The following is a 71,635-nucleotide window of genomic DNA, read 5'->3' on the forward strand; positions in this document are numbered from 1 at the left end:
GCAAAAAAATTAGCCAGGCATGGTGGCAGACGCCTGTAATCCCAGCTACTCAGAAGGCTGAGGCAGAATCACTTGAACCCGGGAGGCAGAGGTGGCGGTGAGCCAAGATCACACCACTGCACTCTAGCCTGGGCAACAGAGCAAGACTCCCATCTCAAAAAAAAAAAATTAATCACACCTCTACTAGCAAGCTGGAGGATCTCTAATAGTTAACCAAGAAACCATTCTTATAATGACTTACCTTGCATAAAGCCATTTTTCAGGAGGGTAGAGACAAATAGAAATAAACATTTCATTTTATTCATTTATTTATGTATTTATTTATTTATTTTTGATATAGTCTTGCTCTGTTGCCCAGGCTGAAGTGCCATGGTGTGATCTCGGCTCACTGCAACCTCCGCCTCCTGAGTAACTGAGATTACAGGTGCCCATCACCATGCCTGGCTAAGTTTTATATTTTTAGTAGAGACAGGGTTTCACCATGTTGTTCAGTCTGGTCTTGAACTCCTGACCTCAGGTGATCCGCCCACCTCAGCCTCCTAAAGTGCTGGTATTATAAGCGTGAGCCACTGTGCCTGGCCAGAGATGAACATTTTAAACCAGAGAAGCAGATATTTTAAACCAAAAGGTCTTAAGGTCTTTACCAGCTGCACCTGTTGACTTCCTGTAGCTTCAGGGCTATCCCTCTACCCCTACCCAGCTCCCAGCCTAGGGCACTGTATTAGTCCGTTTTCACACTGCTGATAAGGAAATACCCGGGACTGGGCAATTTACAAATAAAAGAGGTTTAATTGGACTTACGGTTCCACGTGATTGGGGAAGTCTTACAATCAGGCAAAAGGCACTTCCTACACGGCAGCAGCAAGAGAGAATGAGGAAGGGCTGGGCATGGTGGTGCACACCTATAATCCCAGGTGTGAGCCTGGGATTTGGGAGGCCAAGGCGGGTGGATCACCTGTGGTCAGGAGTTCAAGACCAGCCTGACCAACATAGTGAAGCCTCTACAAAAAATACAAAAAAATTAGCCATGCATGGTGGTGCATGCCTGTAATTCCAGCTACTCAGGAGGCTGAGGCAGGAGAATCGCTTGAACTTGGGAGGTGGAGGTTGTGGTGAGCCAAGATCGGGCCATTACACTGCAGCCTGGGTGAGGAGCAAAAATCTGTCTCAAAAAAAAAAACAAAAACAAAAAAAAAATGAAGAAGCAAAAGCAGAAACCCCTGATAAACCCATCAGATCTCATGAGACTTACTATCATGAGAATGGCACAGGAAATAACAGCCTCCATGGTTCAGTTACCTCCCCCTGGGTCCCTCCCACAACACGTGGTAATAATGGGAAATACAGTTCAAGTTGAGATTTGGGTGAGGACACAGCCAAACCATATCATTCCACTCCCCTGGCCCCTCCAAATCTCATGTCCTCACATTTCAAAACCAATCATGTCTTCCCAACAGTTCCCCAAAGTATTAACTCATTTCAGCATTAACCTAAAAGTCCACACTCCAAAGTCTCATCTGAGACAAGGCAAGTCCCTTCCCTCTATGAGCCTGTAAAATCAAAAGCAAGTTAGTGACTTTTTAGATACAATGGGGGTACAGGCATTGGGTAAATACAGCCATTCCAAATGGGATAAATTGTCCAAAACAAAGGGGCTGTGGGCCCCATGCAAGTCCAAAATCCAGTGGGTCAGTCAAATCTTAAAATGATCCCCTTTCACTTCATGTCTCAAATCCAGATCACAGTGATGCCAAGAGCTGGGTTCCCATGGTCTTGGGCAGCTCCACCCCTGTGGCTTTGCAGGGTACAGCCTCCCTCCTGGCTGCTTTCACAGGCTGGGTTGAGTGTCTGTGGCTTTTCCAGGTACATGGTGCAATGGTAGGTGAATCTACCATTCTGGGGTCTGGAGGATGGTCACCCTCTTCTCACAGCTCCACCAGATGATACCCCAGTAGGGACGCTATGTGGGGGCTCCAACCCCACATTTCCCTTCCATACTACCCCAGCAGAGGTACTCCATGAGGGCCCCACGCCTACAGCAAACTTGTCTGGGTATCCAGACATTTCCATACATCTTCTGAAATCTTGGTGGAGGTTCCCAAACCTCAGTTCTTGACTTCTGTGCACCCGCAGGCTCAACACCACATGGAAAGTGCCAAGGTTTGGGGCTTCCACCTCTGAAGCCACAGCCTGAGCTATACATTGGCCCCTTTCAGCCACGGCTGGAGCGGCTTGCACAAAAGGACCAAGCCCCTAGGCTGCACATAGCTCGGGGACCCTGGGCCTGGCCCACAAAACCACTTTTTCCTCCTGGACCTGATGGGAGCCCCTGTGATGGGAGGGGCTGCTATGAAGGTCTCTGACATGGCCTGGAGACATTTTCCCCACGGTCTTGAGGATTATCATTAGGCTCCTTGCTACTTATGCAAATTTCTGCAGCTGGCTTGAACTTCTCCCCAGAAAATGGGTTTTTCTTTTCTATCATAGTCAGGCTGCAAATTTTCTGAACTTGAATGCTCTGTTGCCCTTTTAAAACTGAGTGACTTTAGCAGTACCCAAGTCACCTCTTGAATGTTTTGCTGCTCAGAAATTTCTTTAGCCGGCTGGGCACAGTGGCTCACGCCTGTAATCTCAGCACTTTAGGAGGCCAAGGCAGGTGGATCACAAGGTCAGGAAATCGAGACCTTCCTGGCTAATACAGTGAAACCCTGTCTCTACTAAAAAAATACAAAAAAAATTAGCCAGGCATGGTGGGTGCCCATAGTCCCAGCTACTCAGGAGGCTGAGGCAGAAGAATGGCATGAACCCGGGAGGCAGAGCTTGCAGTGAGCCGAGATAGCACCACCACACTCCAGCCTGGGTGACAGAGTGAGACTCTGTCTCAAAAGAAAAAAAAGAAAAAGAAAAAGAAATTTCTTCAGCCAACCAGGTACGGGTGCAGTGGCTCACGCCTGTAATCCCAGCACTTTGGGAGGCCAAGGCGAGTGGATCACTTGAGGTTAGGAGTTTGAGACCAGCCTGGCCCACATGGTGAAACCCCGTCTCTACAAAAAAATATAAAAATTAGCCGGGCATGGTGGTGTGTGCTTGTAATCCCAGCTACTTGGGAGGCTGAGTCAGGAGAATCGCTTGAACCTGGGAGGCAGAGGTTGCAGTGAGCCGAAATCGTGCCACTGCACTCCAGCCTGGGTGATAGAGCAAGACTGTGCTTAAAAAAAAAAAAAAAAAAAAAAAGATTCTTCAGCCAGATACCCTAAATCCTGTCTCACAAGTTCAAAGTTCCACAAATCTCTAACGCAGGAGCAAAATGCCACCAGTTTCTTTGCTAAAACACAACAGCCACCTTTGCTCCAGTTCCCCAGGAGTTCCTCATCTCCATCTGAGACCACCTCAGCCTGGATTTTATTGTCCATATTGCTATCAGCATTTTGGGCAAAGCCATTCAACAAGTCTCTAGGAAGTTCCAAACTTTCCCACATTTTCCTGTCTTCTTCTGAGCCCTTCAATCTGTTCCAATCTCTGCTTGTTACCCAGTTCCAAAGTCGCTTCCACATTTTCAGGTATCTTTTCAGCAACGCCCCACTCTACTGGTACCAATTTACTGCATTAGTCCGTTTTCACACTGCTAGTAAAGACATACCCAAGACTGGGCAATTTACAAAAGAAAGAGGTTTAATTTGACTTACAGTTCCACGTGGCTGGGGAAGGTCTCACAATCATGGCAGAGGGCAAAAGGCACTTCTTACATGGCAGCAGGAAGACAGAATGAGGAAGAAGCAAAAGTGGAAACCCCTTATAAACCCATCAGATCTCATGAGACTTACTCACTATCACGAGAATAGCTGGGAAAGACTGGCCTCCATGATTCAATTACCTCCCCCTGGGTCCCTCACACAACATGTGGGAATTCTGGGAGACATAATTCAAGTTGAGATTTGGGTGGGGATACAGCCAAACCGTATCAGGCACCCTGTGGAATCCCAGGACTCCAAAAAAGTTTAAAAATCACTAGTTTTATCATGTTTTCCCACTCCAGATAAAAAATCTGTATTGGGGAAATGATTATTTTAAAATCCCAAATAGGCCAGGCACAGTGGCTCATGCCTGTAATCCCAGCACTTTGGAGGGCAAGGCAGGTGGATCACCTGAGGTCATGAGTTCGAGACCAGCCTGGCCAACATGGTGAAACCCCATCTCCACTAAAAGTACAAAAAATTAGCCAGGCATGGTGGTAGGAGCCTGTAATCCCAGCTACTCGGGAGGCTGAGGCCAGAGAATCACTTGAACCAGGGAGGCAGAGGTTGCAGTGAGCCAAGGTCGTGCCACTGCACTCCACCCTGGGCAATAAGAGTGAAACTTCCTCTCAAAAGAATAAAAATAAAATGAAAATCCAAAATAATACAGAAACTTAATGTCAAAAATTCCAGAGAATTGGCCGGGCATGGTGGCTCATGGCCTGTAATCCCTGCACTTTGGGAGGCCGAGGCAGGTGGATCACCTGAGGTTGGGAGTTCAAGACCGGCCTGACCAAAATGAAGAAACCCCTTCTCTACCAAAAATACAAAATTAGCAGGGTGTGATGGCGCATGCCTGTAATCCCAGCTACTCAGGAGGCTGAGACAGGAGAATCGCTTGAACCCAGGAGGTGGAGTTTGTGGTGAGCCGAGATCGTGCCATTGCACTCCAGCCTGGGCAACAAGAGCGAAACTCCATCTTAAAAAGAAAAAAAGAAAAATTCAAGAGAACTACTGTATAATTTACTTCTAATTTTCAATCTTTTTGATACTATGTATATATTCATTATATACACTTAAATATTACATGTGCAGTATCCTGTAGCAAATTTTTTTCTCTTAATATACCAGTTAACATCTTTCCATGTAAATTCATGTAAATCTATTTCATCCTTTTTAACAGCTGCACAGAATTTCCTTGTATGTTAGCATCATAGTTTTTTTTCTTTCTTTTTTTTTTGAGATGGAGTAAGTATCACTCTGTCGCCCAGGCTGGAGTGCAGTGGCATAATCTCGGCTCACTGCAACCTCTGCCTCCCGGGTTCAAGCAACTCTCCTGCCTCGGCCTCCCAAGTAGCTGGGACTACAGGTGTGTGCCACCACGCCCGGCTAATTTTTTATTTTTAGTAGAGACGGGGTTTCACCATATTGGCCAGGTTGGTCTCGAACTCCTGATCTTGTGATCCACCCGCCTCAGCCTCCCAAAGTGCTAGGATTACAGGCATGAGCCACCGCACCTGGCTGTTAGCATCATAATTTAATGAAGTACCATCAATGGACACTTAACCAAATAGTGAAAATCCTTATACATACAAGTTCTCATACTCATTTACTTACTTAGGTTAACTTTGTAGAAGTGGAATTGCTGAATTAAAGTGTGTTTTAAAGTTATATGTGCATTTTTAAAGTGCAAATATTTGGGGCCGGGCGCGGTGGCTCAAGCCTGTAATCCCAGCACTTTGGGAGGCCGAGACGGGCGGATCACGAGGTCAGGAGATCGAGACCATCCTGGCTAACACGGTGAAACCCCGTCTCTATTAAGAAATACAAAAAACTAGCCGGGCGAGGTGGCGGGCGCCTGTAGTCCCAGCTACTCGGGAGGCTGAGGCCGGAGAATGGCGTGAACCCGGGAGGCGGAGCTTGCAGTGAGCTGAGATCCGGCCACTGCACTCCAGCCTGGGGGACAGAGTGAGACTCCGTCTCAAAAAAAAAAAAAAAAAAAAAAAAAATAAAGTGCAAATATTTGGCTGGGAGTGGCGGCTCACGCCTGTATCCCAGCTCTTTGGGAGGCCAAGGCAGGTGGATCACTCGAGCCCAGGAGTTCGAGACTGGCCTGGGCAACATAGGGAGACCCGTCTCTATTACTACAAAAAAAAATTGCCAATATTCGTTTATGTGGTATGCACTGTAAATGATTTTCCTTATTTTTTAAAATTGTGCTTTCTGCAATACAAACTTTTTGTTGTCATTTTGTTATTGTGGTTAAAAAAACATGAAATCTGGCTGGGCGTGGTGGCTTACACCTATAATCCCAGCACTTTGGAAGGCCGAGGCAGGTGAATCACCTGAGGTCAGGAGTTGGAGACTAGGCTGGTTAACATGGTGAAACCCCGTCTCTACTAAAAATAACGAAAAAAAAAAAATTAGCTGGGCGTGGTGGCAGGCACCTGTAATCCCAGCTACTCTGGAGGCTGGGGCCGGAGAATCGCTTGAACCTAGGAGGCAGAGGTTGCAGTGAGCCAAGATCGCACCACCACACTCCAGCCTGGGCAACAGGAGCAAGACTCCTTCCCCCCGCCGAAAAAAAAAAAAGAAATCCAAATCCACCCCCAACAAATGTTTTAGGTGTAAAATATAGTCTTGTTACCTATATGCATATTGTTGTACAGATCTCTAGAACTTTTTCAACTTACATGACTGAAACTCTATCCCACTGAACAAACTGTCATTTTTTCCTCCCATTATCCTTGCGTAATCACTATTCTACTTTCTGCTTCTGAGTTTGACTGCTTTAGATACCTCATATAAGTGAAATGATGTGCTATTTGCTCTTCTGTAACTGGCTTATTTCATTTAGCAAAATGTCCTCAAGATTCATCCACGCCTATGAATTTTTTTTTTTTTTTTTTGAGACAGAATGTCCGTCACCCAGGCTAGAGTGCAGTGACGCAATCTCGGCTCACTGCAACCTCCGCCACCCCGAGTTCCAGTGATTCTTGTGCCTCAGCCTCCCAAGTAGCTGGGACTACAGGCGCATGCCACCACACTCAGCTAACTGTTTTGTATTTTTTAGTAGAGACAGGTTTTCGCCATGTTGGCCAGGCTGGTCTCGAACTCCTGACCTCAGGTGATCCACCCGCCTCTGCTTCCCAAAGTGCTGGGATTACAGGCATGAGTCACCGCACCCAATGAAACATCTCTTTTAAGGTTGAATAGTACTCCAATCTATGTATATATCACATTTTCGTTATCCATTTATCCATTCATCCTTAAAGGTTTTCACCTCTTGGCTATTGTGAATGTTGCAATGAACACAAGTGAAAGGACCCCTTCGAGATCGTAATTTCAATTCTTTTGGATAAAAGCTGTTTCATCCTGGCTGAACCTGAGGCTACAGTCACCCCAAAAGAGACAGCAGAGGAATTGCCATAAGGGACTGCCCCAAAACATCTGGAAAGAAGACTGGCTGGAATTCCAAAGAAAGAAGCACTAAACATCAGTGATCAGTCCAAGGGAACTTATGTATAGAGGAGGCTGCGGTATCTCCTTGCTGGGACTGGCAAGATAAGGGATTTTCTTTCTCCCTGGGTATGTTCAACCTGTGAATGTACACGATGATGGGGTCAGGGTATAAAGTTTATATGAGGGCTTAAGAAATTTGGCTCAGGGTTGGAGCTAGTTCCTTTCAGGGTTTTGGGCAACAATCTGAGAAACTTTTATCAGTGCCTGGGAATGTTCAAAGCCTTGGCTTGGGTTCAAGCCTGCAGGGCAAAACAAGCAGCTGGCCAGGACACATAATGGTTAAAAACCTTGTGTTTCTGAGTCAGGACAGAGAAAAAGTGAAGGAAACTGAGAGAGCCAACATACCCCCAAGTGGGACTGTTGGATCTTACAGTTCTACTGTTAATTTTTTAAGGAACCTCCATACTGTATTCTACAGCAGCCGTATCATTTTACATTCCCACTAACAGTGCACAAGGATTCAGATTTCTCCACATCCTCACGAATATATATTTTTGAGTTGTTGTGTCTCTGTGTCGCCCAGGCTGGAGTGCAATGATACTATCACAGTTCACTGGAGCTTCAACCTCCCATGCTCATGAAGTCCTTCAGGCTCAAAAAATCCTCTTGCCTCAGTCTCCCAAGAAGCTGGGAGTACATGCTTGGCTTTTTTTTTAAGAGATGAGCTCTTGCTACATTCCCCAGATTGGTCTCCTGAGCTCAACCAGTCCTCCCATCTTGGCCTCCCAAAGTGCTTGGCTAACAAGTGTGAATCACTGCACCCAGCCTGCTTGGCCTCTTCTGCCCTCCTGTATACTTGACTGATTGATTGAGACAGAGTCTCACTTGTTGCCCAGGCTGGAGTGCAGTGGTGAGATCTCGGCTCACTGCAACCTCCACCTCCCTGGTACAAGTGATTCTCCTGCCTCAGTCTCCTAAGTAGCTAGGATTACAGGCACCAGCCACCACAGCTGGCTAATTTTTGTATTTTTAGTAGAGACAGGATTTCATCATATTGGCCAGGCTGGTCTCAAACTCCTGACCTCAGGTGATCCGCCCACCTCAGCCTCCCAAAGTGCTGGGATTACAGGTGCGAGCAACCTCACCACCATATATTTTAAATCATCTCTAGGCCAGGTGCGGTGGCTCACACCTGTAATCCCAGCACTTTGGGAGGCTCAGGTGGGCCGATCACCTGAGGTCAGGAGTTTGAGACCAGCCTGACCAACACAGGGAAACCCCGTCTCTACTAAAAATACAAAAAAATTAGCTGGGTGTGGTGGCGCATGCCTGTAATCCCAGCTACTTGGGGAGTCTGAGGCAGAAGAATCACTTGAACCCAGGAGGCGGAGGTTGCAGTGAGCTGCGATTGCACCATTGCACTCCAGCCTGGGCAACAAGAGCAAAACTCTGCCACAAAAAAACAAAAAACAAAAAACAAAAAAACCAAAAAAAACTCTAGATTACTTATACCTGACATGTGATCAATACAGAGAGGAAAAAAATTACTTATACAAGCACACTGTAAATGCTATGTAAATCATTGTTACACTGTAGTTTTAAAATGTGTTTTATATTGTCTGTTTTTTGTTGTTGTTGTTTTTTGGAAACAGTCTCACTCTGTCACCCAGGCTGGAGTACAGTGGCACGATCTCGGCTCACAGCAACCTCCACCTCCAGGGTTCAAGTGATTCGCCTGCCTCAGCCTCCTGGGTAGCTGGGACTACAGGCATGTGCCACCACACCCAACTAATATTTGTATTTTTAGTACAGACAGGGTTTTGCCATGTTGGCCAGGCTCGTTTTGAACTCCTGATCTCAGGTGATCCGCCCACTTCAGCCTCCCAAAGTGCTAGGATTACAGGCATGAGCCCAGACTTGTCTTTTTTTGTTGTTGTTGTTTTCAAATAGTTCAAAAACAAGGTTAGTTGAATTCTTGGTTGAACCATCAGATAGAAAGGGCCGAGTGTATATGGTTTGCAAATATTTTCTTCCATCCCTAAGTTGCCTTTTCACTGTCCTTTCTGTGCATCTTTTTAGTTTGATGTAGTCCCACTCATCTATTTCTGCTTTGGTTGCCTGTGCTTTTGTTCTTATCCAAGAGATCGTTGCCAAGACCATCGTTATGAAGCTTTTCCCTTGTTTTCTGCTAGGATTGTATAGTTTCAGATTTTACTTTTAAATCTTCAATCCATTTTGATTTTTTTTTTTTTTTTTTGGAGTCAGAGTCTTGCTGTGTTGCCTAGGCTGGAGTGCAGTGGCTCCATCTTGGCTCACTGAAACCTCCAACTCCCGGGTTCTAGCAATTCTCCTGCCTCAGCCTCCCAAGTAGCTAGGACTACAGGCACCCGCCGCCACACCCAGCTAATTTTTGTAATTTTTTTGGTAGAGACAGGGTTTCACTATTTGTCCAGGCTGGTCTTGAACTCCTGACCTCATGATCTGCTCACCTCGGCCTCCCGAAGTGCTGGGATTACAGGTTTGAGCCACCACACCCGGCCTTAAGTTGATTTCTATGTACAGCATTAAGGCAACGATCCAATTTCATTCTTTTGTATATGGATGTCCAGTTTTCCCAACACTATTTATTGAAGAGATTTTACTACATTTCTTTTTGTTTTACAATTTTCCTTTATGATTTCCTACATTTGTGTGTTAGGCTTCTCGACCACAAAATCACAAAAGTATTATCATGTTTTCTTTAGTACTTTATTGTTTTACATGTGAACCTTTAAGTTTCTCCCCACCTACTCCCACAGAAGAAGGGATATTCAATTGTCCCATACTATCTTTTAAATAACCTAACTCTCCCTTTGTTTCTACTAAGAGAGGTTTCTTTTTGACTACAAGTAACAATATACATACACCCAAAGTGAACGGAACAATATAAAGAATATCTCATATAACAAAAAGTCCACAGGTAAAGCAGTTCCAAGATTGGTTAATTCAGAAGCACAATTCAGGTGCTTTCTATCTACATCCCGCTATCTTTAGTGTGATAGCTTTCATCTCCATACTTGTCCTTTCATGGCCATCAGAAGGCCATTGCAGATAAGCTTGAAACATCCATATCACATATCTTCACTAAGAAGCAGAAAAGGGATGCCGGCAAATCGCTATCTTGTATCGGTTGTTAAGAGCAACAGAAAATTTCTTATTCAAAGTCTTCAGACTTCCTTCATCTTATTAGCCGAGATTCCATCAAATGATCAGGCAAGCCAATACCATGATTGGCACAGAATCTAATCAACACTCACCCTCTCTGGACTAGGGAAGCACCCTGTTCTACAGCACAAGGCAGCCATACAGAGTTTTAGACCAAAAAAAAAAAAAAAAAGAAAAAAACATGGGGCTTTGTCAGCAAGGAAGGGAGAACGAAACGGCTGATGGGTAGGCATATGAATGTCTAACAAACCAACTTATCTGAACCCACCTTTTTCACACACACAATTCCCACACCTGTTTTATTTTGAAGTTCTCTACTGTGTTCTATTTTGATCTTCTGTGTCATTAGCTATTCCTGGGTCCTTATGACTTTTAACTTAATAACCTTTATATATGTATATTTGGTAGGAACTTTCCTAAATTTTTTCAAAATTAAAATTTTTTCCCCAAAATATGTGAGAATTAGGATTGTAGTCATGCATTGCTTAGCAAAGGGGATACATTCTGAGAAATGCATCATCATTAGGAGATTTTAAAACTGTACAATCACAGAGTGTACTACACAAACTTAGATGGCATGATCTACTATACACCTAGGCTATGACCTATTGCTCCTAGGCTACAAACCTGTACAGCATATTATTGTAGTGAACACTGTAGGACACTGTAACACAATGGTAAATACTTGCATATCTAAACATAAAGAAGGTACAGTAAAAATACAGTATTGTAATCTTATGGAACCACCACCATATATGTGGTCGGTCATTGACTGAAACATCATTATAGGGCACATAGCTAGAATTTAATAAATCAAGTTAAACAAATATCTTTGTAATACTGTACCCTTCCATGAAAGGAAAATGGTATGCCTCTAACTTGAGTTTTCTTTAATGTTCTAAAGTACATTTTTATAGTTTTTATTTCATGTTTTTAATATAATGTTTGGTTTAGTCAATCTTCTTAATCTGCCATTTCTATGGCAGAGTATCCACTGAAACATCTTGTTTGGTGTGTCAGTCACCCCCTTCTGCATAGTTCCCTGTCACACAAATACATGCAAAAGGGTAATAAATAAATGGGAAACAAAGTATAGTTTTAGTAATCAAAACATGCAAGGTTCTAACAAAAGCTGGAGATATCTGCTTATGCCAAATAATTTAAGTAAGAGAAAGTAAGTAGAAGAGGTGGTAAGAAAGATGTATCAGATGAGCACTGACCCCAAACCACTAAGATGATATGGTCCAAAAAATGTCAGAATGACTAATCCAATTATCCACCTCTCTGCTCAGCTGGAAGAGTAAAGAAGGGGATAAAGATGTTAGATCCTTTACCAGGACTTCCACGCATGGGGAGAGAAGCTGAAAGTCAAAACTGTAACAGGAATAAATACAAAAATTCTTTCCAAACATACCTAATATTCTTTGGCCCTAGAGTCACTGAATTCACATTTAAACTAATCTATTATTTCATTTTGATCATATTAATGGCGCTCTGAAGGAATGAAACATATTAAAGCAAAATTAAATTTATAAACAATTTAGGCAGTCATATATGTATTTATATATACACACATACAATGTATATATGAAATCCTTATACAGGTGTAAAAATTCTTAATAAATTATAAGCAGTAATATAAAAAAATTTAGTATGTTTGCTTTTTAAAATAAAAACTTGTTCATTCTTATCACAAATAATTCTGTTGGTACATAATTTTCTCTCATGCTAATTCAACAAACCCTGAGCTTTGTTTCTCCATCTATGGCTAAATACATATTACTCTAACCAAATAAAAAGGTTTAAAATAAGGGTCCTACATCTTGGTGTCTGGTTATTTGAAATCAGGTTTTCATTTTGAATTGTTTTGGTTAAGTGTATGTCATGGCAGGATGTCCCTTTATCTCCTTTGAGTTGATCTGTGTTAAACTGATAAAAATACATGCTTACTCCTGCACAAACATCAAACAATGTAATTAAATCATCACTACTTGAAATACTTTTACATGAATAATTTATCTCTTTACACTGTTGAAGCCTTGCATTTCAGTATGTTCTACAGCTTCTGTATCATCACCTGAAATTTGCCTAAAAAAAAAAAAAAAATACAAATAATTATTTGATTTTTAGATACAAAGAAAACAAGTCTAAACATCAATTTTCTGTTCCATATAGGAAATAGTTTCAGTCAAGAAATCTGCTATGTCAAAAACCTTTTCACATTCTTCATAATATTCAATAAAGTCAATTCTATTTTTTCTTTTCTTTTTGAGATGGATTCTTGCTCTGTCGCCCATGATGGACTGCAGTGGCGCGATCTTGGCTCACTGCAACCTGCACCTCCCAGGTTCAAGTGATTCTCCTGCCTCAGCCTCCTGAGTAGCTGGGACTACAGGCGTCCGCCACCATGCCCAGCTAATTTTCGTATTTTCAGTAGAGACAGGGTTTCACCCTATTGACCAGGCTGGTCTCAAACTCCTGACCTCGTGATAAGCCCACCTCGGCCTCCCAAAGTGTTGAGATTACAAGTATGAGCCACCACGCCCAGCCAGTCAATTCTATTTTTATGGGATGATTATATGGTTTGTGAGTAAGCACTTTTGTTTCTCTTTATGAATCCTACATTTGGGTACAGTATTTCATTGCTAATGATCATTGTAAATGTAAAGGAAATACAATAAAGCTCAAGGCCTCTTGGCTGGTAGCTCTGATGAAAAGATCTTTAGGGAGACATTTAGTGATAAAAGAGTATCTGGTTTTACTTAGCTGTATATAATAGGTGTATCCTAAACAATTGTTTAAAAATAGCATTTTCAATGTTCTAGGGAAATCTGCTATCTTAAAACAGTGCAGGAGATATTCAGAAGACTATCTTTAAAAAAATTAAAGTTTAAATAACTTTAGAAGAGTTAAAAATCATCCCTTAAATTGTCTTATAAATTTGGATTTCTTTAGTCCATTATTCAAAAATTACTGAGTATGAATATAGTATGCTACATATTACTAAATGTTACATTGATAAAACTAAAATGAAAGTTTCAGCATTTTAAATTTCCTCTCAGTTAAATTAAAAAAAAAAAAAAGACCTGAAAACAAATTACTAAAACATCTGTAAGAAAAGTGAATTCAACTTACAAGCAGGCATTGAAGACACTTCAGCTGTTACAATACTTTTTATTCCCAAGTTTGATAAGCCACCTCTGATTAAGCCACATGTAAATGCTAAATACTAAAAGGAAAAAAAATCATTAAAAATAGTAAGGATTTACTAAAATAGTAAAGCTATTGATAAATACAACATTACATGACTTATCATCAGTAGGTCATTCCTGTTATAAAAAAGGAGTTTGGAAGATTGTTTAAGTTACTGAAAAATATTGATAGATTTCACAGCTCCCCAGAAACTAACGCATGGACATAGGACTTAAGACTTCAGCTCAAGGCCGGGCGCGGTGGCTCACGCCTGTAAACCCAGCACTTTGGGAGGCCGAGGCGGGCGGATCACAAGGTCAGGAGATCAAGACCACGGTGAAACCCCGTCTCTACTAAAAATACAAAAAAAATGAGCCAGGCGCGGTGGCGGGCGCCTGTAGTCCCAGCTACTCGGGAGGCTGAGGCAGGAGAATGGCGTGAACCCAGGAGGCGGAGCTTTCAGTGAGCCAGGATCGCGCCACTGCACTCCAGCTTGGGCGACAGAGCAAGACTCCGTCTCAAAAAAAAAAAAAAAAAAAAAAAAAAAAAAAAAGACTTCAGCTCAGCCAATTAAGCACTCCAGTCCAGGACTGTGAATCTAGAGTCACTGACAAAAACAAGCCAGAAACAGATAGGAATTAGTTCTGGAGGCAGTAAAGGTAGTTTGTGTCTACAGTCCATGCTGCCCACAGCATTATAAGTAGATACATTCTGTGGAGTGACTTGGCTATCTTAATGGCTGCCTTAAAACTCCCCTGGTTATTGCCTATTTTTTGAGCTTATCAATTGTGTTAGCTTACAAGCAGAATTTCTTTCCTTTATTTACAACCAAGAATCTTGACTTGTTCAAGACTTATAGCTTGCCACAACAAAGAATTATCTGGTTGAAAGCATCAACAGTTTGGATGCTGAGAAATCCTGTCATATAGAAACAAAGAAAGGGAATAGGGCTGAGCTACGACACCAAAAGTCATGACAAGAACTGGATTGAAAAACTAGCAATTCAAGGAATTTTTGATTACCCACATCTATACTGCATGATGTTCAACATACTACATTATCTATGAATAATATAAATATATATATTTAAATAAATACAATATATATATTTAAATAAATATAAATAATATAAAATATTATCTTACAAATAATATACATAAATGGGTACTAATAAGTAACTAGATCTGAGTCATGAAATTTTAAGCTGGAAGAGGTCTTAGAGATTGTTTATCCCAAGAGTTCTTAATCTGGGATTTGTGACCCCTATGAAAATAAAAACCATGCATATGTGCGTATTTATGGGGAAAGGTGTTCCAATTCTCAAAGATGTCCATAACTCAAAATAGTTAGAAATCACTGAATTGGTCCAACTTACTCTTTTCACAGCTGAAGAAACCAAGATCCCAAAAAGTTAAGTGAGAACCAGAAACATTAAGTTAGATGTTAGTAAAAAAGAGAAAATACGCCAGGCGTGGCCCGCAATCCCAGCACTTCGGGAGGCTTTTGTAATCACACCTGCAATCCCAGCACTTTGGGAGGCTGAGGCAGGCGGATCATGAGGTCAGGAGTTCGAGACTAGCTTGGCCAATATGGTGAAACCCCAACTCTACTAAAGATACAAAAAATTAGCCAGGCATGGTGGCGCACACCTGTAATCCCAGCTACTCAGGAGGCTGAGGCAGGAGAATCACTTGAACCCAGGAGGCGGAGGTTGCAGTGAGCTGAGATGGCACCACTGCAGTCCAGCCTGGGCGGGAGGGCTTCATCCAAAAAAAAAAAAAAAAAAAACAGCAGAAAATACACACATTAACCATAAAAATGTAGTTAGAGCCTGGATACCCCAAAAATATAGAAAATAGGCAATCAGGCCAGATGCGGTGGCTCACACCTGTAATCCCAACACATTGGGAAGCCGAGGTGAGGTGATCATTTGAGCCCAGGAATTCAAGACGAGCCTGGACAACATAGTGGGATCCCATCTCTACTAAAATTTTGTTAAAAATTAGCTAGGCATGGTGGCCCACACCTGCAATCCTACCTCCTTGGGTGACTGAAGTGGGAGGATCATTTAAGCCCGGGGGGGTTAAGGTCAAGATAGGTCATGATTGCACCACTATACTCCAGCCTGGATGACAGAGCAAGACCTTATCTTAAAAAAAAAAAAAAAAGAAGTGATCTACCACACATCTACATGTCACTGTCATTTATAGTGTTTCTTTTTCTGAGATGGAGTTTCGCTCTTGTACCCCAGACTGGAGAGCAATGATGGCACGATCTCGGCTCACTGCAACTTCTGCCTCCCAGGTTCAAGTGATTCTCCTGCCTCAGCCTCCCGAGTACCTGGCATTGCAGGTGCTCGCCACAATGCTCAGCTAATTTTCATAGTGTTGGTAGAGACGGGGTTTCACCATGTGGGCCAAGCTGGTCTTGAACTCCTGACCTCAGGTAATCCACCTGCCTTGGCCTCCCAAAGTGCTGGGATTACAGGTGTGAGCCATCGCGCCCGGCCAGTGTTTCTTTAATTGGTCACTCTATGACTATGTAGCTACAGTTTAGTGTTATTGTAACATGTCTCTCATTTCACAGAAAACTCTTTAAACAAAAAACAACACCTTAAAACATACTTTTAATTCAATAGTCTGTTATGATTAGCATTGTACTTTTCCCTGTAGTCCTACTATTAACAGAAACACCAATTATTATTAATTAATTATTCCATTAAATACCTTAGATGCATGTTCTAAATACTGTTTTCCTGCAGACATCTGAGTAAGCAGGCGAAATTTGTTGTCCTGAAGTACATAGATGCCCTGTTCCAAAAATAGAAAAAATATCCAAAGTCAATGTAGCTAGCAATCCTTAAAATTATTTTATTCTTATGAAACAATGTAAGAGCTTTTTTAAAGTTATTAAAAGTCTCCTTCCCATTGGCCAAATTTTCTTTTTCTGTTCTTGGGAGACAGGGTCTCCTCTGTCACCCAGGGTAGAATGCAGTGGCATAATTATGCCTCACTGCAGCCTCCAACTCCCAGACTCAATCGATCCTCCCACTGCAGGCTCCCAAGTAGCTGGGACTACAGGCGTGCACCACCAAGCCCTGCTAATTTTTATATTTTTCTGTAGAGATAGGGTTTCGCCATGTTGCCTAGGCTGGTCTCAAAACTCCTGGGCTTAAGCAATCTGCCCACCTTGACCTCCCAGAGTGCTGGGATTGCAGGCATGAGACCACGTGCCCAGCCTGGTCAAATTTTGTTTAAATGAAGGAGTTTTGCAATGTTCAAGCTGAAGAGTTGCAAGTTCAATATTTTCACAACACTAATATCTACTGAACGGTTTTATACACTAAAGATACAAAGACTATATGAGACATAGTCCCCATCCTTAAAAACTCAGAGTCTAGTATGATGGAATCATTAATATATGTCCATATGAAATAAGCTATTGGTTTGTTTGTATATTTATTTATTTAGACATGAGCTCTCACTTTGTTGCCTAGGCTGGAGTGTGGTGGTACAATCACAGCTCACTGCACCCTTAAACAAAACCTGGGTGTTTGTGCAATTCTCTTGCCTCAGTCTCCCGAGTAGCTGGGACCACAGGCACACACCACCACACCTGGCTAGTTTTATTAATTTTTTGTAGAAAGGGGGTCTCCCTATGTTGCCTAGACTGGTCTTGAACTCCAGGGCTCAAGTAATCCTCCTGCCTCAGCCTCCCAAAGTGCTGAAATCACAGGTATGAGTCACCACGCTTGACCTAATTTTTATTTTTATTTATTTAATTTTTTGAGACAGAGTTACGCTCTTGTTGCCCAGGCTGGAGTGCAATGGCTCGATCTCAGCTCACTGCAACCTCCACCTCCTGGGTTCAAGCGATTCTCCTGCTTCAGCCTCCCAAGTAGCTGGGATTACAGGCATGTGCCACGACACCCAACTAATTCTGTATTTTTAGTAGAGACGGGGTTTCTCCATGTTGGCAGGGCTGGTCTTGAACTCCCAACCTCAGGTGATCCGCCTGCCTCGACCTCCCAAAGTGCTGGAATTACAGGCGTGAGCCACAGCACCCGGATTTATTTATTTATTTATTTATTTACTTATTTATTTGAGACAGAGTCTTGCTCTGTCGCCCAGGCTGGAGTGGAGAGGCATGACCTAGGCTCACTGCTACCTCTGCCTCCCGGGTTCAAGCAATTCTCCTTCCTCAGCCTCCCGAGTGGCTGGGACAATAAGCGTGTGCCACCATGGCTGGCTAATTTTTGTATTTTCAGTAGAGACAGGGTTTCACCACGTTGGCCAGGCTGGTCTCGAACTCCTCACCTCAGGTGATCTGCCCACCTCAGCCTCCCAAAGTGCTGGGATTACAGGGGTGAGCCACCGCACCCAGCCTTATCTAAATCATGTCTAGAAAGTAAAAATTCAAGAGTCATTTCTTCCCATTAGCATTTCCCGTAATTCCAAGCTAAAGTTGGTACAAAATGAATTCTAGGCCAGGCACAGTGGCTCACACGTGTAATCCCAGCACTCTGGGAGGCCAAGGCGGGAGGATCCATTGAGCACAGAAGTTTGAGACCAGTCTGGACAACACAGTGAGACGTTGTCTCTAATTAAAAATAAATAAATAATCCTATTGAGAGTACCAGATACATTTAATTTTTTACTTAATCAAAATTCCAAATCTACTCTAAGTATTTCCTTGAGTTCATAAAATAAAATCTAATGAAGCTGGGAGTGGTGGTGCACGCCTATAATCCCAGCTATGCAAGAGACTGAGGCCAAAGAATTACTTGAGTCCAGGAGCTCAAGACCAGTCTGGGCAACATAGCGAGACTCTGTCTCCCTTTTAAAATTTTAATAAATACATTGTCTTCTATGTAATCTATTAATTTTGTAAGAAAATCTTTTAAGAGTAGAAAATACGACAGCAGTAATAATCCAGGAGTTACTTAAGAGTAAAATATGCTCACAAATTAGACTTTAGAAATGACTGTAAAGAATCTCTTCCTGCCACCCAAGATGCCCACAGGAAAGGCCAACGGGAAAGAGGTGGATCCGGCCCTTGCTGTCATGAAGAAACAGGAGGCCAAGAAAGTGGTGAATCCCGGTCAGGCGTGGTGGCTCACGTCTGTACTCCCAGCATATTGGGAGGCTGAGGCAGGTGGATCACTTGAGGTCAGGAGTTCGAGACCAGCCTGGCCAGCATGGTGAAATCCCATTTCTACTAGAAATACAAAAATTAGCTGGAGTGGTGGCACATGCCTATAGTCCCAGTTACTTAGGATCCTGAGGCAGAATGGCTTGAACCCAGGAGACGGAGGTTGCGGTGAGCTGAGATCGCGCCATTGCACTCTAGCCTAGGCAACAGAGCAACACTTCGTCTCAAAAAAAAAGAAAAGAAAAAGTGGTGAATCCCCTGTATGAGAAAAGGCCTAAGAATTCTGGCATTGGACAGGACATCCACCCAAAACGGACCTCACTCACTTTGTGAAATGGCCCCACTATACCAGGTTGCAGCGGCACAAAGTCATCCTCTTGTAAGCAGTCGAAAATGCCTCCTACAATTAACCAGTTCACCCAGGCCCTGCACCGCCAAACAGCTACTTATCTGTTTAAGCTGTCCCACAAGTACAAAGACAAAGCAAGAAAATAAGCAGAGGCTATTGGCCTGGGCTGAAAAGAAAGCTGCAGGCAAAGGGGATGTCCCCACTAAGAGACCACTTGTCCTCCAAGCGGGAGTTTAACACCATCACCACGTTGAAGGAGAACAAGAAGGCTCAGCTGGTGGTGACTGTACACTATGTGGATCCCATCAAGGTGGCTGTCTTCCTGCCTGCTTTGTGTTGTACAATGGGGGTCCCTTCCTGCATTATCAAGGGGAAGGCAAGACTGGGACGTCTAGTCCACAAGAGGACCTGCACCACTGTCGCCTTTACACAGATTAACTCGGAGGACAATGGAGCTTAGGTTCAGCGGGTGGGAGCTATCAGAACCAACTACAACGACAGACACGATGAGATCAGCTGTCACTAGGGAGGCAATGTCTTGGGTCCCAAGTCTGTGGCTTGAATTGCCAAGCAGGAAAAGGCAAAGGCTAAAGAACCTGCCACCAAACTGGGTTAAATATACACTGTTGAGTTTTCTGTACATAAAAATAATTAAAATAATACAAATTCTTCAAAAAAAAAGAAATGACTCTAAAGACATAAAGGTGATATATTTGTGGTTCTGCATATTATTACCACTAATGAACAGTAACTAAGGAACCAAATACTAAAAGCTATTATCATCCTGACTTTTGCTACTTTAAAAAACTTAACATAGCACATAATTGGGTGAAAGGAACAGCTATCATTACTGATAACTGTCCCTTTGTCTTTATTCAGTTCACACTACTGGAAGAAAAAAACTAATAACTTATTAATAACATAAAAATACTTCAAAGTTAACCAGAAATTATTTTAGGTTTTAAATAAGTCACTAAAATATGATATTTATATTAAGTTAAAGGACTTTAAAATATAGGCCTTAATTAATTTAATTACCTGATGATTTGTCCTTAGATTGTCGATTTGTTTCTTGAATACCGTAGTCCAAAAATCTTTACAAATGAACTTCATGATATCTAACTCATCCTTGAACCTTGCAGTATCTTTTGTAAACCTAAAAAGATCAACTGGAAGTAATACAGTATTTATCCTCCAAAAAAAGCAAGAGGGACTAATTATTAACTAATTTCCAAATGCCAGAACAGCACTGAACATTTACTGGGTTATTTTTAATTTTAATTATTTTTTGAGACAGGGTCTGGCTCTGTTGCCCAGGTTAGAGTGCAGCAGCATGATCTCGGCTCATTGCAACGTCTATCTCCCTCCCAGACTCAAGCCATCCTCCCACCTCAGCCTCCCTCGAAGCTGAGACCACAGGCACATGTCACCATGCCCAGCTAATCTGTATATTTTTGTAGAGACGGGGTCCTACTCTGTTGCCCTGGCTGGTCTCAAACTCCTGAGCTCAAGCAATTCTTGGCCTCCCAAAGTGCTGGGATTACAGGCATGAGTCACCACACCTGGCTGAACATTTATTAACACTCATAAAGTCATAAGCACCACGCAACGTGATCCTATCTCAATGGATTCACATTACGTTATATAAATTATGAGGCCTCAAATTAGTCTAAACATTATAGCCAAAATTTCAGGTGCAATGCATTCTAGCACATCAAAAAAACCACAAAAGAACAAAGAGCTGAGCATTATCATGACATTGTTACATAAAATATACTCAGAGTTTAACTATTCAGGTAGTGAGAAAGAAATACTAAAAAGAATTGATCTATAAGTTCAAAGATAATTACACACATAAACATAGACTATAGTTATTTCAATCCTATGTACAAAAAAATTCAATGCAGGTTAAAGAACCCAGTAGATCTTAAGTTAAAAATGCAGTAAGATTTTAGATAGCTGTTTCAATACCTTCAGGAAGAAAGTCTAAAATACATAACACATATATTTTCTTTAATCATTAAAATAAAATTTGAATAAACGCGTTAAAATGGCATTGGATCTAAAAATAAATTTTAATTTTTGAAGTAAAGAGAAGAAATAACATTCAGGAATTAAAATTAAAATATTCCAAGTTTTATGCAATCTTTTGAAATAGATTATCTTTGTTTATAACCTACCTGCAAGAAAATTTTCAATCCAACCTGCTCACCTTTCTATCAATCCTTGTCCCACTCGAAACCCCATGTTTTCCAGCTTAGTAATACATCGTCCGTTTTCCTGTTTTAAAAAAGAATAGTTTTAAATACTTTTAGAAATGCTAGGATGTTAGTGTTCAGAAATTGTTTTACAATATTGGTTAAAAATATTAATGTAAACATTTATAATTTTTTCCCTGAGACATTTTAAGAAAAAGTGAATTATATGGTTGATTTTATTTATTTTACTTTAATTTTACTAACTTTACTTTTTACTATTTTTTTTATAAACAAATTCATAATTTAGTTAACATATATGTAATTAACCTAAAAACTTCAATAGAAGGATACATTTTTAAAATTTATTTTATTTTGAGATGGAGTCTCACTCTGTCGCCCAGGCTGCAGTACAGTGGGGTCATCTCGGTTCACTGTAACCTCCACCTACAGGGTTCAAGTGATTCTCCTGCCTCAGGTTCCCAAGTAGCTGGAATTATAAGCACCTACCACCATGTCTGGCTAATTTTTGTATTTTTAGTAGAGAAAATACAAAAATACAAAATGTTGGCCACGCTGGTCTCAAACTCCTGACCTCAAGTGATCCACCTGCCTCGGCCTCCTAATGCAGGGATTACAGGCATGAAGCCACCGCACCCAGATAGAAAGACACATTTTAAAACCACTTGGAAAGCCATCTCTATAGAAGTGATTTTCCCAGGATAGTAACCAGATGTAACCTAACCCAACACCATCTTAACTAGCAGAGGTTCAATGGGTTGAAGCTTTGTGCTCCTCCCTGACCCCAAGTTTTTTAATACAAACAAATCCCTCAAGGTGCGGTGGCTCATGCCTGTAATCCCAGCACTTTGGGAGGCCAAGGCAGGAGGATCACTTGAGCTCAGTGGCTCAAGATCAGCCTGGGCAACATAGCAAGACCACATCTCTACTAAAAATAAAAATAGTTGGGCATGGTAGCATGTGCCATTTTGGAGGCTGACACAGGAGGATTGCTTGAGTCCAAGAAGTTGAGGCTGCAGTGAGCCATGATCATGTCATTGCACTCCAGCCTGGGCAACAGGTTGAGCAAGGGACCCTGTCTCAAAAAAAAAAAGAAAAGAAAAGAAAAGAAAAAAGAAATAGAGAAGAGAAAGAAAAGAATTTCAGTACTGTTTCTTCTTAGGAGAAAACTCCAACCTTATGAGACCAACCACAACACAATGAAAAGTTGCACTAACTACTTCAGAATATTAGTAACAGCAGATGTTGGTACGAATAACTGGTATTTATTCTAGAGTCCTTATAAATAAAATCCCACAGTTAGCATTTGCATTATCAGCTAGAGAGTTAGTTAACATGTAGTAGAATGAGGACTTACACAAGGTGTAATACACAGCATTTTACTACTATGAAAACAAATGCAGTCCAGTTAGGAGAAAACCAAGTGGATTCTAAGTTATACATATCTTAATGACAAGACTCCCCACCATTTGTGAATGTAAAACAATTTTTAAATGTTGACACTACAATATTTAAAATAGCTATCATAAATGTACATAACGTATTCCATGCTAGGTTTTTGTTTGTTTGTTTAAGGAAACTGTAAGTTATACTGTGGTTAAGGCGTGTATCTTCACTCTTGAAAAGGCCCACATTCTATCACAGTAATGTATGGTCAGACTTAGCCCCAAATGTTAAACACCTGGATCAAGACATAACCAGTTATATTGTGAAAGGAACCTATATACATTTATCAACTCTAGTTCCTTAATAGGTACCTAACAAGTCATTAACATACAGAAACACGCATCATGAGAACCAAGAAATACCACCCATCCCTTCTGCATATCAGCAATTTGTCACTCCTGAGCAACAGTGCTTATATCACTGAGGTCTATGAATAGTCACTTTTCACATTCATCCCAAGAGACAGAATGACCTTTTTTTTGTTGTTTTTTTTCTGAGACGGAGTCTCACTCAGTCGCCCAGGCTGGAGTGCACTGGTGCGATCTCGGCTCACTGCAAGCTCCGGTTCACGCCATTCTCCTGCCTCAGCCTCCCAAGTAGCTGGGACTACAGGCGCCCGCCGCCACGCCCGGCTAATTTTTTGCATTTTTAGTAAAGACAGGGTTTCACCATGTTAGCCAGGATGGTCTCGACCTCCTGACCTCATGATCCGCCCGCCTCGGCCTCCCAAAGTGCTGGGATTACAGGCATGAGCCACTGTGCCTGGCCTGAGACAGAATGACTTAAGCACAAATGCAACATATTATAATTTCTCACCAAAAAGTCACAAATTAAACCAAAATATTTTACACAATTTATATAAAATGCCTTAAAATCTGCCTTCATTTAAGCTCGCTCTCTCCATATCTGGTGAGTCAACTGGATGTCTTTGGGTATGAGAGCCACCTTTCTAACTGTAGACGGCACACAAATTAGCATCTTCAAATCAACCCACCAGGTATACTTCACTAGCCTCCTGCAGCGCCCCAGTGATTGTGCTCTGAAACCTCAAGTTGGTTTTGAAATCCTGGGTGATCTCTCTCACCAACCTCTGGAAAGGCAGCTTCTAGATGAGAAGTTAGGTCAATTTCTGATAATGAGAATCTCTGGAAGTACTGCAGTCCCAGGCTGATAGCGATGAGGTTTCTTCACCGGACTGGTAGAGGGGACACTTTTTATCTGGCAGCGTTAATAACCTGCTGTTAGGAGGAGGGGTTCCCACCAGTGGAATTACAAGCAGTTGATTTGGTTTGGGCCATTTGCTTTTACCTAACGTCAAAGTTTTAGGTCACTTCTTCAATCGCCACACTGCTTCTGCTGCCCAAGGAAAAACCACAGTGTCCAAGCAAAGAATAGATGTTCCTCCAACAAAGGACCAAACTGCTATTTACTTATTTATTTGACAGGTCTTGCTCTGACACCCAGGCTGCAGTGCAGTGGCGAGATCATGGTTCATTGAAGCTTTAAATTCCTGGGCTCAAGCAATCCTCCCACCTCAGTCTCCCAAGTAGCTAGGATTACAGGCACATCATCATGCCTGGCTATTTTTTTTTTTTTTTTTTTTTTAAGAGATGAGGTCTCACTATATTACCCAGGCTGGTCTCAAAGTCCTGACCTCAAGATATCCTCCTAGCTTGGCCTCCCAAAGCAGTGGGAATACAGATGTGAGCCACATCATTTTCACAAGGTAACAGGGAACTACTGCTTATCATTGATTTTCAGAAATCAAATCCTCTTTCTAATTACTCCTCGTCTCCCTCTTATCCCCATTTCAATCATTCTTCTCTCCTAGGTTATAAAACCTGGTATCACCTGATGTTCTTCCCTGAGTCAAATCCTTTTTGCGCTCATTAAGTTCTATTGTTCCTTGCTTCAAAAAGTCTCAGAATCATCCAGGCTTCCCAGTTCTCAGTGTCTTAGCTGATTACCACACTTTGCCTTAAATCATGAGATTGCTTTGCTCTTCCTTTGACAATCTCATTCAGTCTTAAGGCTTTAAATACTACCTCTATGCTGAACACATCCAAATCCTATGGATGACTGATGGACTGTCCTCTACAATCCAGACCCCATACCTCTCTGGCCTCAACCTTCTGCAGACTCACTCTGTGCTGTCCCTTAAACATGCCAGGTACATTCCAGGGGCTTTTGCATCACCTCTTCCTCCAGATATTCACACAACCAACTCCCTCACTTCCTTTGAGTCTACTCTCATGTCACCATCTTAGGCTCATTTTAACCATCTTCTTTAAAAGTGCAACATCATACCCCTTTGGCAACTCGCTATCCTAGTGATCTTAAAAACGTGTTGGCCGGGTGCAGTGGCTCACACCTGTAATCCGAACATTTGGAAGGCTGAGGTGGGCGGATGACGAAGTCAGGAGATCGAGATCATCCTGGCTAACACAGTGAAACCTCATCTCTACTAAAAATACAAAAAATTAACCAGGCATGGTGGCACATTCCTGTAGTCCCAGCTAGTCAGGAGGCTGAGGCAGGAGAATCGCTTGAACCCAGGAGGCAGAGATTGTAGTGAGCCAAGATCGTGCCACTGCACTGCAGTCTGGGTGACAGGGCGAGACTCCATCTCAAAAAAAAAAAAAGACCAGCAACATCAGCATCACATGGGAACTTGCTAAAAATGCAAATTCTCTAGTCCCACTCCCAACTTACTTAATCAGAAATTCTGGGTATGGAGCCACTAATCAGCTTTAACGAGCCTTCTAAAAATTGATTTGACGCTCAGTCCCACTTCCTTGCTTAATTTGTCTCCACAGAATTTCTTTCACCATTTAATATACTATACATTTTACTATTTTATATTGCCCATGTGCCCCTTGCTCCCCTCTCTGCTAAAATAAAGCTCCAAAAAGGCAGGGATTTCTGTATATTTTGAAGCCTGTTTGTCTCCCACTAAGGAAACCATAGGCCTTATTATTCACTAAACTTTCTTCTAAGGAACCATGCACTCTGTTTATGGTGCTGTGACTACTAAAACTGTATTTCTAGAAGACTTTATTGGGCATAGACATCTAGTGGTCCCAAAGGACCTTTGAAGTATGCATATTCAACATGATATTCATTTTATTAATGTCTTCTGCCTGCTCTGCCTCCAAAATTTCCTAAATTCATTAATGGCATGACCATTCACCTAGTTATTCTAACCAGAAAACTTCCATTTTCTTCACCCCTGAGGTCCCAACCCCTACATACACTGTAGTCCAGTGGAGCCTACCTTTTTCAAGCTTTTCAAAATTCACCTTCTCTCTCTACCCTTACTTCTTCAGTAAGGCCTTATCATTTCTCTCCTGGTTTTTAGCTACAGCCTTCCAACTGGTCTTGTCTCATTTTTTCCTACTTTGTGTCATCTTCTATATTTCTGGTAGTATAATTTCTACCAAAGTAGATTTCTGGAAAAAAAAAATCACGTTATTCCCAGCTGGGCATGGTGGCTCACGCCTGTAATCCTAGCATTTTGGGAGGCCGAGGCGGGCGGATCACCTGAGGTCGTGAGTTCAAGACCAGCCTGACCAACATGGAAAAACTCCATCTCTACTAAAAATACAAAAATTAGCCAGGCATGGTGGCACATGCCTGTAATCCCAGCTACTCGGGAGGCTAAGGCAGGAGAACTGCTTGAACCCGGGAGGTGGAGGTTGCAGTGAGCCGAGATCACTCCATTGCACTCCAGCCTGGGCAATAATAGCAAAACTCCGTATTAAAAAAAAAAAATCATGTTATTCTCTACTGGAATTTCAGCACCTGCTCCCCTTTCTTCAAAATAAAGTCCAGGCCTGACGTAGTGGCTCATGCCTGCAAATCCCAGTACATTGGGAGGCCAAGGCAAGCGGATTGCTTGAGCTTAGGAGTCTGAGGGCAGCCTGGGCTACATGTGAAACCTCATCTTTACAAAAAATACAAAAATTAGGTGAGCATGGTGGCATGCACCTATAGTCCCAGCTACTTGGGAGGCTGAGGTAGGAGGATGGCTTGATTGCAGGAGGCAGAGGTTGCAGTGAGCCAAGATCCAACCACTGAACTCTAGACCAGGCAATAGAGGCAGATCCGGTCTCAAAACAAACCAACAAACAAACAAAAAATAAAGTCCAAACTCCTTAGCATGGCATCATGGTATATGCTTTCCTTAAAGACCCCTGGCTAGTTAACCAAAATTCATTAACATCCATATATTCACAAACATCTTTCCCTTCTACCACTCTGAAATTTCTGCAGCAACTCCAGAGTGCCATATTCTCTTCTGTCTCCATGCCTTTGTATGTGCTATTCCATAGACTTCACATTCTTTAAATTCTGCTCAAGTATTACATTCTTCCAGATGCCTTCCCTGAAACTTCCTTAGGCCCTATGCTGTCATAAAACTCTGTACATACATCTATTACTATACGTATCACTATCTTCGGTTTTTCTGCTATTCTCCACACTTCTTCTCGAACATGCTTAGGATGACGCCAGGCGCGGTGCTCATGCCTATAATCCCAGCACTGTAGGCAGGAGGGTCACTTGAGACTAGGAGTCTGAGACCAGCATGAGCAACATAGCAAGACTCTGTTTCTATAAAAAATTTTGTTTTAATTAGCTGGACACGGTACCATGCCCATAGCCCTAGCTATTTGGGAGGCTGATTTGGGAGGCTGATGTGGGAGGATCACTTAAGCCCAGGAGGTCATGGCTGCAGTGAGCCAAAGTCCCAACACTGCATTCCAGCCTGCATGACAGAGAAAGACCTTGTCTCTCTCCCCACCTTTTTTTTTTTTTTTTTTTTTTTTGAGACACAGTCTTGCTCTGTCACCCAGGTTGGAGTGCAGTGGCACAATCTCAGCTCAACGCAACCTCCGCCTCCTGGGTTTAAGCGATTCTTCTGCCTCAGCCTCCCGAGTAGCTGGCCCTACAGGCGCGCACCACCACGCCCAGGTATTTTTTGTATTTTTAGTAGAGATGGAGTTTCACCATGTTGGCCAGGCTGGCCTCGAACTCCTAACCTCGTGATTTGCCAAAGATCCCAAAGTGCTAGTATTGCTAGTATTACAGGCATGAGCCACCTCGCCCAGCCTCTCTTTTTAAAAAAATAGAGACATTGTTTCACTACATTGCCCACTTTGGTCTCCAACTCCTGGGCTCAAGTAATTCTCCCACCTCAGCCTCCCAAAGTGCTGGGATTACAGGTGTGAGCCACCACACTCACCCAGATACTTTGTCTCTTTAAAAAAAAAAAAAAAAGTTCAGCTAGAATAAGTGTCTGTAAATCATGATGCTCTTTGTGGAATAATTTGCTCTGTAGAATCACCTAGGAACATATGTATTACCAGGAACTATTGAAACCACCTTTGCAAAGATTGTAACTGTAAGTAAAAGAGATCTCACCTAATCAACTCCATCTTGCCTTTAACCTCCAAACTGCCCTTGGTCATTCCTGGATGCAGCCCAAGTTAACTTTAGGAGAAATTTAGTTTATAGTGTAACCTTAAAGCAAGAAGGATAATAGCCCTTCCCGAAACTAAATCACCTTTGCAAAACTAAAGAAAGACTATAAGGTTAGGATTATGACAGGGGCCTGAATTCCGCTAAAATGTAGGTAGTTAAATGATAACCAGACATTATTCTGGAAGTCACAGATTTGTAACTTCCCCAATTACTCCTGTAAATAATTATCACTATTGTAGAACCTAAAAAAGGCCTTTTGAGATGTCTTTTCAGACTTTTGCATTTCGGATGACTCCAACTGGTCCTCTGGCCCCCACCTCTGTAACGGCATCCCCAACCAACCAGCAGCACCCATTCCCTAGTCCCCAGCCTGTCAAACTATCCTTGATAAACCCTAAACTCTATGTTTGGGGAGGCTGATTTGAGCAATAATAAAACTCTGCTCTCCGATTTAGCCAGCTCTACATAAACTCCTTATTGCAATTCTCCTGTCTTGATAGATCAGCTCTATCTGGGCAGCAGCGAAGAAGAACCCATTGGGCAGTTACAATATGCTTATATACACACTCTCAAATCCTATGATCACATGAGCTTCTGAATTAAGCCCTACTACATATTTTTTGATTTTGCTACTTGTTCATGCACTTTTGAGTAGGCACCAAATTTTTAAGAAAAAATCAACTTGAGAACATTTTATCCACTAACCTTTTAAAATCCTTTCACCATAAATTGAGAAATGCCCAATTAGTCCACTTTAAGAGAATTCCTCTTTAAGAATAGTTTGATAAACATTGATTTGGAGGGTTAGAACACTGTTTCTTTCTTTTATCTCACCTCAAATCTTACAGAAGTTTATTTTGCTACACTGAAAATCTGTAAAACTTTATTTCACTTAAAAAAACTTTTGATAATTAAAAAAAAAAGACACATAATCCTGTTAGCGAGAAATGGATTTTATAGGTCTTTTCAGACATAAACAGCATGGTTTTTACAGATCTTTTTATGTCTGGAAAAATCTCTAAAAATCACTTCTGGATGACAGGATTATGTATCTTTTACATTTTTTATGATGAAAAATTTCAAGCACACTCAAAGTAGGGACACTAATATGAACCCTCATATACCCATATTTCAGTATGGGTTCTGATTATGAAGACTACCACATAACTGTTATTTATATAATTTTTGCTTATTATGTACTTTCAATTTTCCCCCCACCATAAATACATTGCAGTAGAAAAAGAAAGTTATTTTTAGCTTAAATGATTCAAAACTATGAACTTCCTTTCTCTTATATGATTAGTCCATCTCTTAAAATTATCAGGCCTGAGTAGAACAGCTCTGTTCATTTTAATAAGGATTAACCCACTGGGGGAAAAAAAAGAAAGGCATTTTAAAAGGAAGAAAAAATATTATTCTAGACAAGAGTCAGAAGAGGGCCAGGTGCAGTGGCTTACTCCTGTAATCCCAGCACTTTGGGAGGCCAAGGCGGGCAGATCACCTGAGGTCAGAAGTTCAAGAACAGCCTGGTCAACATGGTGAAACTCTACTAAAAATACAAAAAAATTAGTCAGGCATGGTGGCCGGCACCTGTAATTCCAGATATTCAGGAGGCTGAAGCAGGGGAATCACTGGAACCCAGGAGGCGGAGGTTGCAGTGAGCTGAGATCACACCACTGCACTCCAGCCTGGGAGACAAAAGCAAAACTCTGTCTCAAAAAAAAAAAAAAAAAAAAAGAGAGAAGAGGAAAGGTAAGAAGGGAGAAGAGAATGAAGAGAACTGAATACACAAGTGGTTGGGGGGACCGGGGGGTTATAACAAAAAAGTAAAAGGGGTGTGTTAACTGTTCTAGAGGGAAAAGGAAGGCTATCTTTGCACAAACAGTAAACACTGATGTCAATAATAAAGTCAGAAGTTTGTAACTTGAAAAAAATCTCTATTATAGATGTGTCATTTGAATAAGAATAGAATTTGCTTCATTTCCAATAACGTTCCAAATGTATCCTGCCTATCCTTCTTGTGGGTAAACTGGCAGTATCTTTTTCTGGATGTCATACAGGTACCTCAAAAGTTCAAGCTGGCGGCCGGGCGCGGTGGCTCAAGCCTGTAATCCCAGCACTTTGGGAGGCCGAGACGGGCGGATCACGAGGTCAGGAGATCGAGACCATCCTGGCTAACACGGTGAAACCCCGTCTCTACTAAAAAATACAAAAAAAACTAGCCGGGCGAAGTGGCGGGCGCCTGTGGTCCCAGCTACTCGGGAGGCTGAGGCAGGAGAATGGCGTGAACCCGGGAGGCGGAGCTTGCAGTGAGCTGAGATCCGGCCACCGCACTCCAGCCTGGGCGACAGAGCCAGACTCAGTCTCAAAAAAAAAAAAAAAAAAAAAAAGTTCAAGCTGCCCCGAAATAACTCATTATCTTACCTCCTTATTTTTTTATTCTCCTTTAATCCCTTTTCTGATTAATAGCACCACCATCCAAACCAGCTGCTCAAGCTAAAACCTGACAATAATTTTCAACTCCCACTCCCATCCTTAAACAAGACCTACAGAATTCCACTTTCTACCTCTCAAATCTGTTACCTGCTTTTCTCACTATCCCTGTCTTAATTCAGATCATCATCATCTCCTGCAGTGACTCCCGTAATAAAGGATTTTCCCCCTACAAGGATCTTCCCTATCTAGCCCAAACACTGGATTACTTTTCTAAAATGCAAATGATCCACATCATTCCCTTCCTCAAAAATATTCCCTTGAAAAGATCCGAATTCTTTAATAACACAGAGCTTTCTAACTTCACCTCTCAATTCTTCTTACTCTCCCTCTATTCAGTCTAGTCACAAAGAAATGCTTAAGAGTCTTTAAATCCACCACTCTTTCGTACCTCTACGTCTTTATCTTTGCCTAGGATACATTTCCTATCCCCACTCTCCACCCATTTTTTATCAATAGCATTAAAGAAAGGGCTCCTGACTTGAGCACGACTTTGGACTATTTCTAAAATCCGTTACAACTCCATGATTCTACCAGCCAATACTCAAGTGTTAACTACTCACTAAATCACTATTCCCTAAAGACTGTGAGGCAGAAGTTTTATTTTATTTATCTAGCAGTGTCAGCAGCGACAGGCCCACAATGACTGAATAAGGATTCCCACATATTAGAAGTAACCGCTACATACTATCACATTTCGGAGTAAGTCAGATTAAAAAAAAAAAAGTAATCTCTACAACTCTACAAGGATGGGGCCATTGTTCCATTCACTACTACATCCCTGGCACCTAGAACTAGCTCTGACATAACGGGCACTAAATAAATACTTTCTGAAATAATTAATTTGTGTTCCCTAATTATCCTAACGCCTGCAAACTTTCCCCTGCAAACTCAGCCTTCATTAGGCTTCAGTTCTCAAATTGTGTGGAGTTGCACTGAGCATTAGGAATGAGGAAGGAAGGACAGGTCTGTCCAGTGCAAGGCTGAAGTGCTGGAGGTGCCAGCAAAACTAAGTAGGGGTGTCAAAATCAGCTCTGCAGTTAACCCTCCCGTAAACAATGGCAGGGACAACACTAAAAGTACCAAAATCTGTGGGGTGTAAGACAAACGTACGGAAGTAGACAAAAAGGAATCAAATGGAAGATACGAAAGAGAAAACGATGAAAGATGACGGTTCAAAGGAGACAACTGACAGGTTCCAGGGTTTAGGATACCTGGAGGTGGACCATTTTCTGTACACCTCGGGAGGCATCGGGTGGCATGGGACAGGGGTTGAAGGAAAGCACTGAGGGGAAACAAGGTGTGTCACCGCAAAAGGACCGCAAGGACGTGTGGCAGCACTCACCACCTCCCCCTGCTCCGCGGACTTGTACACTCCAGACACCATCTCGTTATGGAGAAGCAAAAACAACGCCTCATCCGCCATTTCCTGCTAATTCTTCCAAGCTCCGAGTTTTGGCTCCGGCTTGAGCTGGTCTGGGGATTCCGGCTAGCGCCTTGAGCGACCTGGCCGGCGCCGCGACTCCGTCAGGCCGCCATTCTGTCCCTGTGGCTAAGAGACCGAGGTATTCACACAGCTTCCCAAAGGCTGGTACTGAAGTGAGTCTGGTACTGGAGACAGCCCACACTCCGGGGCTACCAAGTGCTAGGGGCCGAACGAAAGATTGACACGAGCTCTAACCCAAGCGAACCAGCTGAGATGCGATCTGGCCGCTGGGCGGGGGCAAAAAAAAAAAAACCCAACTTCCGGTCCCCTCTACCCCGGCATTTGGCCAGCTCTATGATCACTGAGTTCCTCTCTCCCAAGCCCAAAGAGGCCAGCGCCCGGAAATGAGGAAGGTTCCCCTCCCACCACGATGTCCGGGGCCGACCAAGATAAGACCTAGAGAGCTTCTGCCTGGCCCCGGCACGGTGGCTCACGCCTGTAATCCCAGCACTTTGGGAGGCCGAGGCTGGTGGATCACCTGAAGTGGGAAGTTCAGACCAGCCTGAAAACCCCGTCTCTACTAAAAAAACAAAATTAGCCGGGCCTAGTGGTGCATGCCTGTAATCCCAGCTACAGACATGCGCCTGGCATGAGTCTGAGGCAGGAAAATCGCTTGAACCCGGCAGGCGGACGTTGCGGTGAGCTGATATTGCGCCACTGTCCCCCAGCCTGGGAAACAAAAGTGAAACTCTGCCTCAAAAAAAAAAAAAAAAAAAAAAAGAGCTCCCGCGGCCACCTTCGTGTGAATTAGCAATAGAAGTTAAAAAAATTCACAAGAATTTCTATTGGCTTCATCAAAAGCATTCACTTCTCGCCATGTGTTCTTCAAATATGAAAAGTTGTAAAAAGAGTTTAAAATATCATAAATTTTCAGAGTTCAAATTTTTAAAATATTGAGAAGTTATCCCAATTCCTATTGAATTAAGCCCGGGTATACAAAAAGAATTAGAGCCATTTTGACCACCAGGAATTTTGCTGTTAGTGGGGTGCAACGGACAAGGGAAGTGGAGCAAGCGAAAAACAAGATACACTTGAACCGGAAAATACAGACTAATCAGAGGATTAGGTGAAAAGTGCTACAGAATTCAGAAAAGTGATGTCACTGCAGGATGGAGTTCCTAATCATTTACAGCAGTGTGAGACAACTGTAGGAATTGTCTCACTGCATATGCAAATAAATATACATGCTACATCATAGTATGTACATCTTAAATTTAGCAAATTCAACATTAAGCATGTTGCTTAGCCTGTGATTAGTTCTTTCCTTGGTAATTCACAAAACAAATTTTTTTCCCCAATTATCCCAGTTGTTTTCCCCCAAATTAACATTTTGGGTTTTCTCAAATTGTTAACAATAACTTCTCAACTTTTCATGCCTGAGCCAGGCACCGTGGCTCATGCCTGTACATTCTAGCACTTTGGGAGGCCGAGGCCTGGGGAGGATCACGAGGTCATGAGTTTGAGAGCAGCCTGGCCAACATGGTGAAATCCCATCTCTACTAAAAATACAAAAATTAGCCGGGCTTGGGGGCAGGTGCCTGTAATCCCAGCTACTCGGGAGGCTGAGGCGGGAGAATCACTTGAACCCGGGAGGCGGAGGTTGCAGTAAGCAGAGACTGTGCCACTACACTCCAGCCTGGGCGACACAGCAAGACTTCATCTCAAAAAAACAAAACACACACACACACACACACACACAAACTCTTCATGCCCTTTCACAGGAATTTAAGATCATGTTCCAAAATTTTAATTGTGGTAGGTTTTTTTAAAAACACGTCCCTTCTAATATTTGAATCAGTTTATTCCATTCATCACATAAATCCAGTATAAAACTTCCACTTAAGCCTTTGAAAACACTAAATTGTCTAGAGGAGTATTTTGCAACAGTAATCTTAATTTTTCCAGCACTAAATTTTCCCTTATGTGAAATCAGGTCCTTTATGTGTAGATTACATTCTTGCCCTCATCACTACCACCAAGAAAAAGGTGTCCAAGTTCACCACACAAGTCAAAAAGTAAGTAATTGGCCAATTTGTCAAGGTTGACTTCTCCAACCACAATAACGTGAGGCTTTTAAAGTATGTTTTTGGATAGAAAGGAAACTGATATTTAATGAGGACCCACTAACTATTGAACACAACATCCTACTGATCCTTCTTCATAAAGTTAAATTGCCAAGGCTCCTAGGAATAGATCCTATGGAAGCAAGGGGAGAGAGAGAGAGAGAGTGTGTGTGTGTGCACGTGTGTGTGTCACAGAGACAGTTTTGCTCTTATTGCCCAGGCTGCAGTGCAATGGCACCATCTCAGCTCACTGCAACCCCCACCTCCCGGGTTTAAGTGATTCTCCTGCCTCAGCCTCCCAAGTAGCTGGGATTACAGGCATGCACCACCACGCCCAGCTAATTTTGTATTTATAGTAGAGACGGGGTTTCTCCCTGTTGGTCAGGCTAGTCTCAAACTCCCGACCTCAGGTGATCCGCCCTCCTTGGCCTCTCAAACTGCTGGGATTACAGATGTGAGCCACTGTGGCCAGCTGTGTGTGTTTTGTTTTGTTTGAGGCAGAGTCTCACTGTTGCCCAGGCCAGAGTGCAGTGGCAAGATCTTGGCTCACTGCATGCAACCTCCAGCTCCCGGGCTCAAGCAATTCTGCCTCAGCCTCCCAAGCAGCTAAGACTACAGGCGCTTGCCACCATGCAGGACTAATTTTGTATTTTTAGTAGAGACAGGGTTTCATCATGTTGGCCAGGCTCGTCTCAAACTCCCAACCTCAAGTGATCCGTCCACCAAGACCTCCCAAAATCCTGGGATTACCAGTCCAACCATACATGGAAACATTCTTACACTTGCTGAATAGGCTCTACTATTATCACACTCTCATGCCTCAGGTACTGCCTAAGGTTGAACACAGATCTGTAATAAGATCAATAAGGCTACGTATGCTCACAATCAGAATTAAATAATTGTCAATCTTCTTCCCTGTTATTCATCTCTACATTTTTTTCCTTCTATAGTACTTTCTGCTTTCTAACATGCTATACAATTTATTTATTTATTTACTTATTTATTTATTTTTGAGACAGAGTCTCACTCTGCTGCCCAGGCTGGAGTGTAGTGGCACAATCTCAGCTTACTGCAACCTTCACCTTCCAGGTTCAAGCCATTCTCCTGCCTCAGCCTCCCGAGTAGCTGGGACTACAGGTGTGTGCCACCACACCCAACTAATTTTGTATTTTCAGTAGAGACGGGGTTTTGTCATGTTGGCCAGGCTGGTCTTGAGCTCCTGACCTCAGATGATCAACCCACCTCGGCCTCCCAAAGTGCTGGGATTACAGGTGCGAGCCACCAGGCCCAGCCAATGTACTTATGTTTATAATCTGTATCCACAATTCCTCCCGTGAAGCTTTTTCAGAGATAACTTTTTTTTTAGAGACGGGTCATGCTCTGTAGCCCAGGCTAGAATGCAGTGGTGTGATGACAGCTCACCGCAGTCTCAAACTCCTGGACTCAAACAATCATCCCGCCTTAGCCTCCCCAGTACAATTTTTTAAATTTTTATTTTGAGAGACAGGATTCTTGCTATGTTGCCCAGGCTGGTCTTAACTCCTGGGCTATAGCGATCCTCCCACCTCAGTCTCCCAAGTATCTGGGATTACAGGCACAATCCACTGGACCTGCTCAGAGATCTTTATTGTACACTGGTATACCCAAGTGCCTAGAATAGCACCTGGCACATAGTGGGCACTCAGTAAGTATTTGTTGAACTAATGAATGATCATTGCTCTTCTGGAAGCCTACAAAATCCACAGAAGCAGGAATCACAACTATCTTGTCCTAGGCTTTATTTTCAAACCCTAGCTTACTGCTGATACACAATGGAAGCTCTAAAAGATGACTGGATTAAAGTGGTAGCTTGAGTTAATTAATACACCGGGCCCACTAATGCTTTGTACAAGGAAGATAGATGCCTGGCTGAGATTATTTATAGCATTGTTTCTGTGGGAAAGTGTTTTGGTTTTTTTGTTTGTTTGGGACACAGTCTCACTCTGTCACACAGGCTAGAGTGCAGTGGTGCAATCTCGGCTCACTGCAACCTCCTCATCCGGGGCTCAAGCTATCCTCCTGACTCAGCCTCCTGAGTAGCTGGGATTACAGGCGTGCACCACCACTCCCGGCTAATTTTTGCATTTTTAGTAAAGGCAGGGTTTCAACATGTTGGCCAGGCTGGTCTCCAGCTCCTGGCCTCAAGTTATCCACCTGCCTCAGCCTCCCAAAATGCTGGGATTACGGACATGAGTCACTGTGCCTGGCCTGTGAAAAAAATGTTTTCTGAGCTTCCATTTGTGTATATATATGTTTATAGAACAAAACTGGTTCCCACATTGGCAGTGCAGGTAGGGCAGAACCAGAAGCAGGACAACACACACAGACACCACTAACAATAGGGCCGCTCCCTTAGGCCTGGTCTTCACCAGCTCTAGGCCAGGTGAAGAGGCTAACTCAACCATGACTGCCTGTCTGTCTCGCCATTGCTTTCTTTTCTCTAGTATAGATGCTCAGGGTCTAATCAGAGACTGATTCTCAACTGGCGCGACCAAGGGACAGTTATATTATCTCCAGTCTCAATTTCCTTATCAGTAATAACAGGCATTTTTATCCACACTTTTAGTTTGTGAGGAATAAGGCATGTAGAGGGTTTCACAGAGGGTCGGGAACAAGATCAACCCCTAACCAATGTTAGCCATTATGATTAATGACTTTTCCTAGTTTTTATTTTTGTCTTCCTTCTGCTCACTTTAGCCTAATCAGGGTGGGCGTGGTGACTCAAGCCTGTAATCCCAGCACTCTGGGAGGTAGAGGCGGGCGGATCACCTGAGGTCAGGAGTTCGAGACCAGCCTGCCCAACATGGTGGAATCTGGTCTCTAATAATACGAAAATTAGCCAGGCGTGTTGGCAAGCGCCTGTAGTCCCAGGTACTCGGGAGACTGAGGCAGGAGAATCGCTTGAACCCGGGAGGCGGAGGTTGCAGTGAGCCGAGATGGTGTCACTGCACTCCAGCCTGGGCGACAGAGCGAGACTCCGTATGGGAAAAAAATAAAAATTAACCTAATAGAGGAAAGCACGCGCCCACCCCCTCTCTGAGCATGCGCACCAACAGAATAACCGCGCCCTTTTCTAATTAAACCATTAACCAAGGTGAGGGTAAGGAAGAAAAGGAGGCTTGGCTAAGTCCCACCCTGATGTGATCAGGTTAAAACTGTGTAAGGCACATTACATCATAGGTTAAAAGGCCTGGAAAACTCCGCGCTCTCCTTGCCAGAACTGCAGGCTCGCGGGCCAAGTCTCTGAGAACTCAGGGATTGTGAAACCCGCCCCGGCTCTGCGCTAGCAGCGGGATCCAGACACCCGCAGCTAATTGGGGAGGGAGGTGACTGCCTGGCTGACTTTTCATTGGCCCAGAGTCACAAAGGCTGCAGGTTCTTCCCCCTTCCGGTCGCTGAGTGGTTGAGGCCGGAAAACAACGCTCATCGTCATTGGCTGAGCCCGGCTGTCAGTCGTTTCGCGTCTCGGCGGCGCGGCACAGCCCGGCGCGGCCTGTAAAGCAGTCTCAGGCCTGCTGCAGAGAGAAGATGGCGGTCGCAGTGAGAACTTTGCAGGAACAGCTAGAAAAGGCCAAAGAGAGCCTTAAGAACGTGGATGAGAATATTCGCAAGCTCACCGGGCGGGATCCGAATGACGTGAGGTAAGGGCTTAACAGGAACTCGGAGCTCGGAGAGGCAGCCCTCTGGTAGGGGTGAATTGGGGGCGGGGAGGGCGGCCAGCCTTCAGAAGGCTGGAACGTCGAGGCCTGTTCGCGGGGCGGCGGGTAAAACCATGTTCTCGCCGAGGTGGAGAAGCCCCAGGCCCCCCATCGTAGAGCGCTGGTCTCTGGTTCCTGAGAAAGGAGAGCGAGTCTGGGTACGCCGGCATGGTTTCTCAGGCCTGTGAGAAGAACCAGACTACTGATTCCCGCCCTCGGCCCTGCAGGCCCGGAACTGCAGCACAAAGCCCCTTCCCGCTCTGGCGGGCACCCGGCCCAGGGCTGGCCCCGAGACCCTGCCGGGACGCCACCAGCCGCTTCACCCCAACCTCTTGCCCACGTGCAGCTTCCTCGGGGATGGCGGGATGGGGACCTGATTCAGGCTTTTCAATGTGTGGGGGCATCGAGGTGATTATAATTTCTGTGATACAGGTCCTGGAGAAACGAGGAAGTTAAATGAAATAGTATGTCCTGTCCTGTTTCAGACGCTTGGGTTTATTTGAAACTATCTTTTTGGAACTTTTGCGATTTTCTCCTTGTGATCCATATCTCTGAAAGTAATTGGTGCAACTATGTGTGTCTGCATATGATCTTGCACTGATTTGTAAATCTCTTACAGGCCCATCCAAGCCAGATTGCTGGCCCTTTCTGGTCCTGGTGGAGGTAGAGGACGTGGTAGTTTATTACTGAGGTAAGATTTCCTTTGGACTTTACTCATGCTGAAACTACTGGTACTTTACTTATAAATATATTGGCTTGCACAAAACCTGTGATAAAATCGATAACCCAGTGTTTGTTGTCTTTGTTTAATGCTTGTGATAGACTAGGTTTCCGTATAAATACAGTTATCCTGAAAAACTGGAGGTCGAAGAATATATTAAGTGTCCCAATTTTGAGTGAACTTAATTCTTATAGTTTAAAGTAACACTAAAAGCATTTTGGGAATGAATGCCCATTTAAGGCTACTTTAGTTGGAAAGGTTTTTAAAATTTCAACCATATTCTCTTGTCAAATGGAAATACCGTTTATCTTGTATTTCAAGTGCTTTATGTTGAACATTTTAAATTTCAGGCGTGGATTCTCAGATAGTGGAGGAGGACCCCCAGCCAAACAGAGAGACCTTGAAGGGGCAGTCAGTAGGTAGGTCTATAAAAAGATTCCTGAAGTCTTCTTTAGTTTCTGATGTACGACACAAATACAAATATTTATTAATAATGCTGTTTGAGCAATATTACAATTGAGTAGTGTGCCACTTCCCCCCCCCCCACAAGTTCTCTTGGTATTTGATTGAACTGAGTCAGTTCTCTCAAAACACAGTTCTGCACTCATGATAACCCACAGTTTATCAAAATAAAGGTCAGGTGAAGAGTAAATTTGGAAAAATTGTCAATTAGTACCATTTTTTTCTGACTTGTAATTGAAATACTTAACCAGTTTGAAATACTTAGAAAATACAGGAGAGCAAAGTTAGTTTGGGTGTTAGTTCACATGTTGTATTCTTTCTCTGCTGGAGGAAAGAATAAAATGGAATGGAGACTTGATAGAACAAAGCTTCTGGAAATGAGTCCTAGAAAGAGAGGGCATTTGCCTTTGGTGTGCAGTTACATAAATACCTCTGGTCATTTAAATTAATTTCTGGCCAGGCACAGTGGCTTATCCCTGTAATCCCAGCACTTTGGGAAGCCAAGGCCAGCAGATCACTTGAGCCCAGGAGTTCCAGACCAGCCTAGGTACATGGTGAAATCACATCCCTACAAAAAGTACAAAAAAGTTACCCAGGCATGCTGGCTCACACCTGTAGTCCCAGCTTGGGAGGATGAGGCAAGAGGATCACTTGAACCTGGGAGGTCGAGGCTGCAGTGAACTGTGGTGGCACCACTGCACTTCAGCCTAGATGGTATAGTGAAACACTGTCTCAAAAAAAGTAATTTTGTCTATGACAGGCTGGGCGGGGAGCGTCGGACCAGAAGAGAATCACGCCAGGAAAGCGACCCAGAGGATGATGATGTTAAAAAGGTATTGAGATTGAAAGAACTTAAACGAATGTAGTACCTTCACTTTACTACATTTGAAAGCACACCACTCATATGCTAGTTAATTACTGAGATTTTCTTTTTCTGCAGCCAGCATTGCAGTCTTCAGTTGTAGCTACCTCCAAAGAGCGCACGCGTAGAGACCTTATCCAGGATCAAAATATGGATGAAAAGGGAAAGCAAAGGTATTTCCCTGGGGGAAAAAAACTCTTGTGAAATAATGCAGTTATAAGGAAAATTAAGGGATTGTTCAAGTGTCCTGTGGTGTTTCTTAGAAAATGATGGGTTTAAATGAAATGGATCCTGTTGACAGTAAATTTTCTTATTCTGTTCTTTAGGAACCGGCGAATATTTGGCTTGTTGATGGGTACCCTTCAAAAATTTAAACAAGAATCCACTGTTGCTACTGAAAGGGTATTTATCCAAGTTTTGTTTTGCATCATGTATTTAAGTTATCAAAGTAGTGGATTAATTTTTTTTTTTTAAAGTCTTAAAGCTGTTTTAAGACTTAATTGTAAACCTAAAATAAAGCCAAATGAAAATTTGGTTTAACTTTTTATAGAATAGCCTTACTTAAACATTGTGTTGCAATATAACAGTTGTTGATATCATAGCTAATAGCTTTGAAATTTAGGTATGTGGGAAAAAAAGCCTCAGTCTCCATTTCATTAAAGACAAATTGCAATCAGTACCAAGTGCTAAGTTGTAATTAGTTGGTATCCTGAATTGAAAATGTGAAGCAGCCGGGTGCAGTGGCTCACGCCTGTAATCCCAGCACTTTGGGAGGCTGAGGCGGGTGGATCACCTGAGGTCAGGAGTTAGAGACCAGCCTGGCCAACATAGTGAAACCATGTCTCTAGTAAAAATACGAAATTTAGCCGCGTGTGGTGGCATGCACCTGTAATCTCAGCTATTTGGGAGGCGGAGGCAGGAGAATCACTTGAACCCTGGAGGTGAGGTTGCAGTGAGCCAAGATCACGCCATTGCACTCCAGCCTGGGCAACAGGCGCAAAACTCCATCTCAAAAAAAGAAAAAATGTGACACATATGCAGATACCTTTTTTTTTTTTTTTTTGGGTAGAGATGGGGTTTCATCAAGTTGCCCAGGCTGGGCTGAGCTCAAAGCAATCCATCCACCTCAGCCTCCCAGAGTGCTGGGATGACAGGTGTGAGCCACCATGCCCGGCCTGCAGATACCTTTACATAGTAAAAAAAAAAAAAAATTTGAGTCGGAGTTTGGCTTTTCTTGCCCATGCTGGAGTGCAGTGGCGTGATCTCAGCTCCCTGCAGCCTCCGCCTCCGGGGTTCAAGTGATTCTCCTGCTTCAGCCTCCCAAGTCGCTGGGATTATAGGTGGGCATGACCATGCCCGCTAATATTTTTGTGTTTTTAGTAGAGATGGTGTTTCACCGTGTTGGTCAGGCTGGTCTCAAACTCCTGACTTCAGATGATCTACCTACCTCTGATGTTTCACATAATTAGTATGTGTAATAACTTTTTATTATAATTGAACTGAAATCATATATACCTTGTGTGTATTTCTTGTAACTATTTCAACACATAAGTATTAAAGCAGGCTACTTAACTTTTAGCAAAAGCGGCGCCAGGAAATTGAACAAAAACTTGAAGTTCAGGCAGAAGAAGAACGAAAGCAGGTTGAAAATGAAAGGAGAGAACTGTTTGAAGAGAGGCGTGCTAAACAGACAGAACTGCGGCTTTTGGAACAGAAAGTTGAGCTTGCGCAGCTGGTGAGTGGTAATTTGGAATTCTAAGATTGGTAATCCTTTCTGTTTACAAAAGCACTGACCTTTTACCTTTTCTTTAGCAAGAAGAATGGAATGAACATAATGCCAAAATAATTAAATATATAAGAACTAAGACAAAGCCCCATTTGTTTTATATTCCTGGAAGAATGTGTCCAGCTACCCAAAAATTAATAGAAGAGTCACAGAGAAAAATGAATGGTAAGTGTGTGAAGAGGTCCATTGAATTGTTCATAGCGGGTAAGGTAGTATGTTCATACGCACAAGTTTGTTTTCTAAAATACTTATGATTCAGTGATTGGTTTGCTGTGTTTGGTTTTTTAAAAAAAATAAGATATAAGATATTCTAGGCCGGGCGCTGTGGTTCACGCCTGTAATCCCAGCACTTTGGGAGGCCAAAGCAGGCCAATCACAAGGTCAGGAGATCGAGACCATCCTGGTTAACACAGTGAAACCCCGTCTCTAGTCTCTACTAAAAATACAAAAAAAAAAAATTAGCTGGGCATGGTGGTAGAAGCCTGTAATTCTAGCTACTTGGCAGGCTGAGGCAGGAGAATCACTTGAACCTGGGAGGCAGAAGTTGCAGTGAGCCAAGATCGCGCCACTGAACCTCCAGCCTGGGCAACAGATCTAAACTCCGTCTCAAAAAAAAAAAAAGATACATTCTGAGATGCTGATGAGTTTGTAGTATAGGAATATTTGTATCATGGAGTTTAATGTGAAAGTTACAGACAGTGCTTATGCATCTGTATTCCTTAAGCATTTGTGTATAATTTTTTTTTGCATGCTACTCTTATTCTGATAAAATACTAAGAAGACAAATGTGAAAACCAACAGTTTCTAGATGGAACACACATGGAAGGATAGACACTGCTAAGATGATGATTTGTCTCTTTGGGATCAGAAAAATTAATACATAAAGATTAATCTGTTTTCTTTATCAGTTAGAAAATGTCTAGTTCTGTCTGCCACTAACTTCTAGTATGTAGATTTCCCATGGATCTTTGCTTTTATAATTTTATGTCAGTTTGTGATTACTTAATTGCCATAGTAGTATTTTGTCATAACTCTACAAAAACAAATCCAGATGAAGCTTAATGACAATTTGTGACCAGTTGTAAAATTGTGGCTTTGAATTTTGTTAATCGGTAAATTTTACACATGTAAATTTTTATTCTTTAGCTTTATTTGAAGGTAGACGCATCGAATTTGCAGAACAAATAAATAAAATGGAGGCTAGGCCTAGAAGACAATCAATGAAGGAAAAAGAGCATCAGGTGGTGCGTAATGAAGAACAGAAGGCGGAACAAGAAGAGGGTAAGGTGGCTCAGCGAGAGGAAGAGTTGGAGGAGACAGGTAATCAGCACAATGATGTAGAAATAGAGGAAGCAGGAGAGGAAGAGGAAAAGGAAATAGCGATTGTTCATAGTGATGCAGAGAAAGAACAGGAGGAGGAAGAACAAAAACAGGAAATGGAGGTTAAGATGGAGGAGGAAACTGAGGTAAGGGAAAGTGAGAAGCAGCAGGATAGTCAGCCTGAAGAAGTTATGGATGTGCTAGAGATGGTTGAGAATGTCAAACATGTAATTGCTGACCAGGAGGTAATGGAAACTAATCGAGTTGAAAGTGTAGAGCCTTCAGAAAATGAAGCTAGCAAAGAATTGGAACCAGAAATGGAATTTGAAATTGAGCCAGATAAAGAATGTAAATCCCTTTCTCCTGGGAAAGAGAATGTCAGTGCTTTAGACATGGAAAAGGAGTCTGAGGAAAAAGAAGAAAAAGAATCTGAGCCCCAACCTGAGCCTGTGGCTCAGACTCAGCCTCAGCCTCAGCCCCAGCCTCAGCTTCAATCTCAGTCCCAACCAGTACTCCAGTCCCAGCCTCCCTCTCAGCCTGAGAATTTGTCATTAGCTGTTTTGCAGCCAACACCCCAAGTTACTCAGGAGCAAGGGCATTTACTACCTGAGAGGAAGGAGTTTCCTGTAGAGTCTGTAAAACTCACTGAGGTACCAGTAGAGCCAGTCTTGACAGTACATCCAGAGAGCAAGAGCAAAACCAAAACTAGGAGCAGAAGTAGAGGTCGAGCTAGAAATAAAACAAGCAAGAGTAGAAGTCGAAGCAGTAGCAGTAGTAGTTCTAGTAGCAGTTCATCCAGTAGCAGCAGTGGAAGTAGTTCTAGCAGTGGAAGTAGTAGCAGTCGTAGTAGTTCCAGTAGCAGCTCCAGTACAAGTGGCAGCAGCAGCAGAGATAGTAGCAGCAGCACTAGTAGTAGTAGTGAGAGTAGAAGTCGGAGTAGGGGCCGGGGACATAATAGAGATAGAAAGCACAGAAGGAGCGTGGATCGCAAGAGAAGGGATACTTCAGGACTAGAAAGAAGTCACAAATCTTCAAAAGGTGGTAGTAGTAGAGATACAAAAGGATCAAAGGATAAGAATTCCCGGTCTGACAGAAAGAGGTCTATATCAGAGAGTAGTCGATCAGGCAAAAGATCTTCAAGAAGTGAAAGAGACCGAAAATCAGACAGGAAAGACAAAAGGCGTTAATGGAAGAAGCCAGGCTTTCTTAGCCATTCTTTGCAGCAGAAGATTTCTTGATATAAAAGGATTACCTGTCCTTGTAAGGAGGATGCTGCCTTAAGAATTGCATGTTGTAAAAAATCTTTTTGGAAAATACAGACTGTTTGTTTACCAGACATTCTTGTACTTTTTGCATAATTTTGTAAGAGTTATTTATCAAAATTATGTGAGGTTCCAAAATATGTAAAAATGATAATAATAAAAAAAGATTAACATCCCTTGTCATCTTTTTTAAATATCCTATACTCTTCAGTAAGAATCTGTATATTTTAATAGGCAAATCTTTAAGTCTGTTCCCTTCTAATTCTGTATCATACATTGCTTTTGTAGAAATAAATGTGTGCTTATTTCATTATTTTTGGGATGTCCTCGTTGACACTTGTATAATAAATATCCTCTTTATCATTTTCAGCTTTTAACACTAGATACTGCACGTGATTAGAATGTTTTTGAAGGTTTCCTCGTTTTTATTTGCCTTGGACAATTTTGAATTGTCAGAGTCAGAGCTTTGCAGCTTTGAGGGGGAACAGTTCTCTTTAAAATCATTTGCTATTTTCTAATCTCCCTTGTTATTTTAATCTAAGCATTTTCCCCCGTTTCTCATTTTAACCATATGTTTGGTAGATAACTTTAAACAGTATGATCTGGTTGGCATTTTCTTCCTGATCATGGGAGCGTCATTCTTTTGTCTTCATGGTTACTTGTGTGATATACATCTGTTAAAGAAAATCCACTTCTTTCTAGGGGAGGGAGGTAGAAAAGTACCTTTCAAACTTGGTTTTTGAGTTTGTGTCTTGTCTTAACTTTTGTGTTGGCTCTAACTGAAACATGCCGATATGTTTTCAATAATTTTGTTTAAGGAAGTATTGTATGGAAGTCCACAAAATGAAGGAAGTTCATCTAGGTTTTAATATGTAAGCAAGATAACACACAAGTGTACCAAGTTATTATTAACTTTGTTGTTTTAAAAATTTGTATGAACTTGGAGTATCTGTTGCCCATTACTATACATGTGCAAATAAATGTGGCTTAGACTTGCGTGACTGCTTAAGACTAGTACTTGTATTAACTTTCTGATGCTTTATACAAGAGAGCACTTAAATTGCAAATGACCTTTTTTGAGTTTAACGTTGTAGCTTTAGCCTTGACTTTGAATATTCATTATGCCTTCCCTTGACAAGTAAATGGTTACAGTGAAAATGTGAAGAAGTATCTCCAGTTAGTTTTTGTGTGTATATAACTCACTTGTGTAAGTGGATGTGTTAAAAGATCTTTTAAAAATCCTTTTATTGGAATAATTATTAAAACAGTAAATGCATAGAGCTTTGCAGAGCAATCTGTATCCATGAGCCAGTTTCACCATTAGTATCTTCATCTGTGGCTTATCCAGCAAAATGTTTCATTTCCTGTGTTCCCTGGCAGGAAAGAGGTTGGTAAATAGTGAATTAAAGGGATGATCATAAAATTTAACCTGGTTAAAAAGCACCTTATTTGATGACTGTGTGCACTAAAATCCTTTGTACAAATTAAGTTTTGTCCACTCATTTGTACCTGGAAAATCTGAACAGTATTCATGTTCATGTTGCTTATAGAAAAGACTAGTATTGGCTTGAAGGTCTACTATTGGAGGGGTAGTAATGGGGGTATAATGAGTGCTTGAGGGGAAAGGAGTAATTTTCAATAATTTCAGCTAAGTGCTACTGATCATAGTATATGAAAGGAATTTTTATATGGAATGCTTGATGGATTTGCATGTCATCCTTGTGCAGGGGCCATTTTAATCTGTTTTTTTTTTTCCTCAGAGACAGGGTCTTACTCTGTCACCCAGGCTGGAGTGCAGTGGCACAAACCATCTGACTGCAGCCTTGACCTCCTGGGCTCAAGGGATCCTCCCACCTCAGCCTACCAAGTACCTGGGACTACAGGTGTGCACCACCATGCCCAGTTAATTTTTTATTTTTTGTAGAGACAGGATCTCACTATGTTGCCCAGGCTGGTCTCGAACTCTTTGGCTCAAACGATACTCCTGCCTTGGCCTCTGAAAGTGCTGGGATTACAGGCATGAGCCACCACTTTTGGCCTGTGTTGTTCCAATTTTAGTATGTGCTGCTGAAGTGAGCACAGGAATTTTAATAACAGATTGTACTAACATTTTCAAGTGGTATGCATTTTTAGGTTGGAAGGTTTAAGTTTTAAAATATAAGATTATATATTTTTTCGTTTCCAATCAATGCTTTATCCTTGAACTAAAATTTTATGGAACTTGATGTTTAGAGAACCATGGAATTGTTCACTTGAAAAGACACAAGGAATAAGTTAGAATATAAAAGTAATGACAGTTGCCCAGGGGGAAAAGACATGCAGTAGTCTTCCTACTGGAGATTATAGACTAGTGTTTATGGTTGAGTGCAGTGGCCTGTAATTCCCAACACTTTGGGAGGCTGAGGTGGGAATGTTGCTTGAGCCCAGGAGCTGAAGACCAGCCTGGGCAACATGGCAAAAACCTGTCTACAAAAAGAAAAACTAGCTGAGTGTGGTGGCATGAGCCTGAGTCCCAGCTACTCTGGAGGCTGAGGCAGGAGGATTGCTTGAGCCCAGGAGGTTGAGGTGCAGTAGCTATGATCACACTACTGCACTCCAGCCTGGGTGACAGAGTGAGACCTTGTCTAAAAAATTACAAAAAAAACCCAAATAGTGTTTATGGAAAACTTAGGAGCTGAAAGGGGATAGAGATGGCGAGTTAGGACTGCAATCAGTTTAGAGCTGTATTAGGAAAGAGGCTGGGTGCTATGGCTCACACCTGTAATCCCAGCAATTTGGGAGGCTGAGGCTAGAGGATGGATGGCTTGAAGCCAGGAGTTCGACACTGGCCTGGGCATCAGCAAGACCCTATCTCTACAAAAAATAAAAAAATTTAGCCAGGTGTGTGCCTGTGGTTCTAGCTACTTGGGGGGCTGCTTGAACCCAGGAGTTAGAGGTTATAGTGAGCTTTGATGGTGCCACTGCATTCCATAGTGGTGACTGACTGTCTCAAAAAAAAAAAAAAAAAAAATCGGCAGGGACATCTAAGGGTCTTTTAAGGAAACATGTTTTAAGATACCAAGGTTTGGATAACCACCAAAAGAAAGATAGTTTGAACTTCAATGAGTTGTATTTCCAATCTAGGGTCCTTCTACACACTATCTAGAATGATAACGATTTACATGATTACTCAGGTAATTTGGGCAAAGCAAAATCCACCACACCAATAATGTATTGACAAAAATTCAAAAGGGAAAAGGGTAGTGATTACATGGGTCAATGCTATTAGAGTCAGTCATTAAGATGTGGGTTTAAAGTACATAAATAAGAATTTCTAGGCCGGGCACGGTGGCTCACGCCTGTAATCCCAGCACTTTGGGAGGCGGAGGTGGGTGGATCACGAGGTCAGGAGATTGAGACCATCCTGGCTAACAGTGAAACCCCGTCTCTACTAAAAATACAAAAAAAATTGGCTGGGCCTGGTGGTGAGCACCTGTAGTCCCAGCTACTTGGGAGGCTGAGGCAGGAGAATGGTGTGAACTGGGGAGGTGGAGCTTGCAATGAGCTGAGATGGCGCCACTGCACTCCAGCCTGAGTGACAAGAGTTTTGCTGTTTCCCAGGCTGGAGTGCAATGGCGTGATCTCGGCTCACTACAACCTCTGCCTCCCAGGTTCAGGAATTTCTTTTATGGCTACTATTGTGTAAAAAATTTTTTATGACTAGTCAAACTTTAAAATCTCTTCTGAAATCCAACTGGACAAATCCAACCCATTTTTACTTTTTGAGGTTAAAATGAATGCCATTAAATCACATAGCCCAGGAAACGTAGCTATGTATTTGGTTCGATACCACTGTTCTAGGAAGCCAGTGCGGTAGAGACTACAACTAGGTAAAAATAAACGAGGAATCATCTGAGAATGTTTTTCTTATGCCTTTCTTTGTCTCACCTAGCGTGATTTTTTTTTTTTTTTTTAAATAGAGATGGGGATCTTGCCCTATTGCCCAGGCTGTTTTCAAACTCCTGAGCTCAAGCGATCTTCCCATTTTGGCCACCCTAAGTGCTAAGATTACAGGTGTGAGCTACCATGTCCAACCAATCTTTTTCAAAAAAGGAACTTAAATAATGATACTAAAAAAATATGATGCTCAAATGCCTACAACTCTGCTTTCCATGGCCAGTTGACTACCCTATTCAAATTTGTAACAGCTACCACTCCTTGCCATGACTGTCTCAAAATCTTTGGTGTTTTTTTCCGTAACAATTAGCACTGTATTTTGTAGTACTTCTGCTTATTGTCTGCTTCCTAATAGAATGCAAGCTCCATGAAAATGGGAATTTTTAATTTCTCCCCTCCACCCCATTGTATTACACAAACCTAAAATACTACCTGTGCAAAACAGGTTTTCAGTATTATGAATGAATTATGACAGGTCTATAACATGGCTTAAGTGACTTGGTCTCTATCTTTCCCACTTTCTTTCCTCTCTTCCAGCACATCCAAATATGTTTGTTTGAATCAATGAGCCAAGTCAGATCCTGAAATGTGTCTTCATTTTCTTCCAAATAATGGAGACAACAGTTTCTGTGACATTTTTTGTAAATATTTTGTGTGCTGTGCAGCTAAAGGGTGACCAGAGTGCTGCTTTTACATAATAGATCTGAAAAGGAGTATGGAGACATCAAAATTATTTGGGGCTCTTTGTCAAATTACTCAGCCTTTTTGGATATTTCAGATATAGCCCAACCCTTTAAGGATCTTTGTTGTCTTAGTGAACTAATGTTACCTCTTTAAATATGTTATATATTTCTGTTTTGATGGATGAAGAACAAAGTTATCTAGGAACTGAGATTATAGGATGAAGAACAAAGTTATCTAGGAACTGAGATTATATAATGAAGATTAAAAGGGCTTTTGTTTCTCTTCTAATTTCTTATTTATGTGAATTTAGTTGCCTTACATACCCTCAGACTTATTTTTAATCCAGGTACCCACTCCCTCAAATCACACTCCTTTTGTCCAGTTTTCTGTATTAAGACCTGCCATTTGTGATGTTCTAGACTCTACATCAAATAATCCTGACCTTTCCAAAAATTTGCTTTTTGACAGCCAGCATGTTAACTATAAGGAATGGTCTTTGATTGTGGAATTCAGTGTCCCCTGGTGCTCCAGAGTGAAATAGGGGTGAGTGGGGAACAGACCACAAAATAAATGCACCCTTCAAATTTAAGTTTTCTGTTAATGCTTGTTGGGCCTTTGTTCTCACAGCCCTGTGTATGTGCTTCTGTTTATAGGTACATATCCACAGAGCAGTATGTTCAAGGCTGCTGACCTTTGTGTTAGAAATGCAAAATGCTAGGCTTGGTATCATGGCTCACACCTGTAATCCCAGCACTTTGGGAGGCCGAGGCAGGCAGATCACCTGAGGTCGGGAGTTTGAGACCAGCCTGGCCAACATAGTAAAACCTTGTCTCTACAAAAATGGAAAAATTAGTCTGGTGTGGAACCTGCCTGTACTCCCAGCTACTTGGGAGGCTAAGGCAGGAGACTCGAACCTGGGAGGTGGAGGTTGCAGTGAGCCGAGATTGTGTCACCACAATGCCCACTCCAACCTGGGCAATAGAGTGAGACTCTGTCTCAAAAAAAAAAAAAAGAAATACAAAATGCTGTTCTCATGCAAATGATGTGATAATTGGGTCACCAGGGAAGGCTTTGCAGGTGAAGTGACCTGGAAGAATAAAGAAAAGCTATTTAATAGCTCTTGAGCATATGTTGTATTCCAGGTACTGTTCTCATTACTGAGTTAGGACAAAACAAAAATTCTGCCTTCATAGAGCCTACATTTGCAGGAGGGACAGAAAAGCGCGAAATGAGAGTGGTAAATGTTACAGAGAGGAAGGGAAGGAAGGTTAGGAGTACTGAAGTGGGATGGCTTTGCAGTTTTAGGTAGGATGGTCAATGCCTCGCTGAGGTGACATTTAGAGATCAGATAGGTAAAGACGCAGGCCGTTTGGATATCTGAGGGAAGAGAATTCCAAGCAAAGGAATAATAAGACGTCCTTTCAATAAACAGTAAAGAGCCCTGTGGCTGGAGCAGTGTATTCGAGGGAGGAAAATGGTAAAGGAATTCAGAGAGGTAATAGTCAATGAAAATGGCTGAGGATTTGCTACAACTGGAGAAGCACAACAAGCCCATGGTCTTGAACCCAAGTTGGATAAATATTGACAACCAAAATAAGTGACTGAGGCCTAAGTCTTAGTCATCGAGGTTTATTGAGCTAGCTTGAGGGCATGCCCGGCAGAAAAAAAATCTTGTAAAAACTTGTTTCACGGACGTATCTGGCTGTTTTTTTCCCAAGAGGTTCTCGGGAGGTTTAGTATTTATACATTTTCCTTTAAACGTCTGAGGAGGGTGAGGATGGCAGTGAGATGAATGATTACAGACTTATGAGACTTTAGTTAGTGCCCAGTAAATCTGCATTTTACATAAGGTGAGGTGAACATTTGAAGAAACAGGAATAGAGGAAGCAGAGGGGTGAAGGACTGATTAATCTTGTCTTTGTTCTCTACCTGGGGAGATAAGCTAGTAATTGACATTATCAATGTGGAGTCTTGAAAGGGCTGCTTTCTGGTTCGCCCTTGGGGAGGAAAGCCTAATGGCAGTTGGTGAGGGAGTAGATATAATGAGGCATGTTGGACCTCTCATCCCCTCATAGCTGCGAACTCAATTTCCCAGGTTTCTCTGGGGTCACCTTGGCTAAGAGGGAGTCCATTCAGCTGGGGACTTAGAATTTTATTTTTATTTCTCAGTATAAAAACCACAGTGGGCCAGGTGTGGTGACTCTCATGCCTGTAATCCTAGCACTTTGCGGGGCTGAGGTGGGCAGATCGCATGAGCCCCAGGGGTTCGAGACCAGCCTGGGCAACGTGGCGAAAACTGCCTCTACAAAAAATAAAAAAATTAGCTGGGCATGGTGGCAGGCACCTGTAGTCCTAGCTACTCCGGAGATGGAGGTGGGAGGATCACCTGTGCCTGGGAGGTTGAGGCTGTGGTGAGCTGTGATTGTGCCACTGCACTCCAGCCTGGGTGACAGAATGAGACCGGGTCTCAAAAAAATAAGTAATTTTTTAAAAAACCATACTTGGGCACATCATAATAAAACATTTGAAAACCAAATAAAATCCCAGATGTATGAGAATTTCTAATTATCTTTTTATTATCTATTTCTAGCTTAATTCCACTTTCATTAAAGAGCATTCTCTGTATAGTTTCAATCACTTAAAATTTGTTGAGAGTTGCTGTTGGGCCCTGCATATGATTAAGTTTGGAAACTATAGGTGTGTGGCCCTGAAAAAAAAGTTGATTCTTTAGCTATTATATGCAGTTTAGTTTGTGCCAATTAGGTCAATTTTATTACTCGTATTATTTACATCTTTTATATCCTTACCAAGTCTTTGTGGGCTTGTTCTATCACATACCAAGGGAAGAATGTTAAAATCTCCCACTGTGATTTGTGGATTTATCTTTGTCCTTTATATTTTTCTTTTTCTTTCTTTTTTTTTTTTGAGATGGAGCCTAATTCTCTCACCCAGGCTGGAGTGCAGTGGCACCATCTTGGCTCACTGCAACCTCCGCCTCCTGGGCTCAAGTGATTCTCCTGCCTCAGCCTCCTGAGTAACTGGGATTACAGGCACCTGCCACCATGCCCAGCTAATTTTTGTATTTTTAGTAGAGACGGGGTTTCACTGTGTTGGCCAGCCTGGCCTCGAACTCCTGACCTTGCAATCCACCTGCCTCTGCCTCTCAAAGTGCTGGGATTACAAGCATGAGCCACCACACCCGGCCTCTCTTTTCTATTTTTATTTTACATATTTTGAGGTGATTATAGTAGGTGCATATACATTTAAAATTGCTTCATCTTCCTTATGAATTAATCCTTTTGGAATTTTCAGATGTCTATTTCAAACAAGGCTTTTGTCTTAAAATCTACTTTGCCTGCCATTAGTATAGCTACTTAACCTTTCTTTGGGATAATGTTGGTATGGTTTATCTTTTCCTATCCTTTTACTTTCAAGCTTTCTGTAATCCTTTTATTTAACAATGTGTCTTATAAGCAGGTTTTTAAAAAAAAAAAAATTAGGACAGCCTTTGTCTTGGCATAGTCTACTTAAGTTTATTGACATGTTTAGGTTCAAATCTACCATTTTACTAATTGCCTTTTTTTTTTTTTTTTTTGAGACGGGAGTCTTATTGTCACCCAGGTTGGAGTGCAGTGGTGCAATCTCGGCTCACTGCAATCTCCACCTCCCGGGCTCAAGTGATTCTTCTGCCACAGCCTCCTAAGTAGCTGGGACCACAGGTCTGCACCATCACACCTGGCTAATTTTTTGTATTTTTGGTAGAGACAGGGTTTCGCCATGTTGGCCAGGCTGGTCTCAAACTCCTGAGCTCAAGCGATCCAGTTAAATAGATCTACCCACCTCATCCTCCCAAAGGGTTGGGATTAGAGGCGTGAGCTACCTAGCCCCAGCTAATTGCCCTTACCCCCGCCTTTTTTTTTTTTGTTTTGCCTATTTTGTGTATCTTTTTCTTCCTTTGAGCTGGATGAATAATTATTAATCTGTTATCCCCCTCTATTAACTCGATACTTCTGCATTCTTTTACTGTTGCTTCAGTGGTTTTCAGTTTTCCTAGAATTTATAACACACATCCATGCATGATGCAAGACCCTTAGAACATTTTACGCCATTTATAGTACTTTTTCTATGTAGTTTGTCTACTTATATTTTAAGTCTCACAATACATTATTATTGATTTATACAACATTCAGTATTCATTTATTGAATACTGCTTTTTAGCATTGCTTTTCATACCTTCTTACATCTGTGGATCTTGCTCTGTTGCCCAGGCTGGAATGCCGTGGTGCAATCTCGGCTTGCTGCAGCCTTGACTTCCTGGGCTTGAGGATTCCAAAGTGTTGGGATTACAGGCGTGAGCCACCACACCTGGCCACTTGTGATTTATTTATTGTAAGAACATTCAAAATCCTTTCTTCTAGCTATTTGAAATTTACAATGCAGCCTGGGGAACTGGGAAAAACCCCAGCTCTACAAAACACACACACACAAATTAGCCGGGCATAGAGGCATGCACCTGTCATCCCAGCTACTCGGGAGGCTGGGGTGGGAGGATCACTTGAGCCCAGGAGGTAGAGGTTGCAGTGAGCCGAGATTGTGCCATTGCACTCCAGCCTGGGCGACAGAGTGATACCCTGTCTCAAAACAAAAAGCAAATAACAAAATGCGTTATTGTTAGCTATAGTCACCCTACTATACAAGAGTACCAGAACTTAGTCCTCCTATTTAACTGTAACATTGTACCCATTGACCAACCTCCTTCCATTTACACCTTCCTCCTATTCTCCCCAGTCTCTGGTAACCGCTATTCTATTCTCAACTTCTATGAGGTCAGTTTGGTTTAGATTCAACATATGAGTGAAAGAGGTCATGTGTTGTCTTTCTGTTCTTGGCTTATTTCATTTAATATACTGTTTTCCAGGCTCATCAATGTTGTCGCAATTGACAGGATTTTATTCTTTTTTAATGCCTGAATAGTATTCCATTGCTCATATATGCCACATTTTCTTAGCCTGAAGAACATCTTTTAGAATATCCATTAATGTGGATCTTCTGGTGATATTATCTCAGTTTTTGTTTGTCATAAAATTACTTCACCTACCTTTGTGGAGGATATATTTGTTCAGTGTGGAGTTCTATTAGTGAGTATTTTCTTTCTGTGATTTGAATTATTGTTTTAATTATCTGTTTTCTGCATTCTATCGTTTGTGTTGAGAAGCCACATGACAGTCTCCTTTGAAGGTAATTCAAACCTTTTCCCTGAAGGGAGATGGAGGCAGGGAGTAGATTAAATACTCAAGTCCAGAAGATTTCATTAATTAATTTTGTCAATTTATACAAATTCTTCCAGAGAATAGAGGAAAAGGGATCACTTCTTAGCTCATTTAATGAGGTGTATGTGACCCTGATAGCAGGAGGTCACAAAGATATCACAAGAAACGGAAAATTACATGGTAACCTCACATATATATGTAAAAATCTTACACAAAATATTAGAAGATTTAAGTCCAGCCATATATGAAAAGGATACACAATCGTGTAATATTGAACACTTTCCCCTTGAGATTGGGAACAAAATAAGATATCCACTATTCCTGCATGTATTCAACATTTTACTGGATGAAACATCTTAGTGCAATAAGGCAAGAAGATGAAATAGATGGGAGGAAGATTGGAAAGGAAAAACGAAAACTGTCTACGCAGAAGACCATAAAAGATTGAGAGAAATTTTAAAAGAAATAGGTAGAAGAATGTACCAGGCTCAATCCTTAGAAGATTCACTATAATAAAGATGTTAGCCGGGTGCGGTGGTTCACTCCTGTAATCCCAGCACTTTGGGAGACTGAGGCGGGCGGATCACGAGGTCAGGAGATCGAGACCATCCTGGCCAACACGGTGAAACCCCGCCTCTACTAAAAAATAAAAAAAGTTAGCCGGGGGTGGTGGCGGGCACCTGTAGTCCCAGCTACTAGGGGCGCTGAGGCAGGAGAATGGTGTGAACCCGGGAGGTGGAGCTTGCAGTGAGCCAAGATCGCTCCACTGCACTCCAGCCCGGGCTACAGAGCAAGATTCCGTCTCAAAAAAAAAAAAAAAAAAAAAAAAAAAAAAAAGCTGTTAATATTCATCAGGTTGTTCTTGAGATTCAAAACAATTCCAGTAGAGATTTCAGCAGTATGTGTAGGAAGAGGGAGGTGAGGTACGGGAAAATGGATAAGCTGCTTCTAAAATGTATATAGGAACAGAAAAGGTAAAGAACTAAAACAACCTTGAAGAAAAAAGTGAAGACTTTCTCTAGCAGACAGCAAGACTTTTAGACCAGATGCAGTGGCTCATACCTGTAATCCCTGCACTTTGGGAAGCTAAGGCTGGAGGATCGCTTGAGACCAGGAGTTCAGGACTACCCTGGGTAACACAGTGAGACACCTTCACAAAAATTTAAAAAAAAAAAAAAAAAAAAAAAACTGGGTGTGGTGGCACACTCCTGTGTGTAGTCCCAGCTATTTGGGAGGCTGAGGTGGGAGGATCACTTGAACTTGGGAATTCAAGGCTGCAGTGAATGGTGATTGTGCCACAGTACTCCAGCCTGGGCAACAGAGCAAAACCCTGTCTCAAAACAACAACAAAAACCCCTATTCTTCAATATGAACAAATAAAAACATGATTATTCCAGCTATCCCCTTTTCTGTTACTGCAGATTTTTTCATGAAGAAGGGGGGAAATTTCAATGAAGGATTTGTTTTTTTTTTTTAAGTTGTGGGTGGAGGGTGGGGGAGAAGAGAGTAGAGGATATAGTGTGGCCTTTGAAAGATTGTAATGTACTTGCCATAACTAGTGCTCTTTAAACTTGTTCTTCAAAATACCTCTTACATGTAGAGGAAAAAAATGCCCCCAAATGTAGAAAAAGGATGAGCTCAACCACAAAACTTCTTTGTTTTTTGAAGGTTCGGGTTTTATTTAAAAATTCACTCAAATTTGTTTCTGCAAAGACTCCTTTATCTCATCTTCTGCCTCTAATTTGACAAAAGTTTCCTTGGGATCTCAGAAATAATTTTAAGATTTTGGCTGGGCACGGTGGCTCACCCCTGTAATCCCAGCACTTTAGGAGGCCAAGGCGGGCAGATCACGAGGTCAGGAGATTGAGACCATCCTGGCTAACACGGTGAAACCCTGTCTCTACTAAAAATACAAAAAATTAACTGGGTGTGGTGGCGGGCGCCTGTAGTCCCAGCTACTTGGGAGGCTGAGGCAGGAGAATGGCATGAACCCGAGAGGCAGAGCTTGCAGTGAGCTAAGATCCGGCCGCTGCACTCCAGCCTGGGCGACAGAGCAAGACTCCATCTCAAAAAAAAAAAAAAAAAAAGATTTTATTTTTACATTTTACCCAATTTTGAATGTTTTTAGCGGGATGGTTTATGTAAGTGTCTAGTTTGCCATATTACTGGAAATAGAATCCAACATAATTCAATAAATATTTATTAAGTACTTATTATATATCAGGCTTTAGTCTAGGTTTAGGGATACGATATTGGGGGAAAAAAATTCTGCCCTCATGTGGCTTACATTCTTTTTTTTTTTTTTTGAGACGGAGTCTCGCTCTGCCGCCCAGGCTGGAGTGCAGTGGCCGGCTCTCGGCTCACTGCAAGCTCCGCCTCCCGGGTTTAGGCCATTCTCCTGCCTCAGCCTCCCGAGTAGCTGGGACTACAGGCGCCCGCCACGTCGCCCGGCTAGTTTTTTGTATTTTTTAGTAGAGACGGGGTTTCACCGTGTTAGCCAAGATGGTCTCGATCTCCTGACCTCGTGATCCGCCCGTCTCGGCCTCCCAAAGTGCTGGGATTACACGCTTGAGCCACCGCGCCCGGCCGGGGCTTACATTCTTAACCAACATCTCTCCAAATACTGCTTGTGTCCCATTCTCTCTTTTCTCCTTGAATTCAGCTTACACATGTTATATCTCAATCTAAGTATTTTTGAATCTATCTTTCACATTTCTATGTCTCTTCTGAATTCTATGTAATTTCTTTTTTTTTTTTTTTTTTTTTTTTTTTTTTTTTTTTTTTTTTTTTTTTGAGACGGAGTCTTGCTCTGTCGCCCAGGCTGGAGTGCAGTGGCCGGATCTCAGCTCACTGCAAGCTCCGCCTCCCGGGTTCATGCCATTCTCCTGCCTCAGCCTCCCGAGCAGCTGGGACTACAGGCGCTCGCCACCTCGCCCGGCTAGTTTTTTTGTATTTTTTAGTAGAGACGGGGTTTCACCGTGTTAGCCAGGATGGTCTCGATCTCCTGACCTCGTGATCCGCCCATCTCGGCCTCCCAAAGTGCTGGGATTACAGGCTTGAGCCACCGCGCCCGGCCGTAATTTCTTTACATAAATTTTCTAGTTCATTAATTTATGTCATAGAATTGCATGTGTTTCCCCTCAGTGAATATTCAAACCACTGTTTATAAAGATAAATATTCAAACCACTGTTATTTTGTTTACATATATTTGTGTACACACCTCTTCACATATGGAATCTGCCATTTAATCCCAGCACTGTGGGAGGACGAGGCGGGCAGATTACCTAAGGTCAGGAGTTTGAGACCAGCCTGGCCCATATGGTAAAACCCCATCTCTACTAAAAATAGAAAAATTAAGCCAGGTGTGGTGGCGCATGCCTGTAGTGCCAGCTACTTGGAAGGCTGAGGTGGGAGAATCACTTGAACTCAGGAGGTGGAGGTTGCAGTGAGCCAAGATCATGCCACTGCACTCCAGCCTGGGCAACAGATAGAGACCATGTCTCAAAAAAAACAAAAACAAACAAACGAAAACCCTCCAATTAAAAATATGGAAAACTCTTTAGAAGCAAAAGTTTTGATAAGAGGTATTCTTGGAAAATGTTACACAAGCTGGGTGTATATTTCAAGTGCACAGTAGCCTCAGTGCCAGCTACTACTCCTGAAGTTTTGCTTGTAGTAGGTTTGGCTAGAACTATGCATTTTTCCTAGTTAACGCCAAGTTCACTGAAAATTTCATGTATCTTGTTAAAAATGTATTTTCTTTGCAAATTAATGTCTTCTCAGTTATAAATTTAAATATGACAAAGACAGAATAAGCAAAATAAGTCAATACAATTTGTAATTCACCTTCTAATACCATCATGTTGGGGGTTAGAATTTCAACATATGAATTTGGGAGAGACACAGATATTCAGACCATAGCAAAGTCGTAATTCATTAGTATGTAATTTTTTCAAACAGAATTCACTTTATCTCTATTTGTCATCCAGTTAAAACATATTTTACTATGTATTATTTCAGACAAGAAAAAATAGCCAAAATTATAGCAAACACTTATGAACTTATCATCCAGTGAAAGAAATAAAATGTGATAAAAAAAATTAAAGTCTCCTCTAATTTTAGTTAGTATGTTCCTCATTTCCCTTCCCCCAACCACCCAGAGTCAATTACGTTTTCTTAAGTCTTTGAGTATATTAAATCTATCACTTTATAATGTCTTTCAATAAGAGCACTTTTCTCATCTTGCCTATCATTTTGTGACCCAAAATTAATTAATCTCAGAGCTTAACCAAATTTTCTCCAATATTGTGTGAGCTTCACCTTTACTCTCCCGCAATTTTTTTTGCGGGAGAGCCGGGAGAGACAGAGTTTTGCTCTTGTCTCCCAGGCTGAAGTGCAATGGTGAGATCTTGGCTCACTGCAACCTCTGCCTCCTGGGTTCAAGCGATTCTCCTGCCTCAGCCTCCCAACTAGCTGAAATTTCCGCCACCACTCCTGGCTAATTTTTTTTTTTTTTTTGAGACGGAGTCTCAATCTTTCACCCAGTCTGGAGTGCAGTGGCGCGATCTTGGCTTACTGCAACCTCGCCGCCTGGGTTCAAGCGATTCTTCTGCCTCAGCCTCCCAAGTAGCTGGGATTACAAGCGCCTGCCACCGCACCTGGCTAATTTTTGAAGTTTTAGTAGAGACGGGGTTTCACCATCTTGGCCAGGCTGGTCTTGAACTCCTGACCTCATGATCCACCCGCCTCAGCCTCCTGAAGTGCTGGGATTACAGGCGTGAGGCACCACGTCCGGCCCACTCCTGGCTAATTTTTGTATTTTTAGTAGAGATAGGGGTTTCACCATGTTGGCCAGGCTGGTCTCAAACTCCGGACCTCAAGTGTTCCACCCACCTCGGCCTCCCAAAGTGCTGGGATTACAGGCATTAGCCACCTCACCTGGCCTAATCTCAAGCAATTTTGAAACAGACCTTAAAAGCAAGTTTGAAGCAGTTATTTCTGGAGATTTTCTTTTAAATCATGTATGCTTTTGCTTTAAAAAATGTTTTGGTTGGGTGCGGTGGCTCATGTCTGTAATCTCAGCACTTTGGGAGGCCAAGTCGAGGTGATCGCTTGAGTTCAGGAGTCGAGACTAGCGTGGGCAACATAGCGACACCCTATCTCTTAAAAAAAAAAAAAAAATTAGCCAGGTGTGGTGGTGTGCACCTGTAGTCCCAGCTACCTGGAAGGCTGAGGTGGGAGGATTGCTTGAGCCCAGAAGGTCAAGGCAGCAGTGAGCCATGGTCGTGCCACTGCATTCCAGCCTGGGTGACAGAGCAAGACCCTGTCTCAAAACATTTTTTTTCATTGTTTTGTATAAAATAGATAATCACTTTCAATTTCATTCTCCAGAAATAACTGCCATTTATACTTTAGGGAACATTTTCCCAGACAACTCTATATTTTCAAATATATGTATTTAATACACAAATACAAACACATACACACAGGTGCCTACATGTATACCTATATATATTCACAACACACACAATTTTAAAATAGAATTATCCTATGTTTGTAGTTGCAGTTTTAACTCACTGTCAAATACAACTTTATATAACAACGACTATATATATAATGTATAATAATACACATTTTTAAGGTCTTGCTTTATCACCCAGACTGGAGTGCAGTGGCACAATCATAGCTCACTGCAGCCTCAAATTCCTGGGCTCAAGTAATCCTCCCACCTCAGCCTCCCAAGTAGCTGGGACTATAGGGACACCATTACACCTCATGAATTTTTTTAGAGACAGAGTCTTCTAATGTTGCCTAGGTTGGTCTCTAACTCCTGTCCTCAAGTGATGTTCCTGCCTTGGCCTCCCAAAGGGCTGGGATTACAGATGGGAACCACCAAACCCGGCCTGTCTCTTATTTTTAATGGCTGCACAGTTTTTCACTGAATGATGTAGTGTACTTTAATCAGTATCTCTGATGGAAAGGGATAATAGTCTTTGAAATCCATTTTTTATCCTCTTCCTTTGGTTATTAGATAGTCTCCAAGCTGGAGACATGCTGCTTATGTACAAACTACATTTCTCATTGGCTCATTCAGCTAGGCATGGCCATTATGTGATGTGAGTGGAAGTTATGAGGAAACTTCCAGGTCAGGTTCTACTTTCTTTCCCTTTTACCAACTGTAGCATGTGTTTGGTAGTGGTAAGGATGGACCACATATAGGAGGAAAATGGAGTAAAGTGACAGAAAGAATCTGGATGATCTTGCGAAACATACCCATTGTACCTCCTATCCTGATTGCAATTTTGTGTGAAAAATACATTTGTCTTGTTGAAGACAAGGTTATTTGTTCTCTTTGAAAGCAAACATTCTATAACTAACAATACTTTAGAGATGGACCTCTGAGTTGTTTACAGTTTTTCTTTTTTTGAGATGGAGTTTTGCTCTTGTTGCCCAGGCTGGAGTGCAATGACGCCATCTTGGCTCACTGCAAACTGCGCCTCCCAGGTTCAAGTGATTCTCCTGCCTCAGCCTCCCCAGTAGCTGGGATTACAGGCATGTGCCACCACACTTGGCTAATTTTGTATTTTTAGTAGAGATGGGGTTTCCTCCTGTTGGTCATGTTGGTCTCAAACTCCCAACCTCAGGTGATCCGCCCACCTCGGCCTCCCAAAGTGCTGGGATTACAGGTGTGAGCCACCGCTCAGGCCTACAATTTTTCAATATTACAAGTAATTCCAGTGCATATATCTCTTCCCATGTGTAATATTATATCCTTAGAGTAAATTCATATATGTATTTACTGTATGGTCAATAAGACATTTCAAGTATATTGGAAATTTATACACATTTATACATTTATACTGCTACCGACTATAAAGGAGGTTGCCTTTTTTCCCCATATCCTCACCAACATGGATTTTGTCAACTTTATTTATTTGAGGTTGAAAAGAGCAAGCTCATAAAGTAATTCTGTACTCTTCTACGTTTCTTTCTTTCTTTTTTTTCGTTTTGAGACATAATTGTGATCTTGTTGTCCAGGCTGGAGTGCAGTGGCACAGTCTCGGCTCACTGCAACCTCAGCCTCCCGGGTTCAAGCAATTCTTCTGCCTCAGCCTCCCAAGTAGCTGGGATTACAGGCGCCTGTCAACACACCCAGCTAATTTTGTAATTTTTTTTTTTTTTTTTTTTTTTGAGACAGAGTCTCGCTCTGTCGCCCAGGCTGGAGTGCAGTGGCCGGATCTCAGCTCACTGGAAGCTCCGCCTCCCGGGTTCACGCCATTCTCCTGCCTCAGCCTCCCGAGTAACTGGGACTACAGGCGCCTGCCACCATGCCCGGCTAGTTTTTTTTTTTGGTATTTTTTAGTAGAGACGGGGTTTTGCCGTGTTAGCCAGGATGGTCTCGATCTCCTGACCTCGTGATCTGCCCGTCTCGGCCTCCCAAAGTGCTGGGATTACAGGCTTGAGCCACCGCGCCCGGCCCTGATTTTGTATTTTTAGTAGAGACAGAGTTTCACCATGTTGGCCAGGCTGGTCTTGAACTCCTGACCTCAGGTGATCCACCCGCCTCGGCCTCCTAGAGTGCTGGGATTACAGGCATCAGCCACTGTGCCCGGCCTTCTACATTTCTTTAATAAAGAGTCAAACGTGTTTTCTAGCACATTTGTAGTTTTTTAACATTTAACTGTTAATATATCTGAAATGTATTTAGTTGTTAAGAAAAGGTAAGAATAGCCGGGCGCGGTGGCTCACGCCTATAATCCCAGCACCTTGAGAGAAGGGTGGATCACCTGAGGTTGGGAGTTTGAGACCAGCCTGACCAATATGGAGAAACACCGTCTCTACTAAAAATACAAAATTAGCCGGGTGTGGTGGTGCCCGCTTGTAATTCCAGCAACTCTGGAGGCTGAGGCAGGAGAATCGCTTGAACCCGGGAGGCGGAGGTTGCAGTGAGCTGAGATGGCGTCATTGCACTCTAGCCTGGATGACAAGAGCAAAACTCCGTCTCAAAAAAAACAAAAACAAAAACAAAAAAAACAGGTACGGATCAACTTTATTTTTTTTCAAGTTGTTGTTAGCTCTTCCAGTATAATTTATTGAATAATCTTTAATTTATTGAATTGTCTACCTCCCTGAATTAAAATGCAACCATATAGCAAATTACCATATATTCTTGGGTCTATTTAATTGAAGGCTGTATTAATTTTTTTTTTTTGAGACGGAGTCTGGCTCTCTCGCCCAGGCTGGAGGGCAGTGGCGCCATCTTGGCTCACTGCAAGCTCTGCCTCCCGGGTTCACGCCATTCTCCTGCCTCAGCCTCTGGAGTAGCTGGGACTGCAGGCACCCCCGGCCATACCCGGCTAATTTTTTGTGTTTTTAGTAGAGACGGGATTTCACGGTGTTAGCCAGGATGGTCTCAATCTCCTGACCTCATGACCCACCAACTTCGGCCTCCCAAAGTGCTGGGATTACAGGCGTAAGCCACGGCGCCCAGTCTAAAATTGTTTTATAGTAGATTTTAATATCTGGTGTGCTAAGTCCCCAACCCCATATGCTGCTTTTCCAATTTTTCCAAAATATTTATTTTTATTATTATTATTTTATTGAGACAGAGTGCCCAGGCTAGAGTGTAGTGGTGTGATCTCTGCTCACTGCAAGCTCTGCTTCCTGGGTTCAAGCGATTCTCCTGCCTCAGCCTCCTGAGTAGCTGGGATTACAGGCGTGTGCCACCGCTCCTGGCTAAATTTTGTATTTTTAGTAGACACAGAGTTTCACCATGTTGGTCAGGTTGGTCTCAAACTCCTGACCTTGTGATCCGCCTGCCTAGGCCTCCCAAAGTGCTAGGATTACAGGCGTGAGCCACTACGCCTGGCTATGTATTTATTTTTAATGAAAACTTTACAATCATTTTTCAATTTCCCCAAAAAGTTAAAATTTCATTGTGATTATATTGCCTTTATAGATTAATGTAAAGTAATCAACATCTTTAGAATATTGACTCTAAACAGAAACAAGTATAATTCTGCGTTTATTCTATCATCTATATTCTGCAGTAACATTTCATAGTTTTCTTCATCAGGTCTTGTACATTTTTATTAAGTTTAGTCCTAGAGTGTTTTTTGCTAAAACAAATTATTTGCTATTGTGAACAGGATTTTTTTCTTTTTATTGCATTTCCACCAATTCATTGCTTATGTATAGGAAATTTAAAAATGTTTTTCCAGTTTGCAGGAAGCTCCTTTGTCTACCTCTTGTCTACAGTGGAAACTCCTGTGACTAACTTCTGAGCTATGCTTGATTGGATCAAGTTAAAGAAAAAGTGAGGCACTTCTCCAGGAAGACAAGAAAATTTCTTTTTGTGGTTGGACTTATAAAATGTTGGAATAGTAAGTCTGTCTTTGTCCACTCTGGCTGCTATAACAAAATACCATAAACTAGGTAGCTTATAAACAACAGAAACTTCTCACAGTTCTGGAACCTGGGAAGTCCAAGAACAAGACAAGATTAGGTGTCTGATAAGGGCCTGCTTCCTCATAAATGGCACCTTCTTGCTGTGACCTCACATAATATAAGGGATGAGGAGTCTCTCTTGGCCCTCTTTTATAATGTCACGAATCCACTCAAAGACCTCACTTTCTAGTACCATCACCCCTGGGGGCTAGGATTTCAACATATGAATTTGGTGGGGGGAGTGGGACACAGATATTCAGATAATAGCAAAGTCTTAATTCATTAATATGTAATTTTTCACCTGGTGCAGTGGCTCACACCTGTAATTCCAACACTTCCAGAGGCTGAGGCAGGTGGATCACTTAAGCCCAGGAGTTCGAGATCAGTCTGGGTAAAATGGCAAAACCCCATGTCTACAAAAAATACAAAAATTAGTCAGGCATGGTGGTGCCCCTGGAGTCCTTCCTGAGGCAGGAAGATCACCTGAGTCCAGGAGGTGGAGGTTGCATTGAATCATAATCGTGCCACTGCACTCCAGTCTGGAAGACAGAGCAAGGCTGTCTAAAAAAAAAAGAAAAAGAAAAAGTGTGTAGCACCCCATTAGTTAAAAAATAAATAAATATATAAAATATGTAATTTCCCCCCCGAAACTGTTACCAAAAATGTTCTGTTGACTTATCCTGTTATATCAGGCAATATTCACAATTCAGTCTAATTCCATAACCTTAAAAAACACGTTTATTGATTTTTTTTTTTTTTTTTTTTAAATTTTATGAGACAGGATCTTGCTCAGTCTCCCAGGCTGGAGTGCAGTGGCAGGATCACGGCTCACTACAGCCTCAACATCCTGGCTCAGCCTTCCAAGTAGCTGGGACTACAGCTGCATGTCACCTTGCCCAGCTAATTTTATTTTATTTTTTGTAGAGACAGGGATCTCACCATGTTGCTCAGGCTGGTCTCGAACCCATGAGCTCAAGTGATCTTCCTGCCTTGGCCTTCCAAAGTGCTGGGACTACTGACATGAACCACCACGACTGGCCAAAAACCACTTTTTTTTTTTTTTTTTTTTTTTTTTGAGACGGAGTCTCGCTCTGTCGCCCAGGCTGGAGTGCAGTGGCCAATCTCAGCTCACTGCAAGCTCCGCCTCCTGGGTTTATGCCATTCTCCTGCCTCAGCCTCCCGAATAGCTGGGACTACAGGCGCCCGCCACCTCGCCTGGCTAGTTTTTAATATTTTTTAGTAGAGATGGGGTTTCACCGTGTTAGCCAGGATGGTCTCGATCTCCTGACCTCGTGATCTGCCCATCTCGGCCTCCCAAAGTGCCGGGATTACAGACTTGAGCCACCGCGCCTGGCCAAAAACCACTTTTATTGTTAGAAGTTTTAAACACACAAAGGTAGAAAGAATGTTATAATGAACCTCTATGTACCTATCACTCAGCTTTAACAATTATCAACTCTGCCGGGTGCGGTGGCTCATGCCTGTAATCCCAGCACTTTGGGAGGAAGAGGTGGGTGGATCACGAGGTCAGGAGTTCAAGACCAGCCTGGTGGTGGCTCATGCCTGTAATCCCAGCACTTTGGGAGGAAGAGGCAGGTGGATCACCAGGTCAGGAGTTCAAGACCAGCCTGGCCAAGATGGTGAAACCCTGTCTCTACTAAAAACACAAAAAAATTAGCTGGACGCAGTGGCAAGCGCCTGTAATCCCAATTACTCGGGAGGCTGAGGCAGGAGAATCGCTTGAACTCAGGGGGTGAGGTTGGAGTGAGCTGAGATCGTGCCACTGCACTCCAGCCTGGGTGACAGAGTAAGACTCCATTTCAGAAAAAAAATAAAAAATTATCAACTCATTGCTATTTTTGTTTCAATGCTCCACATATTCCTCACCACATACACCCTTATTCTCTGCCACTTGAATCATTTCCAAAACTTTGTGATGGCGTGAGTTTCCTTGCCCACTGGGGCAACTAGCCTCTTTTCACAATGTCTATTTGATCATGAGGACAGTCACATATTATTATGCCATATAGTAGGAATACCTTGGTCCCACCCCTCCTTTCTTTTTTGTTCATTTCTTTCTCTACTGAGTGGCAGCAAGCCTGAGGCACTGGATATTGTGCTACTTTTTTAGTTTAGCAATCTATAGATGACACTACGAACAGATCCTGACTTGGTAGATGGGTTCATTTGAACACCTCCTAGTTAAATAGCAAGGGGGAGGGGACAAACTGAATGCCAAACATCCCCATTCCCATCCTGCACATCAGAAGAGAAGGGGGAAGAGATGATTGACACTACTATGAGCTCTGTGTGCTACCTCCCACCTCCCTGAGTTAGATTTATAGAAGCCTTACAAAGAGATTATTGGACTCAAAGATGTCAGTTTTCTGAAAATAGAATATAAAAGTACTCAGTGCCATTTTTATTCTCAGCTGTAAGTTCTGTCAGGAAATATGTGGAAGACAAGAAAGATACTGCTTGACACATCTATCACCATGTTACACATATAAACTCAAGAAATGCAGGAAATGGCTCCATTGCTGCACTGCTGTTCTGCCTTGCAAGAGAGCTCTGGCACAGAATGTGGGTCCAGAGACCTGGCTCTGCTTGCAGTAGCTCCCCCTTGCCCTATTTCATTCTGCAGGACTACCAAGGCCCTGGGACACTGCAAGTGCTAAAGCTACAGACCGTTTGGTTGCAACGTGGAGTCCCTCAGGTGTATAGACTCTCTCTCTCTCTCTCTTTTTTTTTTTTTGGAGGCGAAGTTTCGCTCTTGTTGCCCTGGCGGGAACACAATGACACGATCTCAGCTCGCTGCGACCTCTGCCTCCTGGGTTCAAGCAATTGCCCTGCCTCAGCCTCCCAAGTAGCAGGGATTACAGGTGTCCGCCACGATGCCCAACTAATTTTTGTATATTTAGTAGAGATAGGGTTTCACCATGTTGACCAGGCTGGTCTTGAACTCCTGACCTCAGATGATCCACCCGCCTCGGTCTCCCAAAATGCTGGGATTACAGGCGTGAGCCACTGTGCCTGGGCTCGACTCTCTTTTTAAAGATTAACTGGAGATCATCATGGCGGATGGGAGGCAGAACTAGACTGCAGCTCTGACTCTGATGGACACAGTGGTGTGCGGAGGCTCGCACCATGAATTTTAGCTTCAGATCAACTGCAAGAACAGACCACCAATCTTGAGAGGACCCACAGACCCTCTGACAGAAGCGGACTGCTCCTTCAGTACCCGGGAGACACCCCAAATATTGTGAGAGCCCAAACTACAAAAGTGGGAAAGGTAGATCCTCCTGTCCCAAACACACACCCTCTCTGGAGAAATTGAAGGACTGTTTGCAGGAGAAGTTTCTGCTCTTACCTGGAGCTGAGTCAATTAGAGAGCCCAGTGAAATACAGGCATAGAGGAAGCAGCAGGAAAGGCCCTGGGAACTTGCTGGGTCCCCAGCATGCCATTCCTGCCTGAAACCACAGGGATCTATCAGGAGAGTGGGCAGAAGAGTGAGGGACAACACCACAGGGAGAATGAAGTGTCCAGCTGAACTTTGTGACAATTCGAACCTGGTGAGAAGCCTCCTGGCCAGAACTCAGGGTAGGGCGCAAATCGGTGTGCAGACTCCACAGATGGGGGAAGAACTAAAGCCCTTTTCTTTTGCAGCTGGGAGGAGGGTAGCCTGGGGCAAGTTCTCAAGCCCAGCTCACCCACTGCCCAGAAATAGACTTGAAGCTGTTAGGGGGTGCATAGTGGGAGTGAGACTAGCTCTTCAGTTTGTGTGGGAAGTGGGTAAGGCCTGTGACTGTGCTTTCCCCCACTTCTCTGACAAACTGCATGACTCAGCAGAGGCAGCTATAATCCTCCTAGGTACACAACTCCATTGACCTGGGAACCTTACCCCATCCCCCACAGCAGCCACAGCAAGACCCGCCCAAGAATAGTCTGAGCTCAGACACACCTAGCCCTGCCCCCACCTGATGGGCCTTCCCTATCCACTCTGGTAGCTGAAGACAAAGGGCATATAATCTTGGGAGTTCAAGGGTCCCACCCACCACTGGTTCCTCTCCATACTACCATAGTTGATGTTTTCTGGAAAGCACCACCTCCTGGCAGGAGGCCAACCAGCACAAAAATAGAGCATTAAATCACCACAGCTAAGAACCCTCACAGAGCCCACTGCGCTCCCCTGCCACTTCCACCAGAACAGGCACTGGCATCTACTCTGTGCAGACAACTCCCAGTACCAGCCCAGAGCCGGGTAGACATGCTGGGTGGCTAGACCCAGAGGAGAGACAATCATCACTGCAGTTTGGCTCACAGGAAGCCACATCCATAGGAAAAGGGGAAAGTACTACATCAAGGGAACGACACCCCGTGGCTCACAGGAAGCCATATCCATAGAAAAAGGGGAGATCCGTGGGACAAAAGAATCTGAACAACAGGCTTCAGCCTTCGACCTTCCCTCTGATAGAACCTATCCAAATGAGAAGGAACCAGAAAACCAACCCTGGTAATATGACAAAAAAAAAAAGGCTCTTTAACACCCCCCAAATAATCATAGTAGCTCACCAGCAGTAGATCCAAACCAAGAAGACAGCCCTGATTTACCGAAAAAGAATACAGGAGCTTAGTTATTAAGCTAATCAGGGAGGCACCAGAGAAAGGTGAAGCCCAGGGCAAAGAAATCCAGAAAACAGTACAAGAAGTGAAGAGAGAAATATTCAGGGAAATAGTCAGCATAAAGAAAAAACAATCAAAACTTCAGGAAACACTGGACACACTTATAGAACTGCAAAATGCTCTGGAAAGTCTCAGCAACAGAATTGAACAAATAGAAGAAAGAAATTCAGAGTTCAAAGACAAGGTCTAACAAAGACAAAGAAAAAAGAATAAGAAAACATGAGGCTGGGCACAGTGGCTCACGCCTGTAATCCCAACACTTTGGGAGAGGTCACAAGGTCAGGAGATTGAGACCAGCCTGGCCAACAGGGTGAAACCCCATCTCTACTAAAGATACAAAAATTAGCTGAGTGTGATGGTGCGTGCCTGTAATCCCAGCTACTCAGGAGGCTGAGGCAGGAGAATCGTTTGAACCAGGGTGTCAGAGGTTGCAGTGAGCCGAGATGGTGCCATTGCACTCCAGCCTGGCGACAGAGCGAGACTCCATCTCAAAAAAAAAAAAAAAAAAGAAAGAAGAAAATATGAACAAAACCTCCAAGAAGTCTGGGATTATGTGAAATGACCAAACCTAAGAATAATTGGTGTTTTGAGACTAGCCTGGCCAACATGGTAAAACCCTGTCTCTACTAAAAGTACACAAAATTAGCCGGGCGTGGTGGCACGTGCCTGTAGTCCCAGCTACTCAGGAGGCTGAGGTAGAAGAATTGCTTGAACCCGGGAGGCAGAGGTTGCAGTGAGTTGAGACTGTGCCACTGCACAACAGCCTGGGTGACAGAGCGAGAGACTGTCTCAAAAAAAAAAAAATAATAATAATTGGTGTTGCTGAAGAAGAAAATTCTAAAACCTTGGAAAATATATTTGGGGGAATAATTTAGGAAAAGTTCTCCAAACTTGCTAGAGACCTAGACATCCAAAAACAAGAAGCACAAAGAACACCTAAGAAATTCATCACAAAAAGAACATCACCTAGGCACACTGTCATCAGGTTGTCATCAGGTTATCTAAAGTTAATACAAAGGAAAAAATCGTAAGAGCTGTGAGACAGAAGCACCAGGTAACCTATAAAGGAAAACCTTCAGATTCACAGCAGATTTCTCAGCAGAAACCCTACAAACTAGAAGGGTTTGGGGCCCTATCTTCGGATTCCTCAAACAAAACAATTATCAGCCAAGAATTTTGTATCTAGCAAAACTAAGCATCGCATATGATAGAAAGATACAGTCTAGGCCGGGTGCGGTGGCTCAAGCCTGTAATCCCAGCACTTTGGGAGGCCGAGACGGGCGGATCACAAGGTCAGGAGATCGAGACCATCCTGGCTAACATGGTGAAACCCCATCTCTACTAAAAAATCCAAAAACGTAGCCGGGCTAGGTGGCGGGCGCCTGTAGTCCCAGCTGCTTGGAAGTCTGAGGCAGGAGAATGGCGTAAACCCAGGAGGCGGAGCTTGCAGTGAGCTGAGATCCGGCCATTGCATTGCAGCCTGGGTGACAGAGCGAGACTCTGTCTCAAAAAAAAAAAAAAAAAAAAAATACAGTCTATTTCATACAAACAAATGCTGAGATAATTTGCCCCTACCAAGCCACCACTACAAGAACTGCTAAAAGGAGCTCTGTATCTTAAAACAGGCCAGGGGCAGTGGCTCATGCCTGTAATCCCAGGACTTTGGGAGGCCAAGGAGGGTGGATCACCTGAGGTCAGGAGTTCAAGACTAGCCTGGGCAACATGGTGAAACCCCATCTCTACTAAAAATACAAAAATTAGCCAGGTGTGGTGGTGGGCCCCTGTAATCCCAGCTACTTGGGAGTCTGAAGCAGGAGAATAACCGGAACCTGGGAGGCAGAGGTTGCAGTGAACCAAGATTGCACCATTGTACTCCAGTCTGGGAGACAGATTGAAACTCTGTCTCAAAAAAAAAAAAAAAAAAAAATCTTAAAACAAATCCTGGAAACACATCAAAACACAACCTCTTTAAAGCACAAATCACACAGGACCTATAAAACAAAAATACAAGTTAAAAAGCAAAAACCAATACCAAAAAACCCAAGGTACACAGGCAACAAATAGCACAATGAATGCAATGGTACCTCACATTTCAATATTAACATTGAATGTAAATGGCCTAAATGCTCCACTTAAAAGATATAGAACTGCAGAATGGATGAGAACTCACCAACCAACCATCTGCTGCCTTTAGTAGACTCACCTAACACATAAGGACTCACATAAACTTAGAGTAAAGGGATGGAAAAAGGGATTTCTTGCAAGTGGACACCCAAAGCAAGCAGGAGTAGCTATTCTTACGTCAGACAAAACAAACTTTAAAGCAATAGCAGTTAAAAGAGACAAAGAGGAACATTATATAATGGTAAAAGGCCTTTTCCAAAAGGAAAATATCACAATCCTAAACATATATGCACCTAACAGTGGAGCACCCAAATTTATAAAACAATTATTAATAGACCTAACAAATGAGATAGACAGCAACACAATAATAGTGGGGGACTTCAGTACTCCACTGACAGCACTAGATGGGTCATCAAGACAGAAAGTCAACAAAGAAACAGTGAATTTAAACTATACCTTGGAACAAATGGACTGATCAGATATATATAGAACATTTCATCCAACAATCAGAGAATACACATTCTATTCAACAGCACATGGAACTTTCTCCAAGATAGACCATATGATAGGCCATAAAATGAGCCTCAATAAATTTAAGAAATTGAAATTATATCAAGCACTCTTTCAGACCACAGTGGAATAAAACTGGAAATCATCTCTAAAAGGAACCTTCAAAACCATGCAAATACATGGGAATTAAATAACCTGCTCCTGAACGAGCATTGGGTCAAAAATGAAATCAGATGGAAATTAAAAAATTCTTCAAACTGAATGACAATAATGATGCAACCTATCAAAACCTCTGGGATACAGCAAGGGCAGTGCTAAGAGGAAAGTTCATAGCCCTAAATGCTTACATCAAAAAGACTGAATGAGCACAAACTAACATTCTAAGGTCATACCTCAAGGAACTAGAGAAACAAGAACAAACCAAACCCAAACCCAGCAGAAGAAAGGAAATAAGATCAGAGTAGAACTAAATGAAATTGAAACAAAAAAATTGCAAAAGCTAAATGAAACAAAAAACTGGTTATTTGAAAAGATAAATAAAATTGATAGAGC

At 42.6% G+C, this 71,635-nt stretch overlaps 2 protein-coding genes across 4 annotated transcripts; one reads left to right on the forward strand and one right to left on the reverse strand.

Moving 5' to 3' along the window:
- Positions 1–9,922: 9,922 nt before the first annotated feature.
- TRAPPC6B (trafficking protein particle complex 6B) lies at positions 9,923–32,686 on the reverse strand. Of its 2 annotated transcripts, XM_025392774.1 has the most exons (6): positions 32,074–32,686; positions 21,305–21,372; positions 20,131–20,248; positions 16,319–16,402; positions 13,536–13,629; positions 9,923–12,488 (listed from the first exon to the last, which is right to left on the reverse strand). In XM_025392774.1, the coding sequence occupies exons 1-6, from the start codon at positions 32,152–32,154 to the stop codon at positions 12,457–12,459; spliced, it is 477 nt and encodes a 158-aa protein (XP_025248559.1). In that variant the 5' UTR covers positions 32,155–32,686; the 3' UTR covers positions 9,923–12,456. The 2 variants fall into 2 exon arrangements, with proteins under 2 accessions (XP_025248559.1, XP_025248560.1); XM_025392775.1 differs by lacking the exon at positions 16,319–16,402.
- A 5,061-nt stretch (positions 32,687–37,747) lies between these two features.
- Positions 37,748–45,424, forward strand: PNN (pinin, desmosome associated protein). Of its 2 annotated transcripts, none has more exons than XM_025391376.1 (9): positions 37,748–37,957; positions 38,634–38,705; positions 39,086–39,154; positions 39,958–40,030; positions 40,138–40,232; positions 40,386–40,461; positions 41,639–41,794; positions 41,872–42,010; positions 42,992–45,424. In XM_025391376.1, exons 1-9 carry the CDS (start codon positions 37,845–37,847, stop codon positions 44,350–44,352), a joined length of 2,154 nt encoding a protein of 717 aa, XP_025247161.1. In that variant the 5' UTR covers positions 37,748–37,844; the 3' UTR covers positions 44,353–45,424. The 2 variants fall into 2 exon arrangements, with proteins under 2 accessions (XP_025247161.1, XP_025247162.1); XM_025391377.1 differs by having other exon boundaries at positions 37,797–37,957; positions 40,142–40,232; positions 42,992–44,443.
- Positions 45,425–71,635: the final 26,211 nt, after the last annotated feature.

Source organism: Theropithecus gelada, chromosome 7b (assembly GCF_003255815.1).
Source record: "Theropithecus gelada isolate Dixy chromosome 7b, Tgel_1.0, whole genome shotgun sequence".
Taxonomy (NCBI): Eukaryota; Metazoa; Chordata; class Mammalia; order Primates; family Cercopithecidae; genus Theropithecus; species Theropithecus gelada.

Coding starts and splice junctions, on each gene's coding strand:
- TRAPPC6B (XM_025392774.1), bottom strand. CDS start 32,154: ATGGCGGATGAGGCGTTGTTTTTGCTTCTCCATAACGAGATGGTGTCT. Junction 20,249..21,304: donor GGACAAGGATTGATAGAAAG/GTGAGCAGGTTG, acceptor TGATCTTTTTAG/GTTTACAAAAGATACTGCAA. Junction 16,403..20,130: donor ATCTAAGGACAAATCATCAG/GTAATTAAATTA, acceptor TTTTTGGAACAG/GGCATCTATGTACTTCAGGA.
- PNN (XM_025391376.1), top strand. CDS start 37,845: ATGGCGGTCGCAGTGAGAACTTTGCAGGAACAGCTAGAAAAGGCCAAA. Junction 40,233..40,385: donor GATGAAAAGGGAAAGCAAAG/GTATTTCCCTGG, acceptor TCTGTTCTTTAG/GAACCGGCGAATATTTGGCT. Junction 41,795..41,871: donor AAGTTGAGCTTGCGCAGCTG/GTGAGTGGTAAT, acceptor CCTTTTCTTTAG/CAAGAAGAATGGAATGAACA.